Source organism: Prunus dulcis, chromosome 6 (genome assembly GCF_902201215.1).
Source record: "Prunus dulcis chromosome 6, ALMONDv2, whole genome shotgun sequence".
NCBI classification, from domain to species: Eukaryota; Viridiplantae; Streptophyta; class Magnoliopsida; order Rosales; family Rosaceae; genus Prunus; species Prunus dulcis.
The window spans coordinates 6578483-6649303 of NC_047655.1; the positions used below are offsets into that span (position 1 = coordinate 6578483).

Here is a 70821-nt window from a genome sequence, read left to right on the forward strand (position 1 = left end):
GCCGTTCTCTTATCGTATATAAATGGGCCTTGCAAGTAGAGTAAAATTGTGTTTTCTTCTCTTATATACAATTTTTTTTATAGTAAAAGTGCGATCTAAAATGAAGTACCAATGCAAAAAATGAAATTTAAGTATGAACAAATGGTTTTCCTCGAGTGGTTAGACCTCATCAAGTTAGCACAAGCATGAGACTTCCACCACAACTTTTTCTCAATAATTGTGGGGCTTATTCAATATGGGACTATTTATTTTCTTTTGATCGGTGAGGAAGGAACTCGAACTTGAAATCTATTCCAACATTACGAAGAGAGGTAAAACAAATTCTAATTGATTCTACATGAAACTAGTTAGGAGATCTATTAGCGGTGGAGTCTTGTGGACTTCGAAGGAATTTGATGTATAAGGGTTAATAAATGTCAAAGTAGGTTGACTAGCTATGTCATCATTTCTCTTGAAAATTTGGTGGATTAATTTTCTTTCCATGGTTAAATTGGATATGGATCCTCTAATTAAACTAATAAGGATTAACGCACATAATTCAACTAATTAAAATATATTAAATTGTTACAAAGTGTTCTGTCTTATCAGGGTACAAAGATTTTCATTTTTTTTTGCCACGCCATAAAACCCTCACCATATCTCAATATGTGAATCTTGAAGTCTTGTCAGTCTTCAAGGGCTTAAACTTGGCTTTGGCTATGGCTACAAAGGACCCAGATTCTGAATTTGGTGCAGATGGAAGTAGGTGCTTCCTTGGACTTCATTTTTTACCAGCACTGACTTTTACCATTCAAAGATTAAATAATAAGTAGCTCATGCACTGACAATAGCTTAGTTAGTTAAATTTTTTCACCTCCACCTATGTAAGCAGAGATTCGAAACACCTCAAACACCCAATGACTATTTGTGTAAACCTCCTCCCTTAATCGCTTGTATTTAAAATAAAATAATTATTTATAAATAATAAATAAATAAAAGCTCCTACACAGAATCAGAAATAAGTATGAAATTACGTTCTTGTGTCCTTCAAGTGACTTATAGCTGAAGTAGTTAAGTGTAATTACCCCTACATTGTTGCATCCGAGGTACTAGGTTCGATTTATCCCTCCTCCAACATAGCGTGTATAAAAATAAAATAAAAAATAAAAATATTGTGTCCAATTTGAACTCAGCAATTATCTCTTACCCAACGATGTTTTTTACCCCAATTTACCCAATTTAATTACAGCGAGCTTGTAGGATACGCAAACATATTAACCTGGACACAACTCATAATTGGACGGATCAGAATCAGAGATTTGAGCCAACCCCTAGAAGTCAAAAAACTCCAATCAAATCTTAATTAATTACCACTAATTAATTGGGACGATTCTTTGTCACTAAAAAAAATTAAATTAAAAAAACTGAGCAGCACATCAAAGCAAGAACTCCTAGGAAATCAATTAGGGCTTTAACCTTGTTGATAGGGTCTCAATAAAACTGAAAATGTAACTTTCTTTTAGAGTTTGTTATAGATAAACTAACAAGCAGCCTCTCTAGTTAAAACCCTAATCCCAGTACAAAACGATTTCTATAATTCTTCTTCATGAAAAAGCTCCAAGCGAAAAATAAACACCTCCAAGAAGATGATGAAGATCAAGAAGATCAAGAAAGCATGGATCATGATGATGAGGACATACATTCACAAGAGTCAGAACAAGAAGTAGAACTACATGATGATCAGAAAGGTAAACAAGTAGTACAGATTGATGTTCATCATCAAAACGGAGATCGGGTTTGTGAGCAATGTGGTAAGAGATTTCAAAATGGAAAAGCTTTGGGAGGTCACATAAAAGTTCACTTCAATCAATCTCTTCTTCCCAAGAAGAACAAAAACTTGTTTAAGCCCAAGAACAAACATCTTTCTTTGAAGGAAGCACATAGTCCTGTTGGTGACGATCACAGCAACAAAATTTCATGCTATGTTTGCAACAAGAATTTCCCATCAATCAAATCTTTGCACGGTCACATGAGACTCCACCGAGAAAGAGACTGGAAGGGTGTCAGGCCTCCGGGGCCTGCTCTGTCCCCGTGTGACGAAAGCAACTCTTCTTCTTCATATGAAAATGTGTCTGAAGATGAGGATGATGGTGATAGTAGTTTATCTGACCGCACCATAGAGACAGATAATGATGTAGCAAATTTCTTAGTAAACTGGACCAAGATCGAACAGAGACGCAGGAGTCTAATTGCTAACCAAACCGAGCCTAATCATGCAGAGAATAGTGGTCTATCTAACCAAAGACAAAGAATGCCTCATTATGCAGAGGACCAAGTTGGTGAATTTGCAGGGAAGAAGCCAATAGAAAAATCACCAGTTGGATACAAAGGCAGCCCTTCATCTAAAAAAATCAAATGTGATGGTAGAAGTAACAAGAAAAGTACCATGGAGGCAAGTAAAAGTACTGTAGGTACAAAACCCATGAAAGACATTGGCTTGCTTGATCAAACCCACAAGCAGATTCCAACAAAGCGTCAAGAATTTGGATCCAGAAGATCAGATACAATCAGTGATGTGAACATGGATGAAGATTCTGGGTTTAGTAGTAAATATGTGGAAAACCAAGTTGGTGAACTTTCAGTGAAAAAGCCAATACAAAAATCACCTGTTGGATACAAAGGCAAACCTTCATTCAAGATCAAATTGAAACTTGATGGTAAAGGAAAGGCTTCTATGCAAGATGTTGATGAGAATGATGATCAAACTAGTGGGAAGACGAAGCCAAAAAAGATGACGATGAAGTCGACTTCGAAAACAGGTACAAAACCCATAAAAGACACTGCTTTACTTTACCAAACCCGCAAGCAGATGGCAAGAAAAACTCAAGAATTTGGTACTAAAATTGCTGAGAAGGGAAAATACCATGAAGAAGCTGAAGCAGTGGAACATGGCATCAAACAGTTTGAGTGCAATATTTGCCCCTGCAAGTTCTCAACGGGTCAGGCTCTTGGAGGCCACAAGAGAGGTCACAACTATAAAGGAGTACCAGTGAAAGAAGCTCGAGGAACAGCTCAAGTAGCACCCATGGATTTAGAAGATGGTGAGATCAGAACAGATCCTACAAAATTCAACTTGGATCTCAACCAACTTCCTCATCAGACAGACGATGAAGATATTGGTGGGTAGAGCTGCTTACTTGTTTATTAGTAAGATTTTAGGAAGTTCAATTCAGCAGAGGTTTCAATTACAAGTGAATTTGACATTGATAGTTCTTTTTTTTTTTTTTTTTTTCTCTCATAGAAAAGAAAGAATCGAGAAGTTTGTTTGCCATTTTGTACTTGGTTGAAATTTTTGTAGCTGAATTACAATGTGAATCCGAAATGTAACTGTTACAAGTACCAATTTCTTACCAAGGAGCCCATTTTCCTTTTGATTTGGAAGACTGGTGTTGCTTTCGGTTCGAGGGCCTACCAGATTGTCATGGAAGACACTTTTTCCAAAATGAACCTGATGGAAATTGCACAACAAAGTATATTGTAGCATTCTCAGTATATAAAGTTATCATTGTAAATGTGGCATGTATTTTGGGCCGAGACAAAATTATGAATGTGGTGCTTTCCACCAAGCTGATCTACAATTCTTTGTAAATGTAACAGAACAATGCATTATGTAACTGTGGTACAACAACACAAACAGAAAATCTCCTATCTGGGTATTTCCTTCTCTGATAATTTATCTGGCTACGATACATGTTAGCGTGCTATACACTCTTCTGTCAAATTTATGCTGCCAAATGTATCAGCCGGAAAACAATTTCAACTCTTGCATGTCAACTGACATTCCTTCAGTACCTCTGGCGCAGTCGAATAGGAAAATAGGCGAGGGCCTGCTGTTATGCGATGGGCGGATGTGATTGTCATTAGAACCCAACGCAAGAATAAACAATTTGCTCCATGTCAATGAAAGCCCTTGCTGTGTGTATTTAAGTTGAGAGTTGAGCTCTCTGCCCACTATAAATATCTTCACTTTCTGGTAATAATCTCTGGTCGAAATCTTCCACACTTTTTACCAAAGTCGGCCTCCCAAGTTCCTGTGTAGAATATAACAGCAGTCATTAAAAACTGGTTTGGAAGCAAGTTAATAGATAGCAGAAATTGACTTGTAATGTAATGTTCAGTTTTAAAATAGAACTACAGTTTGCAATTGCCAAGCATACTCTGGTATTTGTCATTTACATTTTTCAATGTTAAGACTAGGAATACCTAGAACACGCTGGCATACAAAAACCCACACTCTAAGCAAGTTGATCCAGCTATAGTTCACTCTGAAATGAAGTTGAATGACTGGAAACAATTGAGCCGGAAGAACAAAAATGACAAAATAGATGTAACTATAGGACAAATTGATACAAAAAGAGCTCAGTACACTTTTACCACCCTCTAGTTTGCTGAATCTCAACTTGAACAATGTTAACACTACATTTTTCAATTATGACCGATGGATTCCTCAATCTGTTTCTATTAACCACACTGGAAGGAAAAGAAAACATCCACATAATTCCAATGTGATCTCAAGTCCAAATATAAGTAACTCCCTCCATATGCATGTGAGTTGGAAAGTGATCGCTAACCCATCCTATGATCCATTATGGATATAGCAATTCACAAGAATGTTTAATCTGAAAAAATCTTCAAATGGATCAGTTTTAATTAGGAAAATTATAATCCAGATAACAAAATCCATAAGTCATCAAACTTCTTGTTGGAAACAGAGAAGAGTCTGATAAAGACCGCATGCTTCTCCCGTGGTCAGGTAAATATGGATTGGTTAGGTAATTTGTGGAAAATGCAGTGTCTAGTGAAATTGAGATTGTGTCGTGTAACAAGTGGTCTTTTTTGTCTAATTAGATTAATAGAATTGGATAGAACCCAATTAGACAAGACCAGAGGTGCACGATTGACGTTTATCAGATTGCGATACAGTAGGGAATAAATTGACACTAATTGGAAATTACAAGGTTGACACTATTCAAATTGAACTAGGACCAGATTGAGACTTTTAGTAAATTATCACCACCATATAGATAAAGCATAACTTCAAATATGAATTCTTATAACTACTTTAAAGCTCTATGATTTAAATTTGATCACTATGGAGTTCCTTTTTTCTTTTGCTTTGGATATCTAATGAAATTTCGAAAATATGCAATCTCATGTCTACCAAAGAGTTGTCAAGTATAGAACCTTCATACCTCCTTCAATGAGTCACTTTGTTGTTCAAGTTCACGTATCTGTTCCACTGTCAACCCAAACCATTCATCGATCCAAGCAAAACAATTCCGGTGACTTTCTAGGAAAAGAGCCCGTTCACCCTATAAAAAATATTCCGGTAAAAAACACTATAAAAAGGTATAACCGAAGATAGAGTGGACATTGATTTGATAATATGAATAGATATTTGAAAATAATTACCATGTGCTGCAAGATTAATGGAAACAGATGTAAAATTAAAAAATTCACACATCGCTTAATAACTTTCTAAAAAATAAAAAGCACATTTTTTTATTAATAGAGAAAAGATGAAGTACATAAGAGGACGAGGTAACCTCAAACACTGCTTAACAACTTTTTAGAGGCCATCACTTCGCTGATCATAGCATTGGATTTTTAATGCTTTTCTCATATTTATGATGTTTTCAAGCCAATCAGATAGAGATAAAATATGCCATCAAGAAAGTTGAATTTTTATATATGACGTAGGAGAAAATGGCAACTAACTACAATGCAACACAGATAGAATGATTCAGGAAAAAAAAATATATAGAATGGTTGGGCATATCTGATTTGACATGCCCGATAAGCATGACTAGAGCATTAAAGTCAAAGATGGCATCCCCAAAAGTAAACTCCTATGAAAAAGATTGTCAACAACCCATATATGATAATTGTGACAACACATTTGCAATTACCGTTATCTATATGGTGTACGTTCTAACCTACGATTTTGCAGCTCTTGCACAACAGAAGTTACTGAAAAATAACTTTTGTTCTGTTCTCATTCTCCAACTGATACTTTGAAATTATCGCTTTAAACAATTTAAGATTTTTCTCCCTTAAAAGATTCTAATACTTTTCTATGACGCCAAAAATACTGACTTTTTGAACTTGGCCTCAGTATGTCCGTGACGACATATAGTTAATTGACAAATGGAAGTTCAGAGCTATTACATAAGCATGAGTTACCATCAGCTCAAGGTTAGAGGTGTCTCCAATGTCTAGCTCTATAGTACTTTAATGAGCTGAAAGAGTAGGAACTACTTTTCCTGTCTCTGTATTTCCTCTTCTTATCATTAAGTTTTATTGCTGACAAAAATAAGATGTTGACTCATTCTGCTTGCAAAACAAATCTTAACATATAAAAGACTATTATCGTAAATATAACTCATCAATTGTCTGTGTCATATTATATACAGAAGTGATGGTGGCATTTGCCTAGCTATTGCATGCATCATTGCATTCTGAAAAATAATAAATGTGCACGTTCAAAATCCAAGAGACCCTACCAGTAGCAAAGCGTTTTCAATTCTATAGCCAAAACCCCAATATGGTGCATCAATAGTGACGAGTTTGTAGGCTGTCATAACTGGCTTCGACTTATCCTGAAAATTTTGGACAATAGTTAACAGATTAAAAGCTAGATTTGCACGAGAACTCAAGTGACAAGGCAAATCAGAGTGCAAATGTTTGCAAGACTTTTTATCCATATAAAAAGTAATATCCAAGCACATGCAAGATTAAGGCTTTATCACATGTACAGCGTTTTTTGTTTCCAGCCAGACACTTGTGGGGCATAATTAAACAATGCAATTCTCCACATATTTGTGTTCCCTATCATAAAGTCGGATACCACAGGATCTTTAGAAAAACAATAATGAGAGAGAGAGAGAGAGAGAGAGAGAGAGAAGACACCCTTGTAGGGCCCACCATACATTATATTTCATTCATCCAAACCATCTATTTTGTAGATATTCATTCGAAGATCATCTCTACAAAAAATCACTTGAATCCGATATCATTTGACCGCTCAATTAAATTATTGAAATTTTAGTACTTTCTTGAAGCACCGTGTTCATTGATTTTGTAGGACACCATTAGATGTCTAAATGGTTTCTGATTTGTCTAATTTTTTGCAAGGATCATCTATGAATGAAGACTTAAAAAATAGACAGTTTCAATTGTTGGAAAAAAAATTGTAGGGTACCCTAAAGGGTGTCCCTCAATAGAAGGGGACTGATATATATAAACCAAACTGAGTAACTGACATGTCGTAAATTCATAAATAACATGGTTAAACTACTGGTAGGGAAGATTCCAACCTGCCATCCTTCTAAAAGTGGACCACGGCCAGTTTTCGCTGACGTAAATTTGGATAAGTCTGTGTTGCTACTGCTAACGACGTAACTCCAGTAATCCCTTGCAGATGAAGCAATATCAACAATTTCCACATCCCTGGTTGCTAGTTGTCCTTTACTTAGACCATGCACCTTTAGTTTCAAAGTGGCAAAGAGAAGAACAAGAAAGAAAAGTAGGGTATAAGGACATTAAATTATAAATTTCCCACTATAAATAGAGTTATAAATAAAACTTAACTAAGGACAACAGAAACTTTTCTAGAAACTTACATTATCTGACTGCCCATTGTCAGCCCTGTGAACTGTTTCAATGGTCAGCTGAAACTTGGTAAAGTATGGGCACTGCAAAATGCAACACAACTTCTAAATTCTTTTAATGATAAATTCTAAGAATGTAAATGTAAACGGACAATTAATTGTTTTCAGAGATGGACAAGAATTCTGTTACCTTGATTACTGTGACATAGAGCATCCATTTGCAGACAACCAAAAACCATGTTAAAACAAATTTAAAGTGTGTTTAATAAACAAGATATTCAAAAATTGACATCAAGAACACATGGAAAACCTGTTTTGCATCTTGGGTATGCGTTCCAGGCTTCCTCTTGCATGATGAGAGCATCTGCCGGTGCAAAAGTGGTGAGCCAAGTAGGAGCTTTGCTGGATAATTAAATGTATGAATAAGATAATGTAACCTTGGAATTCATAAATTAAATGTCCGCATGAAACAGTATTAACAATCGTTCTACTTCACAAAAATAAAGAGGAAGGAAATAGTAAGGCCATCCTATACGTAGGAACCTAAGTGGTATCAATGACGTGGTGAAATCAGGATCAAACTAATATATTAAATTATCCTTTCAACTGAAGAAATAAATCTCGACATAAATAAACTATTTAAATGTAGCTGTACAGGAGTTACCAAAAATCATTACAGTCCCGCAAATGCAATGCACCACAAAAAGAACTGAGAAAGCAAAAACAAAAGAAAGGAAACAAGATAATAGTACAGATTTTGATCCGCAGCCCTTTTCGTGAATCAACTGGTGCCAATTTCAATCTCCATATTTCAAGAGAAAGTAATTGATACATAAATGCCTTCATCAAGATATGACCTCTTTTTTTTGGCCTGAAAACCTTCATCAATATATTAATCTGAACTTATCTATCCAAAACCTATAGAAGCCTAAGAAAACAAGACTCATTGTTAACTAGATCACAGAACATAAACCCACGTAGACCAAAAGTCTCTAGGTGATTATGGTTCCTTTCAGGTTTCTCCGTACTCCTATAAAACAACACATCTTCAGTCTAAGATAATCTTTTGTTCACTGTTCACTAAACAATAACGGGTTCTAAAACTAGGGGAACGCCTTTCACTTGCCAATTTCGCAGAAACTTAAACTGACCACATATTATGTGTATTGATTTACCTTTGTAGACGGTAAATTTTGGAAGAGTAGTGACCCTTTCCAAGTACATCATCTTCAAAGGATTTGTTCTCCAATATTTCAACCCCTTCAGTACTGGTCGTGTTCTGTTGCTGCATCTTCCTAACCATGTACATCTGCGCTACTTGATACTGCAGTTCAAACATGTGGTTCAACAAGTACTCCATAGTTCTTTTACAAGTGAAAAGTAATATTCTAACAACTAATGGCTAAGCATTTTAGTAGAATACAAAATTATGAACTTGTTAATTACCTCTTCCAACGACATGGGCATCACAATCCGACTTCACGCAAGTCCCCAATTGAAAGGTCAAGAGTTAAGGAAACCACAAAATAAAGGGAATTGATTTATGGCATTGCAAAAGTAGTAAGAATGAACTGATTTTTGGAACGTATGTATGTATGTATATATATGTATTCTAAATTTCATCTAATGCCATATTTCATATAAGTTTACTTGCAAAAGAGAAAAGTTCGAAAGTGGCATTCAGTTTGGTTAGGCATAAATGTATAAGAAGAACATTAAACTTTAAAATCTGAATCCCTTGATGTTTCATCATAGTAGCACCAAAACAAAAATTATCCTTAGACCCCCCCACAATTAACAGCACAAATTGAAACTTTGTCTTCCTATTCTTTGTTCTTCATTTCCTTGGCAACCAAAGAAAAGGAAATGTTTAATGCTCCAAGCCGACATGAAAAAGGAAACTAAAAACAGAAAAACAAAAAGGCCAGTAACTGTAGACTTGTATGCATTGAACAAACTAGTCCATAAATGTATAACAAAAAAAATTTGCTCAATTGTGTTAATCCAATATCTGCCCACTCAAAGTAAGCCTACAGTAAAACAACACAAATTAAGTTCAAATGGCATTTTCTTAGCAGCCAGAGAAAAGGCCATCAGAGAATTCAAACCCATAATCCAGAATTCACAAATAAAATAAAAACAAAAGCAAAACAGCAAGGATACAATTCCTTCATCAGAACCATTTCTATCGGCTCGAGCTTCAAATTCCACCAAATTGTGATGCTGAGCTTCAAATGTGGAAAGAAACAGACAGAACCCAGAAAGCACAAGGAGAATGAGAACCCAGAAAGCACAAAAGAGACAAAAGACACCGAGGATGTCTGGGCAGAGGCTTAAGAAAGATTGTGAATTTGTTTGCCAAGTGCAGGGAAGGAAGATTTTCTCATTTCTTTATATGCGTTGGACTTGTATTAACAAGGCACGTCACCAACTCAACTCACAGCGCATTTTAGCAAAGAGCCCCAGAGACGAAGTCAATCGAACGCGCGGGTCTTTTTTGAGTGCTTCGTTTCTTGACTTTTAACGTTCTAGACACGCGTTTTAGTCCCGGTGCAACGAAACGATGTCGTGTCTGTGGATTAGGAAAGCAGAAAGGATATTTTTATATTTTTATAATTTGAATTGAATCTTTTTTATTTTATTTTATTTGCTTGACAATGACACCTCATTGCATTGTTCAAGTCGGCTGGATTTTTCATTTTTCATTTTAGATTTTCTTTTCTTGAAGGGAATTAAAATAGAGAGGGACGTGGGATTAGGACGACTAGAAGTACGGCAACCACAACAAGGTTTGCTTAAATTTGTTGTTTCTGTTAGCCCACATAATCCGGCAGCGTTGTCACAATATCACGTGAAGATTATTAAGCCAATTTTCATATGAAGCTCTTGCTTTCCAGCTATATTGATTCTAATTGTGAACATAAAAAATAATTAAAATGAAGGTTTATATTCTTGCCAGAAAAGATTAAAAAAATTGAAAAAAAGTCATTTTTGTTCCCTATAATTTACTGGTCTTATCACTTTGGTGCTCATAGTTTTAATTGTAGTTTTCAATTTTTTTTAGTTTTATCATTGTAGTTTTCAATTTGTAGCGTTTTAAGGACATGTTTCAATTTATGTCAAAATATCTCCCAATTTCATTAAGTTTTGACAAGGTTTCCTTCATGTAGAGGGGTATTTTGGTCCACTCGAGCTAAATTCCTCCCAATTCACCAAATTTTAACCTAGAAATGCAAATATTTTCGAAATTGCTCCTAAAATGAATGGGAAGAGCTTCAACTTGTGTTTCATTGTTAGATGGCTTGAGTAAACTGAAATAACCTTCCAAGTCATGGGCATGTGGTCAAAACTATACAGGAATTGGAGGAATTGATATGAATTAAAATATGTCCTTCAATTGCTCCGAATTGAAATTACAATGATAAAATTGAAACTACGGAAACCAAAGTGGTGAAACCGATAAACTATAGGGACCAAAAATAATAGTATGAATAAAGTTCAACTTAAAAAATGAAGGCTTCTATTTGTTTTCATATTTGAGCTTACTCATTGACCATTAACAAAACAAAATTTAAAACTCATTCACTTAACCCAAAACAAAAATACACCATTTACCATATGCTTATTATTAAGGTTTTTTCATTTATTATTATCACTATATACTAATTTTTCTTAAATTAAAATTGGGCATGAGTACACAATTTGTGCATTTGACAATCTAAATTGTAAGCGTCATAGAGTCAGGCCCACTGTTTTTCCGAGCCCTAATCCCAATTGACGCAATTATCATGCCCAAAAGACTAAAATACCCATATGCCCAACTTTAATTTACAAATCAATATTCACTAGCCAGCCACCAACAGACCCACGAACACGATAGAGGAGTTAATCGGAGAAAGAAATCAACGGTGAGAGTGCGTTTCATTTACATTTTTGCTCACCAATTTACCATTTTTCTAATTTGATATGTAAAGTCTTTTTTAGAAGGAATATATTTTTGAAATATAAAAATAAGAAGTAATGGAAGTTTTATAATAAAAATACCCACACGTTATTTTATCTTTTTTATATTAAAATTTTACTTTTATTATTTTATTTCATGTTAATAAAGGAAATTTTTTAGTATTTTATTTTCAAAGTTCACCTAAATTCTTTGGAAAACAAAAGGTTTCCTAAATTTAAGAACGGGACTGATGTATTAAGGGATTTTTCTTTGGCTAAAAAAAAAAAAAAATCATAAAATCAGCATTTAATAACCCTAAGAGCAGCGTTCTGTTTAGGGAAAGCTTCAATAATAAGCATCTCTGCAGTACATGCCTATATAATCACCTGTATTTTTAATCTCACTACTTACAATCTCATCCCTACGCCAAGCCCTTAACCCTAAAATCCTCCCAGTCTCTGTCCCACCCGTCGACCGTGATACGTCTCTTTTGAAGTCAATCGGTATGTATGTCTTTCCTTTTTTGTTTAAATTAAGGGTTTGTAGTACGCGATACGTCGCTTTTGGTTCATATAGTAGAACTTTGTTTTGTAAAATATCCTAGTTCTATTTTATTTGAAAATATGTTTGAGTTCGTTGCTCCATTTGGTTAATTGGGTGTATTTCTCAACAAAATTTGTGTGTTGTATACTTCATTTATCTTTTATAAATTTCTACTTTTTTTTGTTTGAGCTTTTCGTGTACAACTAGTACTGTTTTTATCATACAATATGGTATGTTATATTGTTAAAAATTTATAAGCATCATAGAGTCAGGCCCACAGTTGTTCGAGCCCTAATCTCAATTGACACACAACTATCATCCCCAAAAAACTAAAATATTTCTGATTCTTCACCATCATCTGATTCTTCATCATCCTCTGATTCTAATTCTTCAGGCTTGCTCCCTGTTTCAATGCAATTACATTGTTTAAAACAAAAGCAAAAAGAAAAAAGAAAAAAAAAAGAAAAAGAGAAACGCATAACACAATTTTGTTTGTTTGTTGAGAAATACACTCGATTACCCAAATGGAGCAACAAACTCATAAATAATTTTACTCTAAAAGTATTCCCAAATCAAGTAGAACAACATGACTGAGTGGAGGCAAGGCTTCTGCCCCTGCTAATTTTTCATACACAAAAGTTGTGGCATAAAATTTAGAATCCAAGTAATTAAATTGCAGATAGTCTTGGTCATCCTTGAATTAAAAAAAAAAGGAAAAGCATACATACCGATTGTTGGCGTATTGAGGGGGGATCATAGCTGTCGAGAAAAAGTCCTTTCTGCCGCCATCCTTATCGATCACCTCCGATTGGGAATCCAGTTTCAGGGCCTCCATACATGAGATGTTGTTCATGGTTGTGTTGTGTAGAGCTTGAGGTTTGGGTTTAGGGTTGTTAGAGAAAAAAACGAAGAGCTTGGCTTTAGGGTGAATTGTGGGAGAATAAAAGAAGGCAATTCTTACTTATTTCTTGTATAGGCGTGGGTTGTATCACGACCCTTTTTCAACCGACCATATAATTTTTGAATAATAAATTATCATTAAAAACTAATGAACCCCAATGCACGGATCTTTAATAAGCAGGGCATTAATTTCTAGTTTTGATTTTCTGATTTGGTTTGGGATTTTTGTTTTCTTAGCTAGAGTAAGAATATTCTTTGGTGATTTTGAGTCCCAAATAAAGGAAGTTAAATAATGTAGTTTTTCCTTTGTTTTACGTTTCCTTTTCCCTTTCTTTAGTTTGCGCTAATACTTCATTGAGTTTGAGCCCCACTTCCAAAATTTGTTACTCTTCTTTTATTTTCTTGTATTCAGTCCATCTAGGGCCACATATTAGATAATGCAAGAGATTTTTTCCTGATTGAATAATAAATTATCATTACAAACTAATAGACCCTAATGCAGGTATCGGTGACGTCTTTAATAAGCAGGGCATTAATTTCTAGTTTTGATTTTCTGATTTCGTTTTTTAGTTTTTTTATAGTGAAATTAATCATACGTACTTACTTACGCGTCCGTATCTCTTGAACCCAAATTCTATGCGCCCTCCTTGTCTCCTACCTATACTTTTGTCATCTATCCATCTAGTTAACCAACTAATAACTATGTTAACTCATATAAGAAAATTAATAAAATATATTATCGCTTTCCCAGCCCATCAATTTAGTCGTCTCGAGCAAATCTTGGACCTCCTCATCAATCGAATTTTGTATGTATATCCATTGAAGCTGAATTTTTCTTTCAAAACTTGGACGTATTGGGATTAAACATTGAACCATGGCTTGTTCGAGTTTGTGGTCTCTTATTAGTGAGTTTTTTTTATATAAATAATAATTTTAAATGAGATTCCTCAATAGTATAAGTTCTGAATCCAAAGCAGGAGAATTCAATCTAAATTTAGCAGATAAACTTTTGAACACAAAAACACCAAATTTGTACTTTCCTTTGGTTTATTCATCTGTTTTATGTTTCTTCGATCCTATCAGTTTATTAATTTGTTTTTTACGTTTCTGTTTCTTCATCTGTACTCTCTTTTGGTTGTTGTTCTAATTGTTGTATATGCTTTCTTATCTTTTTTTACCCAACTCATTTCAAAATTTTACCAGAAAGAGGGATGGGGCACAACAAACAAACAGTTAACTCTGCCCTCTCTATTGGTTTCAAAGGGTGAATCTTGACAGAAAAAGAACCATTATAAGGGTTGTAAGTAAAACCAATTCCTATCACGTTTCAGGCACTCAAAAGGCAAGTGTTCACCTCGCTTCTCACTGATTGAACAATACTTGATACATGCACGTCCTAGGCTTATGCCACAATTAGCACAACGTGAGTCTCTAAAGAGGCAGCCACATACGAGACACGTAACCACACAACTCTCGGGAACAATTGCGTTCTCTGGGACTTCATACACGTAAGAGCATAGTGGCGTATAGTGGTCACCCACCTTTAAACAATACTCATACTCACCTGTGTGTAATTTGTAGATCCATTGTTAAATACATTGAAAGCAATATAAATAATCATTTTTTTAAAGACAATGAATGAATGAAGATGATAAAACCTAAAAATCAGTACTAGGAGTACAGTGCATAGAATAATGACAAATACATAGATATTATGTCATAAGGGAGAAAAAAAAAAAAGAGAGAAAAAAATGTAAATAGAGAAGCTGCAGTCGTATCTTTTTTGTCCCTAAAGTCAAAAGCTTACTAATAAGATTATGAGAGAGGAGGCTATTACTTACCAATTGTAGAGGCCTTTTTCTTCTGGCAACTACAAATGGGTTGGGCTGCCGTAAGGAGCAAACTGAAGAAAATATCCCGTGTCTGAGTTCAAAGATCATACCCCAAAATGTTTCGAAATGATAGTAAAGCCTTAGGAAGCATCTTGGTGATCTTCACCAACAAAAATGAAGGCTGTTTACAGATAGATGCTTAGTGCTTACAGATGAATTCTTAGCTTGGCATGAGGAGATCGTGGCATGGAAGCCAAATTGGCATGAGTTTAGCACTGAAGAGAAAATTATGTGTTCTTGGAAGGAAGAAAGGGTGTCAAGGTAAGAAAGGAAAGGTTTGCAAGAAGATTTGGCTAAGAGAGAAGGGAGAGAAAGGAAAAGGTGGCTTGGGTGTTTCTTCCGGCAGCTTGACAGAGACTCTGTCAAATGTTAGAGCAATCGGCCAGAAGAGGGAAAATGGAGAAGAATGGTGAATAGTGCACGAAATTGCTGGGTTTTGCAAGTAAGAAAGGAAGCTTGCTATCTGGGTGTGGGTTGGTTTCTTTGTGTAGAAGTGACCTCATTTTATAGCTGCTGGAAACCATCTTTTCCCAAGAAACCTTAATGGTTTCTACCTAATTTGGCCAAGCTTTTCCCTTCCTTTCTCCTCTCCTCCCTTGACTATTCCTATCTTTGTGAAATTTCCTCTGTCTATTTGCACAAAATCAGGAATTTTGGGAGCTCAAGGTCCCTTTCCCTCAGCCACCCTAGTGATGAATTTTCATTTTCAGATATCTCATTTTCTCCTTTTCTTTTCCTCTTTCATGGTCATATATGGTGAAGGAAAGAGCTTGGTATACATGCTGGTTCGAAAGGTGGCTCCTTGCGCGCCAAAATCTTTTGGTTCTTTGGATGTTTTGCTTGAAACCTTGTTCCTTCCCTCCCAGCAACTCACGTGGTCTTCCAAGCTCCTTCCATGGCTTTGTCTTTCAGCCAAATGCTAGAGCCTTTGCTGCCCCTTACCTCTAATTTGTATGGGCTTTCTAAGATGGCAAAACAAATGGGCTAATCTCACCAAGTTTTGGGCTATATTGGTTAATTTTAGTGGACCATTTTGGTTGGGTTATTTTCCCTTTTGTGCTCACCCACATGTTTGGGCCTAAGAAATGGGCTTGGGTTCCGAGGCTCCCAAGCGACCCGGAACCTCCATTTCTCGGCCCATCAATGGGCCTCATGACAACCTATTATCATCCATACCACAACCCACTCAAGCAAGCCTCGGGCATTTGAATGGCTTGGGCCCACTTAGACTTGTAGCGTGGTTGGGTGTGACATAGCTTCCTCTTGGCATGACACGTTGTTTAGCATGTTTTTTAATTATGATGCTTGATGGGATAATTAGCATACGTTTAGCATGACTGATTATTTATTTAGCATGGCACGTGGAGTGTGACTCGTGCATGGCGGACTTTTGTGTGCTCCAAGTTGGGTTTTTTCTCAATAAGGTATTGCGTTGGGCCGGGAATTCATTTGGGACAAGCCGTGGATTTTTTGGGCCTCAACACCAATAAGATAGGTAGACTATCGCTTCTATTTAAATAAATCTCATACCAATTTCTTCATCATCTGCATATTCTTCATCATTGCTTGATCCTCTGATTCTTCAAGCTGTGATTCAAATTATGGTTAAAAAAGGGAAAAAAAAAAAAAAGAAGGTAATAATGTTAAAGAAGTTAGAATGACATCTATGATCCCATCAACAAATAACTATATTATTGAATACTAGTTATACATCATGCAAACAGCAAAATAACTTATGTTGGAGAAATTATCTTTTTAACATACGAGTTATTTTCAACACATGACATAGAGCAACAACAAATGCATAGATATTATGTCATAAAATAGAGAGAATCTGCATACATATTTTTTTCTTTCTTGTCTCTAAAATAGAAAGCATGCCAATAGAATTAGGAAGGCCCTTGTATTCACAAAATAAAAAAAATAAAAACAAAAGCATATCAACAGATACAAATAAGTATGAAATATGAAATTCTTCTTTCATTAGTTTTGTAGTCTTTGGTTCTTCAACCTTGCTATATTATTAAATATTAGATATCTATCGTGATCAACAAATAACTATATTATTAGATATCGGATATCCATCATGCGCACACTAAAATAATCTGGTTGGAGATATCATCTTCAAAAACTGATTCAAAATTTTAACATAATATACATCCTCGAATTTCACCAACAAAAATAAAATAACTTCAATTATCTCACAGAAAATAAAAGAGAAAGGCATAACACAATTTCTTTTTTGTTGTTGTTGTTGAGAAATACCCTCGATTAACCAAATGGGGCAACGAAGTCATAAATAATTTTACTCGAAAAGTATTTCCAAATCAAATAGAAGAATATGACTGAGTGGAGGCAAGGGTTCTGCCGCTGCTACTACACAGACAAAAAAGATTAAATATTTCCAATGTAAAAGGATAATTTTTCATACACAAAAGTTGTGGCCTTAAATTTAAAGCTCAAGTAATTAAATTGCAGATAATTTTGGTCATCTTTGAATTACAAGAAAAAGGAAAAACATACATACCAATTGTTGGCGTATTGAGAAGGATCATAGCTGGCGAGAAAAGGTCCTTTCCGCAGTCGTCCTTATTAATCACCTCCAAGTGGGAATCCAGTTTTGGCCCTCCACACGTGAGACGTTGTCCATGGCTGTGTTATGTAGAGCTTGGAGTTTGGGTTTAGGGTTTGTGAGAGAAAAACTGACGTACGGGCTTGGCTTTAGGGTGAATTGTGAGAGAATCTTACTACTTGTATAGGCGTGGGTTGGACCATATAAATTTTTAATAGTAAATTATCATTAAAACTAAGAAATATATATAATTTGACAAATAGAATAAAATTATAATATTTAAAAAATACAACAATTAGCCGAAATCAAAAAGTGAATATATGTGAAGAAATAGATAAAGGGAAATAAGGAGAATAAGACACACAGAATTATAGTGGTTCAGCTACTTGATATAGCCTACGTCCACTTGAAAGAGAGTTGTTTGCTCTTATTCATCATAAGAATTACAAAAGGTTCAGTAGTACATATATATATGTAAAACTCTCTAGTATGCAGTCCCAAGAAGACTGTTCTAATTCCAATATAGTGTTACAGTTGAGAACCTTGGTCCAACGGTAATATAGGTGAGTATTAATCAGAGCAATTATTCCAACAATATGTTTGAAACTCGTTGGAAGCACTTTGAGGTCAGGAGCAAGCCGAACCCCGAGTGAGAATTAATTCTATCCTTTGAGTGTGGGAACATCCCGTAGTGTTTACCCAAAAAAAAAAGAAAAAAAAAAGAAGTGAATGTATACATTGAGACACCAATTTCTTAACATATAAATCAAGTAATTAGAGTAATACAATTTCTTCATCCTCGGGTTCCATGAAGATATATATTATATACACGAACAATTAATATATAATTTAAATTTAATTCAGCAACCCTGTAACCGATTGAAACACAAGAATTCAACAACCCAGATGGTGGTCTCGAAGAGTGGGGTCTCATACTGATACTGGGTTGGGAGGGATACTATGTGTAGATATTGAGGGTTTGGAGGAGCATATGGTGAGAAAAAGAGGCAAAGAGAGAAACGAATAGATAATGGGAAACGGAATAGAGAATGATCATGTCCTTGTCCAAGTTGAAACCTTTTTTTTTTTTTTTTTTTTTGGGTTTGATTGTTCAAGCTGAAACTTTTCCCCGTGTTTTCACTTTCCTCTGAAAACAATGAAAACATGTTAAAGTCATTTTCTCATTCTATGAAGAAAGATGAGATCGTTTTCAATTCTTCGTTTTCCGTGTTTTCAAACTTAACAGCACCGAGCGCATTTTTGGTTGTTTTCATTCTGAAAAACAGGAAACGCGGTAGGAAATCGATAACGAACGTGCTCTAAATTTCTTGGCAGTTTTTAAGCTAATGCTTTGGCACTACGTTTATTAGACTTTTACGTACTTGGTGAATTCGCGGAAAAGTTTAAATGGTAGTCCCAACAACAAAAAGCCCAAACGGCAATTGGGCCATTGGCATAAAAGTTTAAACGACAAGCCCAAAAATATAAAAGCGTAAAAACAAACTGGTTCACATTACATAACTTATGAGGCCATCTCCAACCCATGAAGTCAAATCCAAAATATCCCAAATTTTAGCATGTTTTCCCTTCCAACTCATGAAAATTAAAGGCCAAAATTTGAAAAAATCCAAACTTGAGGCCAAATATCAATCTAGCTATTGCCAAGACTGAAATTTTTTTGTGTGTGGAGCCACGTCGTTGCTAATGTGCTGCTGTACTATAGCTGTTGTCTTACCACATGGCAGCAGTTGGTGATGTTGTTGTTGGAATCCAACAACAATTCAAACATCTTTTTTTTAGTAAATTCAAATAAATGATCCATATTAAATTCAAGCAATTTTAACAACAACAAAAAAAGATCCAATAACTGAAATTTAAATTTTGACAGTCAAAATAATATTTTAAATTAATCTAAATCATATCAAATAATATTTTAAATTAATCTAAATCATATCCAACCCAAAAACTCACTCCAAACTCTATAAATACCCACTCATTTCTCAAATAATCTACTAAAAATATTTTTTCTATTTCTCAATTTATTTTTCCTTAGTCAATTTCATCAATCTCATTTCATTCTTGTTGAAGATATCCACAAAATCTCAAAGATGTGTAAATTGGAAGCTTGAAGAAGATGAAGTATTGTGCAAAGGGTGGGTTTCCTTCAGGGAAGATGAGACTATTGGCACCAATCAAGCAAGCGACACATTTTGACAAGGTGTACATCAAAAGTTTCTAGAAAATGATCCAGGCATTAGTGGACCTAAAAGAAAAACATACCAAGTCATTGCTCCTTAGTTCAAGACAGTTAACTAACATTGTTATCTTTGGAAGGCATGCTTGACTAAGGCCAATACGAACTCACTTAGCATGCAATTCTCTATGACAATAATGTGTGTAGTAACATAATTTAGTATTACTCAAGAGAACGAGGTCGATCAAAGGCAACATTCCCACACACACACACACACAAAAAGAACTCTCTAATTGATTTACTGTGAAAATTTTCTTTCTTCGATATCTGCCTTGGATGTTGAAACTAACAAATTAATAACTATGAATAGTATAGCTAGGCGGCTATACACGGTTTTAGTAATAAAAAATTTTCAAAAAATAATACGCCCAGGCAGCTATACTCGGATTTTTAAATTGTTTTTAAAAATCGTATAACCGATCTGCTATACTCCTTTTTCCTAATTTTTTTTAAAACTGTATAGCCGCACGGCTGTATCCGGATTAATTAATGTTTCTTAAAAAATAGTACAACCGTTTGGCTTTACTTGTTTTGAAACATGGTCCTGTTTTGTTTTTTTAATTAATAGTATCGCCGCCCAGCTATACTCGTTTTACCTAATTTTTTTTAAAATTAGCATCGCCGCGCGGCCATACTATTATAAATTTTTTGAAACCAGGCAAATTAGACCGGCAACGAGTGTAGTCGCACGGCTGTACTATTTTTAAAATATTTTAAAATTTTTAAAAACCGATTCTAGCTCCACTAGTCCCTAAAGAAAGCCCTAAAGCACGCACAACAAAAACTCGTTCGTTTCAATTTGCACTCTTGAGGCAGCCGCCACAACCACCTCCCTTGCGCCCTCAATCTCATCCACTCAACTCTACCGGTTGCGGAAGGTAAAATTCTCTCTCTTCTGTACATTCTGTTCCCATTATGGCTTTGAAATCCCTTTATGTATATCAGAACAACTTATGCTCTGAACTTCACAACATATTTTTGCATTTTTTTGAACGATACTTCCATTCCATCTGTCTGTGCTCTTTGCTTAAAAAAATGTTGCTTTCATGATGGGTTGTCTTGTATCTCTAGAGTAGGAAGGAAGTAGTAAACTCGTTGTTGGGCAGGGTTGAGTAGTATGGGTGGGCTTTAAGCCTTCAATCTCTGTTTACCTATAACAGCAGTTTCTTATTGAAAAGAGAGACATTGATTGCCTCCACAACTTCTAGCCATTATTTGTATTGTATAGCCAATTGGGTATCGAGAATTGTTTACAAATTTGAGTTTGCGATGTTCAAAACATAAATTTAGAGAGATTTGATTGCAGTGAAAACATCTATGCTTGAACCATTGAACGTTAATCTAATATCTATGTTTGGATTTTATTGTGTATTAGGAGATGATTTTGCTATTTATTTTATTTTATTTTATAAATACGTTGGAGCTTTTGAGACTATTTTGATTTGAACAGATTTGTTTCTGTTGTAGTCGATTCATTGACCAAGATGCAGAACGAAGAGGGAGTTATCACTGAGCTTTACATTCCCAGGAAATGGTATCAATCTAATCTAATCAAAATTTTGTCTCATCGATTGTTTGTGTGGTTTTGATGTGAGGGTATTCTGTTAAACTTGTGTGATCTGTGGACACAGCTCGGCCACCAACAGGTTGATAACTTCAAAAGACCACGCTTCCGTTCAGATCAACGTTGGGCATCTGGATGAGAATGGCATCTACACAGGCCAGTTCTCCACTTTTGCTCTCTGTGGTTACGTCCGTGCTCAGGTCCTCCTTCTTACCCTCATTTCAGTACTAGTTAATGATATGCCAGTTTTATGCAGTTGTCTAATTGTACTATACATGTAATGCCAGCTTATTCAGGCACTTGCAATTTGTCAGTTCACTAATTCTACTTCTGATCTATTGCTCTCTTTCTTCAGGGAGATGCCGACGGTGGTCTGGACCGACTCTGGCAGAAGAAGAAAGCTGAAGTTAAACAACACTAGAAAGAGAAAACTGTTTTTCTAGTGTTTCTTCTTTGGACATGTGTTCTTGAGTATGGAAGTGTTTAACTAGTGAACTGATACATTATGTTGAGCAATTTTCTCTCCATTCGTATTGTACGTTGCAACTAGTTAGCAACTTTTTGGTGTTACGTCTTGCATTGGGTTTTCTTTTACTGTTATTAAGTAGTTAAACTTTAACTTATTGGAGTATCGTGAAACTATTTCCACCGGCAATGCGCATAATGATCTGAAAATCCATGTTTTAGTTTATCATGGATGTGAGAACCCAAAAGAGAAAAAAAAAACATGGATGACCAGGGCACTATATAGAACTCTTTTGGTGTAGTTAATTCAAGACATGTCTACCATATGTTATAGTTGACATATTCCCAGCAGAAATGCTTTTGCTGTTTCAGATTTGTCACTTGCTGCATGTATTACAAGGGCCCAGATTGATTTTGTTCTCTGTTTCTCTTGCGGCATGCAATGCAACATGAAAGATGGACTTCCCTTTTCCCATTTTATCCCAATATTTTGTTTGGAGTCGAATCTAGGACTGATTTTCGGACAGATAGGATCGGAATAAGGGGATTCCAATTCCAATCCAAAAAATTTCGGAATGAAAATTCTATTCCAATAAATTTCGGAACTTATATATCCAAATATAACCATTCGAATGGATAAAATTGGCTCACCATTTAAAAAACATATCAAACGCTTGAAAAACCCAATATATTTCTAATATTTAGAAATCATATTCTAGTACTTGCATGTTGTTATCCTTGATGGAATAACTTGTCTAATTTGGTCATTAAATTATATTTTTTCAACATGAAATTAGTAATCGTATGTCTTCTAAACTTGAAATATATATTTTGGAATTCGGAATTTTTCAAAATCTCAAGATGCAATTCAATTTCAATCCAACATTTTTTGGAATTTTCAGATTTTGAAATTTATTTAGACTTGCCAAAATTGGAAATTCTCAGATGGGAATCAGCCATAACTGGACACCTAGTCAAATCTCTCTCTCTCTCTCTCTCTCTCTCTCTAGTTAAGGAAAAAACTTAAACTTTTTGTTTAGAGTCGACTACTTTTTTATTTTTATGGTAAGAAGAATTTGAGGAGTTGGGTGTCCATAAACAATTGTTGGGTGTTTTGTGTTTGATTATGGACAGTCCGGACTTAAGAACCACCAAGACAGAGCCAATCAAAAGCAGGCCCATAAAAAGCCGAAATCCAAAAAAGAAATTTGAATCATTTGAGTTGACTGCACAAAAAACCCTAATTTCAGATGCCCAGTACGGCGTCGCCCTCTGTCTCACTGTTTTGTTGGCTTCCTCACCAAAAGACAAACAAATACTCCACTCAGGAACACTGCTTCTTCAGCAAAACGAAAACTGGCCTACATTCAAAATCCACCTCCATTTCCTCACCCTCCCTCCTAAAACCCTAATTTCCCAAACCACAAACTCTCTTTCTCTCTCTGAGCTCTGAGGTCTGAGTCTCTCTTGTGTTAGTTTATATTACAGGGAGAAAATGGACCATTGCCTCAGTCACAGTGAATCAGCTCTCTCTCCCAAGCTCTCAATTTTCGCCAACTCCAAGCCGTATTTGTCGAAACCAAACCACTTTAGCTTCTTCCTCTACTCTAAGAAGCTCGGAGCCAGAACCGCCGCGCCCTCTCTCCACCTCCGATCATGGCCCTCAAAGCTCGCCACTTTCACCAAGAACCCGAGCCGCCGAGTCAACTCCGTCCGGAGCGAGTCCTCCCACGCCGGAGCTGCGGCGAACGGAGAGCCGCCGAAACTGGGGAAGAGAACGGACATAAAGAAGATCCTGATACTCGGAGCTGGGCCGATTGTGATAGGGCAAGCCTGCGAGTTCGATTACTCGGGCACTCAGGCCTGCAAGGCTCTCAAGGAGGACGGATACGAGGTCGTTTTGATCAACTCGAACCCGGCCACCATCATGACCGACCCGGACTTGGCTGACAGGACTTACATTACGCCGATGACGCCCGAGCTGGTCGAGCAAATCCTCGAGAAGGAGCGGCCCGACGCTCTGTTGCCCACCATGGGTGGCCAGACAGCGTTGAACCTTGCCGTGGCATTGGCCGAGAGCGGCGCTCTAGCCAAATACGGCGTCGAATTGATTGGAGCGAAGCTGGATGCAATAAAAAAAGCAGAGGACAGAGACTTGTTCAAGCAGGCCATGAAGAACATCGGAGTCAAGACACCGCCGTCTGGGATTGCGACGACGCTTGATGAATGTATCAAAATTGCTCATGAAATCGGAGAGTTTCCGTTGATTATTCGGCCTGCTTTTACTTTGGGCGGGACTGGAGGGGGCATTGCTTATAACAAAGATGAGTTTGAGGACATTTGCAAGGCCGGGATAGCGGCAAGTGTGACGTCTCAAGTTTTGGTGGAGAAATCGTTGTTGGGTTGGAAGGAGTATGAGCTTGAGGTGATGAGAGACTTGGCTGACAATGTGGTGATTATATGTTCCATTGAGAATATTGACCCAATGGGGGTTCATACTGGGGACTCAATCACTGTGGCTCCTGCTCAGACTTTGACTGATAAGGAGTATCAGCGGCTGAGGGATTATTCCATTGCTATCATAAGGGAGATTGGAGTGGAATGTGGTGGTTCTAATGTGCAGTTTGCGGTTAATCCTGTAGATGGTGAGGTTATGGTGATTGAGATGAACCCAAGGGTGTCACGGTCCTCGGCTCTTGCTTCCAAAGCTACTGGTTTTCCAATTGCGAAAATGGCTGCCAAGTTGTCAGTTGGGTATTCCTTGGATCAGATACCTAATGACATTACAAAGAAGACACCAGCTAGTTTTGAGCCTTCCATAGATTATGTGGTAACCAAGGTAAGTGCTTATTCATTACCTTCTTCATTACCCTTTTGTAGCGCACTATGATTAAACACATCGAGCTTTGTATTCCTGGATTAATTAGTTTTTGATTGCTTCATTTATGGATATTTAAATTTTCTTTTTCGTATGTCTGTCTTTGGTATTGCTAGATTTTATTGTACATTTTTAGTCCTAGCTTGGGTGTAATGGTTAGACCTTACACAGGAGTTGAGTTTTTTTTTGTCAAATTTTAGATGGCATTGTCCATTAGCTTCCTGGATAATATGCTAATCAGTATTACTTATGCCAGTAGGAATGTCATCAATCATTGTCGTCATTTATGTTATTTATAGCAACACATTTCTGTTAATACATGCATTTTTAGATCCGTTTTGTATGTCATCTCAATTTTCTTGTTTTTGTTTTATTGAATTGTGCAGATTCCCCGGTTTGCATTTGAAAAATTTCCTGGTTCACAGCCCATATTGACTACCCAAATGAAATCTGTTGGTGAGTCAATGGCACTGGGTCGCACATTTCAAGAGTCCTTTCAGAAAGCAGTTCGATCTTTGGAATGTGGGTTCTCTGGATGGGGCTGTGCGAAAATTAAGGAACTTGACTGGGATTGGGAACAGTTGAAGTATAGCCTCCGAGTTCCTAACCCAGACCGCATCCATGCCATATATGCTGCAATGAAGAAGGGGATGAAGGTAGATGATATTCATGAGTTGAGTTACATTGACAAATGGTTCCTGACACAGCTTAAGGAGCTTGTAGATGTGGAGCAATTTCTCCTGGCTAGAAACTTGTCTGATCTAACAAAGGATGAGTTATACGAAGTGAAAAAAAGAGGTTTCAGTGACAAACAGATAGCTTTTGCCACTAAAGCCACTGAAAAGGACGTCCGGTTGAAGAGGCTATCTTTAGGTGTTGCTCCGGCATATAAGCGGGTGGATACATGTGCTGCGGAGTTTGAGGCCAATACTCCTTATATGTACTCTTCCTATGACTTTGAGTGTGAAGCAGCTCCCACCCAGAGGAAGAAGGTTTTGATTTTAGGTGGAGGACCAAATCGAATCGGTCAGGGGATAGAGTTTGACTACTGTTGTTGCCATACGTCCTTTGCCCTTCAGGTTTGTCTCTGATATGTTTACTGCCCACTTGCCTGCCCTTCCTTTTTCAACTCCCTCTCTTACCACACCTTTTTCATTCATGAACGCAAGTTCCTAGGTACGTAGATATCTTATATTAACTTAAAATAACTAGGGTGCATTAGCTGAATGGAATTGGTTTTAGATTTCTTTATTTCTGAATCATGACATATCCTAATCATCAATCATGCATTATTTTTCACATGTGGCAGTGGGATCACAGAACTTAGGCAGTTACAAATTGGGTGATCGTTGCACCTTTTTCTCCTGATTAGAACTAAAATTAGATAACTTTAGTCGAGATGCCTCTAGGATTTACACTTGGAGGAGGCGAGTGTCATAAACTACAATTTGGGTACAATTGATAAGAGATCTGGATGCATTCATAATAGCTTGTAGTATAAAAGGAGAAATTTTAGTTACTTGCATATCTAAAATTGTTCTACGGGATATACTGAATTTGGCGCTTATGTTATAACAATGAACTTCTGGATTACAGGATCCCTCCTGTGTGATTAATTCACTTTCATGCAAACGTATTTATATATTTCCTGTCATTATTTATATTTTTTCTGTGCCATCGTAGGTACCAATCTAAAAGTTTGCCTACTATTTATATAATTTGATGAATTGGTGGAGTCTATGGATTGATATTTGAAATTGTTCAAATCCTTCATTGAGATGCCTGCTTCTCTCCTTCTCTTTTACAGAAAGCAGGATATGAGACCATTATGATGAATTCAAATCCTGAAACAGTATCCACAGATTATGACACGAGTGACCGTCTATATTTTGAGCCACTGACTGTTGAAGATGTGCTGAACATAATTGATTTGGAAAAACCTGATGGCATCATTGTGCAGTTTGGAGGTCAAACACCATTGAAGTTGTCTCTTCCTATCCAGCAGTATCTAGATGAGAACAAGCCTAAATGTGCAAGTGGGTCTGGATATGTACGCATTTGGGGTACTTCACCTGCTAACATAGATGCTGCTGAGGACAGGGAGAAGTTCAATACAATCCTTAACGAGTTAAAGATTGAACAACCAAAAGGAGGAATTGCCAAGAGCGAAGCTGATGCTATTGCCATTGCAAAGGACATTGGGTACCCAGTTGTTGTCCGGCCTTCCTACGTATTGGGTGGCCGAGCCATGGAAATTGTATATAGTGATGACAAACTTGCGACCTACCTCGAAAATGCTGTTGAGGTGGACCCGGAACGCCCTGTATTGATTGACAAGTATCTATCCGATGCAATTGAGATTGATGTTGATGCACTTGCCGACTCTCAGGGTAACGTTGTCATTGGTGGAATAATGGAGCACATTGAGCAGGCTGGGGTCCATTCTGGTGACTCTGCTTGCTCAATTCCAACAAAAACCATCCCTGCTTCTTGCTTGGAGACAATTAGGTCATGGACTATAAAATTGGCTAGGAGGCTGAATGTGTGTGGGCTGATGAACTGTCAGTATGCAATTACATTGTCTGGAGATGTTTTCTTACTTGAAGCAAACCCTCGTGCTTCCCGTACCGTCCCATTTGTGTCCAAGGCGATTGGACATCCATTGGCTAAATATGCTTCCCTTGTCATGTCTGGGAAGTCTCTTCATGATATAAGTTTCACAAAAGAGGTAATTCCTGCACATGTGTCAGTAAAAGAAGCTGTTCTCCCATTTGAGAAATTCCAAGGCTGTGATGTGTTGCTGGGGCCTGAGATGCGTAGCACTGGTGAGGTGATGGGTATTGATTATGAGTTTCCCATTGCATTTGCCAAGGCTCAGATTGCTGCGGGGCAGAAGCTACCACTTTCTGGCACTGTCTTCCTCAGCTTAAATGATTTGACCAAACCTCATCTTGAAAAGATTGCGACAGCCTTTTTAGGGCTTGGATTTAAGATTGTTTCAACTTCTGGGACAGCTCATATTCTTGAGTTAGCAAAAATTCCAGTGGAACGAGTGCTGAAGCTGCATGAAGGGCGGCCTCATGCTGCTGATATGGTTGCTAATGGGCAAATCCAGTTAATGGTGATCACAAGTTCAGGTGATGCACTTGATCAGATTGATGGACGGCAACTAAGGAGGTTGGGCCTTGCTTACAAAATTCCAGTAATAACAACAATTGCCGGAGCTTTAGCAACTGCCGAAGCAATAAGGAGTCTAAAGTCCAGCACTGTTAAGATGATTGCACTTCAGGACTTCTTTGATGATGAGAGCAAAGCTGGGAGTGATAAAAAGTTGCAGTCAGTCTCCTCCTCTCTGTGAGCTGACCTGGACTTTCTGGTAAGCCGTTGGGGTTCCTCTGCGTTATTTGTTTTGTTTCTAATATATGTATCATCTAATGTTTTTGGGACAGGTTTCTGTTAAGTTACTAGCTTTTACCAAAATTTTGCCAATCCAATTTCTCTCCTCTCCTTTTTGTTGAAGCTATAATTTCAAATTTTGGATAGCTATATGTAGAAAAATTTAGGCATTGGTGTGTGTAACATAGGTTAGTTCGATGGTGATACAATTATGGCGATCTGTGCTGTATGTTCTCTTGCATAGACATGTACTTTTCCAAAGTTCTTTATAGCACAGTTTAATCATCAGAAAACTTCTACATTAATGAGGAACTGAATCTTCTTATGTGCCAAATCTAGGTCCTGCTTAGCATATAATATGGCAACCATTGGAACTTTACTTGTTTGTATAGCTTGTATTATTTCTAGAAATGGTTGTTAACAATTTTTGGTATAGCTACGAGATCAATCTCTCCCCCTTCAGGAATTCAATTTTTGAACATATCATGCTGATGGTTTCGACTCGGCTCAACCCTAGAAGAAGATATATTTTCCATTACCCTGGCCCCATAGCAACTATGAAATCACTTTTGTTCTACATATTACTTTGCATGGCGTTAACATTTCTTTGGATCACATGTGTGCAACGTGTGACCTGATCTTGGTCATTTCAGAGTTTTTTTGAGCTAGTAAAATTTGATTTAGGTGTAGCAAATGAATTTCCTTTTCGCTTTCTATCCACCCAAATGCTACTTGAGCCAGGGTCATGACTCATGAGTGTAGTTGATGAATTAGACAGAGGAAATATTTGTTTAAACTGTGGAGTAAAAGGACATCTAAACAGATAAGCTTTAACTGAAATTGGTCCAGATGGAATGATTGTGGTTGATCAAGTGATTTCGTTTTCGGTCTAGATACTTCGAGCATGACATTTGCTTTTTCCCCAAGTGACCTCAACTACATGGCCTGCTTGACCATTCTCTCTGCATTGTCAATTTAGATTGAATTTAGCTGGTCTAGGAATGGTGTGATTCATGAATTTAGCTGGTCTAGGAATGGTGTGATTCATGAATTTAGCTGGTCCAGCTAGTCTACTTGCATAGAATGTTCGTTATGTTTGCACTTAGAGATACATTGAATTCTCCACTCGTTTTCCCTTTATGTGTGATTCGTGACCCTCCTTTTCTTGGGGGTTATGATTGCTGAATTGATTGGTATAATTAACGGTTTACACTTAATATATTTTCATTCTCTAATTATTAGTTAGTTTTAAATGCTTTGTATTTGTATCCATTTGTAGATAGCGGTCAAGCCAAGCCTACCTCAACTTTGATATTGTTTGTTAGGACTTTCTTCAAAGACTTTCTACGATGACATTTAGTAATTCCCGGTGCACTGAGTATTGCTAACTTAAGTTGTCTATGGGCGTGCAAGAATTTTGACTGTTGATGGATGCGGGTCTCACAATAGAGCCTGCATGCATTTACGGTCAAAAATCAATCGCCACTTATTGTAGCATAGTTATTCCCCCAAATCGTTATCTTTCATTTTCTTTTGGCAAAGAGCCCTCTTGTTCTCAAAATTACTACCTACTTGATTTCACCTTTCTTGATACGCACCATAATTTTTCGTTTTTAACCTTTTTGTTTTCGATGGAATAATTCTTTAAATTTAATCTACTAATGACGTTACGCAACCCTTGTTTGTTGGGCCTCCACTTTTGTTTTCCGCTTTAGCCTCTTGGCTCTTATTGCATGTTTCTGTTCCAACAAAATGTAAAAGGAAGCTGTGGATGGTGGGGAAACCCAAAAGAAAAAAGAGAGTTTAACTATTATCTCTAATATAGGGGCAAATTATAAAAAATGAGATTCACTATTATATTCAATATATGAATTTAAATTATAAAAAAATTATATATGAAATGGACTTTAGCAACACAACTAAAGTCCATTTATAACATAACAAAAAGGTTTTTAACTTCTTTTAAATTAAAAAACTACATTTGATTTCTTAAAACAAACTCAACTTCAAAACATCATAAAAAAATAGGGGTTGGCACTCAAACCGGCGAATCGGAAATCTGAGTCGAACCTCATCGAATCAAACCGGAAAAATCCAAGTTGACTAAAAAGTCAACAATCGGTCAAAAATTGAACCGAACCGGTTTGGACAGATTTTGAATTCAGTTCCATGTTTTTAAAAACTGAACCGGTCAAATTTAAAAAATATATAATTTTAATATATATTTATATTTAATACACCTAAAAAAATACACTAATGAAGTTAATGAAGTTACGCAACCCTTGTTTGTTGGGCCTCCACTTTTGTTTTCCGCTTTAGCCTCTTGGCTTCTTGTTGCATGTTTCTGTTCCAACAAAAAGTAAAAGGAAGCTGTAGATGGTGGGGAAACCCAAAAGAAAAAAGATAGTTTCACTATTATCTCTCATATAGGGATAAATTATAACAATGGAGATTTACTATTATATCCAATATAAGAACTCAAATTATAAAAAAAACTATATATGAAATGGACTTTAGCAACACCACCAAAGTTCATTTACAATATAACAAAAAGGTTTTTAACTTCTTTTAAATTACAAAACTACCATTAATTTCTTAAAACAAACCCAACCCCAAAACTTCATAAAAAATCTCAAAACACTCAATAGGGCATTAAAGTAATTTAATAATCAAATTAAATTCAATAGGGCAAATTTTCATTTTTTGGGTTTTTGTTGTTGTTTGTTTATAGAAATTAAATGGTGTAGAGCTTATTTATAGTTTTAGTGCTAAGAATGGGTATATGACTAAATATCTCTTATAAAAAAATCATATATAAAATAAACTTTAGAAATATACCCAAAGTCCATTTACAACATAACAAAGAGGCTTTGAACTTTCTATAAATTACAAAATTGCCATCAATTTCTTAAAACAAACTTAACCCCAAAATCTCATTAAAAAAACTAAGGATGGCAATGGGTCGGGTAGGGGCTAGGTATGGCAATACCATCCCCGTCCTCGCTCTCCATCCCTGCCTCCATCCACGTTAGGGAATGGTATCCCAACAAGACCCGAATCCCTGAATTTTTTTAAATAAATAAAAATATATCCATATTATAACACGCAAGTTAATTTAACAAAATTAATAAAATCATATAATAATAAAATAAAAAAAAATCCACAGTTTAGGGTAACTTTTTTAATTGTTATATTATATTATATTATATATTTAGTATTTAAAAACCTAATCAAAAGCACCTCTGGCATGCTGGAAGTGTTTCTTCAGTAAATCTTCTAAGTACTTTCTATATAAGTACTTTCTGGACAAGCTTTAAATTTAGTTCAAGTCTTGTGCTGGCTTAAATCTTCCTCGGAAATGGATAAACCAATATATGCCTAAACTAGCTTAACTAGATTCGACGAAAAAAAAGAAACTAGCTTAACATGTCAAGGAAAGTGTGGGTATAGTACAACATAGACAAATGGAAGTTTATGTCAATTTCAACAAGTAATTGTTTTGGACAACTTTTTATTAGTTATATTATATTATATGTTTAGTAACTAAAAATAAATACATCACTTATCAGGTCGGGTTCGGAGATGGAGATAATAATACCATCCTCGCCCCGTTTCTGATCAAGTATTTTGAAAAATCGGGGATCTTGATACCTGTTCCATTTTCCCTCGAAATCTCCCACCGTTAGGGGCAGGGACCCGACATGACGGGGATTTTTGCCATCCCTATGTAAAAAGCCCAAAATACTCAACATGGCATCAAAGTAATTTAATAATCAAAATTAAATTCAAAAGGGCCATCTGTCCTTTTTTTGGGTTTGTTTATATAAATTAAATAATGTAGTTTTTAGCTATATCACTAGTGCTAAGAATGAGAACTAAATACCTCAAGAAGAAAACGGGAATTAATTTTTTCTTTCAATAATGGAAGGAAAAATACAACTAGATTAAGAGCTAATTAGTATAAACATAAATTAATTTTTTTTTTTTTAAAGGAAAAAACAAAATTACTTGTATTGATTTGAAGTTTGTGAAAGCTTTTTAACGTGGAGTGTTTAAACTAACAATTGATCTTGTGATATTTATCTCTATTTTATTAAAAGATGTTCAAAGTTCGAATTATCTTTCTACAGTGACATGATATGATAAGTATAGGGCCATTAATTTATGTTTTGTGTTGTGATATGATCTACTAGCGTCATGTTGTGATAAGGTTAGGTCCAAATGTTATTGTCTTTTTATGTAAATTTCGTGTGTTAATTGATCGCTTGGAATTTGGCCAAGAAAGCCTTGATCTCTCCACATTTTCAATTTAGGATGAACAGTCGTATTCAAGGCCTCCTTTAGTCCTGCATGTGATAAGAAATACCATCATCATCGACTTTGTGAGTGCCTTCCATTTTACTTGCAGGACTATGGTGCTCGTCCGGTTATCAAATCTTTGCTTCCCATAATCTACCAGGAAAACTTCCACGTGCCGATCTCTCTCGTCATTGACTAGTAATGTAATGTCATAGATAGATATATGGTTGTTCTTTATCACCGGTTGTAAATAGTCAGGATCTATCTCTCTTATTACTTGACTATTCCCTTTGACAACATAGATAAACACATAGTTGCACACAACTAGTTTTACTTAAGATTTTCTCGTGGCTTACAGATAGATAACACGTAGTCTAGCATTTCCGCAATAAAATGATTGTTTTTGGGTTTTGGTTTGAATGTTTGGGCTTAATATTCTAGTCGTGCACTCAAATTACCGTGTGATGTCCGCTAATTTGGCTGCTTGAAGTCATTGAAAGAGAGAGAGAAAGAAATTAAGGAGCTGCAGGAGGTCAATTGCTCTTAGCGGTCGGAGTGGGAACTGGTTGTAACAAAAGACCTTATGCTAAAACCGTGTGGACCTTAATCTCTGTAAACAGCCAAATTCTTCCATGGAAAATGGAATTAGAAGCCTAAGATCTGGAAAGCTCTAGAATACCAACCAAGCGGGACCCTATGAATAACATTTTTTTTTCTTATTAAAAGCGTAACGTTTTCTTCCATGTCATGTTATATCACATTGAAGAACATGTTAGGTTGTTTGATCAAGAACATCTCCTTAACGATAATGCTACACTAACCGAATCATGAGGAAAGAAGGGAACCACCCTCATGTGGATTTGGATCTGGATCCTCTGCTGGTGGTTTCACCGATTAATTTTGATATTTCTAGCAGTGGATTGAAGTATATAATGTGTAAAGATTAATGATGGGGTTTTTGGTTAACAATGTAATAAGTAATACAAATACATTATTTTTTCAATTTTTAGAACTGTATGACTGATTTTTGTTCAGCATTCAAAATAAATCGGTCTTCCAGTAGTTCACATTTATGTGGTTTACAACTATGGTTTGTGTCTCGACTGAAAAATTGGAAAATTTTGGTCAAGTCTCGAGAATGTTTTGGTTTTGGTCTTGGTCTTTGATATTCATGGCATAAATGCAAAGAGCATATAATGAGTGCCCTATCTTCAAGTGCACGGCAAACATAACCATGCAACCCTACACGATCGAATGTCGATCGATCATGAAATAAATTTTTGGTCTTCGGGCGATGTGAAGACACCCAAAACCAACTATCCATCATGTTGAAAGTTGAATTTATTAATGAAGTCTGCAACGAAATTAAAGTAAATTATTAAACGTGTATAAAGAGAGCATGGAAAAGGAGGGCGATTGGATGCTCAAACTCAAAAAGTACCAATGCCGTATAGCACATGTGAGCTTCTTCTTGCGACCATGACTATTCAACTCGAAGAGGACACTCCATTTTCTTGGAAATAATAATACATCGGGTGTCTAACCCTAAGTAGGACAATTCAGAAAAATAATCCGATGAGACGGGCACTCGATTTTTGACTAGTTTTCTTGAAAATCGGCTTTGATGGTTTATGAAACTAATAATTCAATGAGTGACGTATGTATGTGAGACGTCCGTTTCATGAAATGATGGATGCAAGCAAGTTTTTCTTCACACAAGAGGGTAACATACCCATTGGCACAATTGCCTATTTAATCGCCAACCCATGCAACTGCATATAAGAATTGACTCGTTTTCGTATGAACCGATTACATATATAATTTTCCTCTCACAAAGTGTACTTAGAATCCGTACACTTTAGCTGAATTTGAGGCTATTTTCTCATATACTCTTCATCATACTTTTGTTTTGGGATTGCTCATGGAAGCTGAAAGAGGAAGTCATCGAATTCAGCATTGCAAACTCTCTAGAAACCAGCTAATTAATAGTACGGAAAGTGAAAACATTAAAAAAGGTACCGACTGTTTGTTGGTGAGGTGCGTATTTTGTTACCACGTCACCAAAATGAAGTCAAAATCAGTCTTTATGATGAAGATTGAGAGAGTTAATGGATGGCGGGGGGAATTAAATACTGTTCACTCTATGATTGAGCCACCCCAAAACAAGAACATTGAGTTTTCATATTGCTTCTTACATGCACATGACATCATATTAAATGAGTTATTTTGCTTTTGTTCTAGCCAGGATATTCACAAAGCAACCTTCGTTGTTTAGATAATCACTAACTTCAAAAGTTTAAGTAATATTCTGCAAAAATGGGATAATCAAACTTAGGATCTCGCGTAAAGTGAGCTCTAAGACCAATTAGATCTCACCCACTACAAAATTTTAACGCTTTAAGTTGTCAAAGAATTAGACCAACAATGTATATCAAACTTACGTTATAAAGGCATTTATTTCGCGCATAAAAAGCTCCTTTTGCATTTTGTTTTGGTGCTTTTGTTTTATTTTATGTGTGGGGTGAAATCGAAACTACTTCCGTTTACATGGCTAACTTGCTATCAATATGAACTGATTGTTTTCAGTTGGACTTTGTGAGTTTTGAAGGTGCATGAGCAAACTACAAAAGTAGAATTTGGCATATGCTTTCTTTTATTAAGGTCCACGCGCATAAGACTCTTTAAGAGCAAAAAAAAAAGGAAATTTTGTTTTGAAAGGTTAGTGGGGTGGAGGTGGAGATGGGTGAAGAAACACAAGTCCAACTGCTTCCACTGCAAAGTAGAACAAGTTTAATTAACAGGCAAAACTCAGTTTAGTATAACAAGTGGCAAACTTAATCACTTAAATATTAAATAATAATCGAGAATATAATTTTTCTTTTTCTGGGTTAAGAACAGAAATATATTAATTTACGATATATTTTTTCTCTTGGATATGGAGAAGTCGCAATCGTCAATGGCAGCTTAAGACTTTAGATTACCAGAGTTTTCTCACCTCATGCGCGCAACGAGCTGACCGGCTCCCTACCAACCATACCCCACCTTTATCTTAACTTTATACAAAAAAACACGCTTATATTTCCTTTTGTATCACATATACAGTGAGGAAGTCAGAAATTTATCATTATGTGAAGATGACAGAATAATGAAATGGAATATGTGCATCTCAAAAAATGCATATATATATATATTCATTAGAGAGTAATTGAAGGGAAAAAAAAAAGTGAGTTATTGTGATGAACTGGCCATATTGTGACTTATACAGATCATATTGTTGATCACATATCTTAAGACTTTACTGATTACTTACGTGAATGAATCTGATTCGTATATAAGATGTGTTTAAGTTTAAAGAGTGGCAGTTATAGCATTACCCGAAAGAACACTTAACAATGCTTTTTCAGATTTATAGGTTTTAAGAGCACTTAAATGAGCTAGTTAACTACATCGGGATACTTGGGTCGTTCTCAATGAAAATAAGTAGGTCATTAGGCGGTGGTTAGAGGAGGTGGATTCAGCAGGCCCAATCACTCACCAAATAAACCCTACTTTTTAACTCATTCACCACAAATCTCTGCCACGTCACCCCGGCAAAAGCCTACACAATAATTAGTTTCAAGTGTGGACCAAATCTGGATTTAGGTTTTGGTTAACCACATTTTGTAATTCCATTTTGAGTGATGACATGAGGGAAAAACAAAAACAAAAAAAGAAGCCAAAAAGGAAAAGGTGTGTGTAGGGTTTTGTAATGTAGCTTTGGGGCCCTTCAGAAGAGGAGGAATACATTTTGGTTTAAAAGTTAATGTCAGTGACGGATGGTACGTCAAATCGAAAACTATATATCATTACCGTTCTCATCCAAACCTTTGACTCTTAAAATAAATATGACTTTGTTGTGTATTTTTTTTTTTTGTTTGAAATAACAGCTCTATGTATGGCTCAAGTCCGAGAAAATGGGAAGGAGGAGGGAGAGAGAGGGTGAGGCGCCAAATTTCCCCAGTTGAAAGTTAGGCAATGTTATAGCTTATAATTTACAGAGATAAAACAAAATTTCAAAAATATCTTTGAGACTATTTTGGCTGATGAGAAAATTCTTCATCATATCTTAAAGCAGACTTTGATATGTACAATCATTCACAAACTACGCATTTCAAATTACTTTGAATGTTACTGTGTTCATAAGGATTTGAGTTTACGATGTCTGAATTCAAAGCTCATATCTTACTTGTTGCGGATAGAAAGAGAGAAATTAAAAATTTAAGAAATAAAAATGTCTAGAAACGCTACTTGTTGGGAAGGAAAGTCGCATGTGAAAACAACCGCCGTCAGTAGGGCACCCCTTGTCCTGGACAAGGGTTAGAAATAGAAATTGTCCTGCATTTTTCCTATCTTTGTTGACAAGGTTTTTCATCATGAGTTAATTCTTAATTTATACTATAACCATTTGACTAAACCCAACCACCCAATTTGATATATGATTAAAGAGCAAGTGAATTTGATTCTCTTTACTTTTAACAATTCCAGCAATAAAGATTGCTTCTGGGGCTTGCTTGCTACCACCAAATGAAATTACTGAGTAAATGAAAAAAAGTAGAGATTTATTTGAAGTGCTTTGGTGGTTAAAAAGATGAATTGAGAAGGACTTTTGGAGACTACCGAATTGTTTGTATACGGCTATTTTGATTTTAGACTTTAAAACTTGTGACTGCAAACTGGGTTTTTTCAGAGGGGATGATGAATTTTCAAACTTGAAGATAATTTTTTCCTGCAAAAAAATCAAAGGTGAAATTATATATAATTCTGTCATTAAACCTAACGGCTTAAGAGAAATTAAATATAAATCTGTCTCTATGTGACAGAATCAGCAGCCTAATTAAAATATTCAACAGATGACGTCACAATGACACTTCCTCCGAAGGCTTCCTTCCCCTATTTATACTCTAACTTTGTGCTGCAAACAAACCCCACCCCACCTCTCTCTCTCTCTCTCTCTCTCTCTCTCTCTTCTCCTTCTTCTTCTCAGTTTTCTCTCTCTACACAAAAGCATAGCTTAAAGCTCAAATCTTAAAGATTTAGCTGCAATGGAGTGCAGTAATGAGACAATGAACACAAACTACACAACCACCTCCTCAACCCCTCTGTCTCAGTCTCCTTCTTCTTCACCATCCTCTCCTCCTCCTCCTCTGCCTCCTACTCCAACTCCAAACCCACCTGTGGTTATAAGTCCTTGTGCTGCATGCAAGATCTTGAGGAGAAGATGTGCAGACAAATGTGTCTTGGCACCTTACTTTCCTCCCACTGAGCCAGCCAAGTTCACTATTGCTCATCGTGTCTTTGGGGCTAGTAATATCATAAAGTTCTTGCAGGTACTTTTCTTCATGTAGCACTACTTGTCAAAGTAGGTCTATGACTCTGTGTTCTGGAATATTAGATACACAGTAATGTTCTTCTGTCACACTGTAAATTTTGGTAATTTTACTAAATATGTAGTTTAAATTCACAGTCTAATAAAAATTATCGTTCTCTTGTTTGACAAAGACAAGTCTGACCAGAAGACACGAAAAGGCTTACATAGCTAGAACTTAAGGTCTTTCTCCCATGTGAAATACTAAGTGTCAGATTTTCCATGGAATATTGTGTTAAGTTGCATTCATATTTGAAAATTCTAGGAAGTATTCACTAGACACAAATGGAGACGTACCAAAGTGGTAGGAAATTCCCTTTCAGCCCTTAGCCCTGATATTATTTTTCATCAAGGAAATCAACTACTCTGACTAAATTATGCTGATAACAACAGAACAAGGGAGAAAAACTCTCAAAAGTACCTCTTTTTTTCCTTTTCTTTTTTCTTTTTCTTTTTTCTTTTTCTGACTATTTTCTCAGTTTGCAATCAATTAAATATTGAAAGTTTATTTTGTAACTAAATGAAAGAAACATTTCAAATTTTCAGGAACTTCCAGAATCTCAAAGAGCTGATGCAGTGAGCAGCATGGTTTATGAGGCCAGTGCAAGAATTAGAGACCCAGTTTATGGGTGTGCAGGGGCAATCTGCCACCTCCAGAAACAAGTGAATGAGCTGCAAGCACAATTAGCCAAGGCACAAGCTGAGCTTGTCAACATGCAATGCCAGCAAGCCAACCTTGTGGCACTAATTTGCATGGAGATGACACAATCTAATGATCAGGGCTCTCCTCAGCAATCACTTGATCACAACTTCATCACCAGTTCTCATGGCAGCAACCAGAGCAACGTAAGCTTCCTTGATGACACCACCACTCTAGGCTCATTGTGGGAACCACTTTGGACATGAAGAGAAACAAATAATTAAGAGGAGGAATGCTAGCGTCAGTCGAGCATGAGTACGTGACATATCTTGATCAGTGTGGGCTCAACAGTAGGTCTCACACTCATGCATAACTCAGAATGCATCACGCATGTACAACTGACACTAGCATCAACTATTAATTAATTATTGTAACACAATGGATTGAAAAAAAAAAAAAAAAACTTGTTCCAGGAATCCAATCAAATTCTCCTAAGGAGAAGTTGAAGGACACCATATTAATTAATAAATTTTAGGTAGCTCTCTAGTAGGAATGAAGTAGCACTAGATCTTCAGTGTTTGAACAAAAGGGAGGGAAGATGAAAGTTGAGATTGATGTAGTGACTTTGTTTAAGCCTCCTGCAGGGCAAAAGTAGCTAGCTTGGTGGGTCTTTTTCTTTTAGTTTCATGTAATATTTTCCATGTTGAAGAGGAAAACAGATATATGTCTGTTCTCAGTCCATTTGTGTCCTGATCTTACTGAATCTAGCTTTAACCAACTTTTGGTCACCTACTTTAATTACTTAATAAATTGATGTTTGATGCATGAATTAATTCCTTGTCCAACTAGCTTTTGACCATCTTTCTCTGTAACGACCTTTAAGCCCACCAAAAGAAAACCCTCTCTCTTTTGCAACTTGGGATAAGCACCATGTTTATCAACTAATACAATCAGATTTTATTAATTAAATTGAACTTTAATTTTTATATGGTAACAATTAATTATATTTATCTGCGATTATGAGTTGTGTTGTAATTATGCATGGAGATGAGAAATTGGAAATTAAATTGCATAGGGTGTGTGCGTTAAAGAATCTAAAGTCCTATATCGGAAACTATGGTACACTACTAATAATACTGAAGCCTTTTGTTTCACTTGCTGAACTTTGAAGGTGGTTAATTTAGAGACAATATAACTATTAGTAATAGAAACCCGATGATCCGTGGTTGTAAAATCTAACAAACCTATTATCGTTTAGAATAAAGACACCATTTCAGCATCAGGGTCTGTTTTTATCTGCCTTCATTGGGCAATGTGGACCTATTATGGATTTGCACCACTGGCTCTCAATTGAAAATGAAACTGATGTATTTAAAACTGACAATACATTTTTTAGATTTATCTAACCATATATGCTTGGCTCTTGAAAGTGCATAAATCTTGATCACCATGTCAAAGATGTATGCATACCTTTTGGCTTTGGGCTGGCTACAGATGTTTTGACTGATTCCGCAATCTTTTAGTGCATGCTTTCAAGGAAGTAAACAAAATACAATTCCATGGTGACATGACCTTTTTTTTTTCTTTACCGTGTTTCTTTTCTGATTGATACTGCAGCAGCAGCCCCTCCTAAACTTATTTCACACTGATCGAGTTTTTTTGCTAATAAAGGAAATCTTTCGAGTGAATATGCAACTTGAACCCCAATATTCTTGATTTTCTCTTTCATGGAAAGGTGGGATGGTGTTCGATGAAATGTTTCAAAGAGGTATTCACTACTTTATAAAATAAAAAAAAATACTAATAATAATAAAAGGATGAGGGCAGACTTGCCCATGTTCAATTTCATAAGGTTCGTTGACTCTTGAGCTTTCTTTTATGAAAAAGGGCATTACTGTATAATAAAATGTCTCAAAGAGGCATATTGATAACCTAAGGCACACCTACTTATGTTTAATTTGATGAACTCTATTCATCACACCCCGTAGTATTCTTGTATTTTTCTTTATGATATTGTGTTTGATAAAATGTCTTCAAGAGGCATTTATAAGCTCAAGAAGGTTGAAACGCATCACGTTTATTACACTATAACAGTGACATACAAATTTTTGATGTGATGTTACGTTGACTATAATATAAATCACATATTTACACGTCAATTATCTATCTTTTTTATTGCAAGCGACTGGGACAAAGGAGTTTCGAACTTCTACCCACATAAGTAAAAATGAAAAAACTTATCCAACTGAACTATACTTCACGGATATTTGCACATGAATTCAACTACATCATAAAATAACATGTCATAGAAATCCTTCCAACTATAACCAATGATTAATCGTGGTGGATCAATTAGATATTACTTTTACTGTCCCAAACTGTGACACTTAGCCAATAAGTCACTTGATGTTGTTAATATTAGTTATTACTGTCCCCCGTCTCCGTTAAAAGTCACAATCTTTTTCCTCTTGACAATGATGCAGAAGAATTTTCTCAACAGAACATTGGGCCCCTCTTGATGTGGGTCATTGCCACGTGTCCATTTGTTACTCCCCCATTGATAGTAATTAGTAAACTGGTAATCATAGCTTTGATCCCCCCCCGCCCTAATTAAACGCGTTTTTGACGCACAATTCAAATCATGTGCACCCCACGTGCGTGAGTTGATGATGATCTCAGATTCTCAACTAAGCAAAGAAGCAAAGCCAACAAAAGATTGTCACCTGTCGGCAACCGATTGATTCTCTCTTTCTGTCCCTTTTTCTTCTCCCTCTTCTTCTTTTTTCCTCAAGAGACAAAATATCTATGTCTCACCCAACATGCCATAATTTTCTATGCTTGAACGGGAACAAAGTCTGTTTTTTTGACCCAATTGTACCTCTACAGAGGCTATAAAATTAAGCAAACCTATTGCTATATATTATAAAAATACTTTATAAATAAAGAAAAAAAATGAGTTCCACAAGTCAATGATATGATCCTTTAAATTATATTTTTCACTCTCATGACAAGAATTCTTGTGTACTGGTTTGTATTCATTTTTGTACGTGGTGAACTTTATCCAACCTAACATGCTGTAGTGTCTAGGAAAGATGATGTCTTTAGAGAGAGGTTGATCATAAGTTGACTGGTTAAAATGTATTCCTTGTTGGCGATTCATAATTATACAATATATTTGTCATTAGGTTTTTAATTACTTTGTATGATATTTGATTAAATCGGTGTTATTGTGCGTGATTCTATCCATATCAATTCAATTTGTTGTGTTTAATCACTATATAATATTTACCTATATTCGACACCATAATTTACTTTGTACTTTTGCTTTTCATTAATAATTACTATCGATTATTCTATATAAAAAAGAAGGTTTGATCCACCAGAAAAGGTCTTGAATTAATTACACATGCACATGTCACTATATGGTGAATATATGATGAAGGAAATGATTATATGGAACTTAAAAATGTTCACCAATATTTTAAAGTTAATGTTATCATTTGATTATGGGAATTCAATTGGTGAGATGAGAACATGGTCAATTAAAACAGTTGTACCTCCAAAAAAAATCAATCACTGATTAACTTTCTAGGTGAATGTGACACTATATCTGAAGGATTGTCTCATACCAGATAGTTTTTAATTTATTTTTTTTAGAGAATTTTTTTTTTTATAAAAAAAAGGGGTCTTATTTTTATAGAACACAATTATCCATTCTATTTTTAAATTCTAAAATAAAATTTAAAAAACCAATTGATACACGCGTGATCAAATGCCAAGGGACTAGTATAGATAATNAGGTATGTGGTATGCTGAGTAATGTGGGGAGTGGGAATGGATCTCCCCTACCAACATTATACTGTTTGAGTGCAAGCTAAGAGATCTATAAATAGGTGTGAGCTATAGTTCTTGTTATATAGCTCATCATTAATATTTTATTGGTCAAGAAATGATTAAATTTTATATTTGTATGGCACCATCTTATAATCATAGAAAGAATCTTTATCGCTGTACATTTACAGTGGGTTTAGATCAATCTACATCATTTCCCATTGCCCATATAGTGGTATTAGGTGTACGAAAACCTATTTTAAAAGGTCGCATTGCACCAACTTTTGTCACAAAAAAAATGTCAAATATAAGATGGGACAGAGTAGGAGACTGCAAGAAAAGAATGATCCAATACATCGATAAACTGAAGCCAAATTTATTGCATTAAATTAACGAAAGGCAAAGATCGACAAACCCACAACTAAAAGGGAGACTTAAAGAGTCAAAAATTTGAAACAAGTCTTATCCATATTGTTTGAATTTGCATTACCTAAACAACTGCTACTGAGGAGAATGTTGCAATGGGAACTATGACATTAACATTTGCTTTGTTGAATCCGCATTATATATGTATATAGAAATCAATGGGAAAAAGACCAGAAGAGTCGCTCCTTTTGATTCTCGTTCTCTCTTGCTTTTTGAGTTTTGATCTCATTCTATTCCTTTTTCTGCTGCTTTGATGTGTATGTATGCATGTTGCTAAGCCCACTAGCTGAGTTTTGCAGTCATTTGAGGCTTTTGAGCTTCTTTTCTCACTTCAGAAGTTATGGTGGTGATCATAGAGCGTTCATACCAAACATAAATGTTTTGTTCTCATGTGGCATGTGGATGGTTGGTAGTCGCTAATTAATGAATTATGAGACTCACTTGCATTATGGACCGAAAATTCCACGGGAAACCATAGTGAGGAGACTGCCCTTTTAGCATCGCTTACAAAAAGTACTATGTGATAAAAGTGGAGATAGGCCCGACATTATTGCACATCATGTTAATTGGCAACACCGTACATCTCGTGTGCCTTTGGCCGTCATTCCACGAGACATTCCCAAAAGTTGCATGGTACAAAGTCTTATAGCCTTTAGATTACATACACCTACTTCTATTTATTTTTAGAAAAACTAACTATCATATATATAGTTAATGGTGTGTTACACTACTTTCATTTGATATGTTTTTGCCACTTTTTATGAGCAAAAGTCTTCAAGATTAGTCCCTAATTGAGGAGTGATACTTCGATAATTTTATATACCAACTCACTCTTGGCTTAGTGATATTTCTTTTTTCAATGTTAAAATATGTTTAAGTTCAACAAAACAACCCCCACCCCCCAATTTAAGGAAAAGAAAATAATTTCATTTGCAATATTGTTTTCCTCGTCACAACCCGTTTTCGCATTTTCTATCGCATATGCTTTTTTTTTCAAAAGTTTTGGTTAAGCTTTAAGAAAATTGAACTCAAAGATTTGCTTGGTCTTGTAGGGCATGTCACATATACTTAATCAAGGGAACATCACATACGTATTATAATATTTAGGAGAGGTAAGATGAGCCAAAAGATGCAAATAGAATTTTCCGTTTGCTTGTTCAATCAAAGAAAATTTTGTGATTTGATTTCCGAGGTATTTAAATCATCGATCATGTGATTAAATCTTATCCAGTGAGCACATAAGCTTTCTTTTTCATGAGATGGTGAAATTAGGATAACTAAGCTATGGCAATGGTGCTTTCAACTCAACTGTTTTGAAACACATCGCCATTTTCAAGAGTCGTTTAGCATTTGAAAGGAAAACTTCAAAGTTTGCAGGGAATCTTGAATTGAAATAATTGATTTTTCAAACCACGATTTTCACTCATGCTTTTGAAATTATATTATAAATTAAATATTCAACATACTACACATTTTGCTAAGGGATAAGCTTCACAGAATAGGACCCAAAAAAAATTGTAACACTTTGCTAGAGATCAACTTCCCCACGTAATAAACTTTGTGATTTGATTTCCAACCATGTAATTCAGGAATAATTATAAATATTTGTAGACGACGACAAATATAAAACCCTAGTCAAAGTATTTTTCAGTGTGTTTTTTTTTTCGGGGTTTAATTTCCCTATGAAAAATATTATTATTTTTCTTTCTTTTCTTCTAGAGAGATGAGGAAAACCAATTTAATTAGCAAATGTTTAGACAAATCGCAATTGATTTCTACCATAATACCTAATGGTATGAGAAAGTTCAAAGCAGTCAACCAGTCCAAGCAAAACTGCCATGTGTATAACACATTGTCATTTGTTAGGTAATTTAAGGGAGAAAACTAACACATTTGGACATGAAAATTGAACTTGACCCTTTGGACTCTTCCATGACTTATTTTCCCTCGTTGAATGATGTGTTGTCCCTTACATCTAGGGTTAGGGGCGGACAAATTAAATTTCCGTTAAACCCAACTAACTTGACCTGAATAGTACTATCGATTCAATTTTACACGCAAAAAAAAAAAAAATAATAATAATAAAATCAAGTTATTTTTATGAAATGAAAGACCTAAACTTTCCACGATCAAACACATCAAATGGGAAACGTTTTAAAGAGAGAAAAAGCCAGCTAAGTACATTCAAAACAAAATTGAAAATTTCTTGAATGCTTATATTATAGCACCTATCAAATTGTTGTCTGCATTCAGAGGCGAAGTTCAACACGTGTCATTAGCATGTGAGAACACCAGCTAAGCCCATTTTTATTTAAACTCAGGAAAGAGTTTATTTTTCCTAAGATGACCCAAAAGAAGAAAAATTGGTAATAAAATTGAAGGCCCAAAAGAAAATAACAAAAATACACAAAAGCGGACCAAGTGTTACACCCAGTGGGCTTTCCTATTGGTATTACAATAGTGTAACTAAGAAAAATAAATAAAAGTGACCTAAGTTAGTGTTGTGCCCATTGTAACTTTCCTAGCTGTACACTTATGTTAAGCCTTATAGTAACTACAGTGTTTATTTTTCTAATGTACAAGATTGGTAACTTATTTTATATGTACCTCTTTCGGTTGTGAACTCTTTTTACTTGAACTTCTTTGGGCCTGCGTGCTCTTGTGGCTCTAAGTTCTATTAGTTATCTTTTTCTTTTTCTTTTTCCTCATAAAAACAAAAAAACAAAAAAAAGGTCAATTTCAATTTTAATTCCATTCCCAAACATGAACCATCCCCCAATGCCAATGCCAATGCCAATGCCTAGGACATCATATAGGACTATTTATTCCTATATTTCTATGTCCATTCGTCGGAGCACAAGAGTATAATGACCCTAGTGGTGAAGTTAAAACTTCCATGTCATTGTCATTGGATTTATCTCCACTCTCTGTCTCACTTTTTTTATGTAATTCGAGTGGTGGAGTAAAGCTTCAATGTTATGGGAATATATATGTCTACCTTCTCAATTTCAATCTCACTCATTACATAAGTCACGATAAGTGAGATATATAGTGTCGATATATCAATGGTTCGATTCTCACTCTCCTATACACAAAAAACTAATTTATGAGAGTGCCTAACCCAATCCTGTATCTCATGTCATGAGCTGTTATATCCAAAGATTCAATTATCATGTATCATAAATGCCCGCCAAAGTTGTCTATTTTGGCCAGACACACAGAACATAAACAAGAACAATTCCAAGGTTATACTTGTCAAAGCCTAACAACAAACGTTTGCTATGTATACATTTTTATGTGCAGCCGGATATGAAGAGACATGAAAAACACTGCGAAAATACTACACCGACCTGATATCTGTTAATATCAAGAAAGCATGAGCATGTGTTGGAGAATGGCCTCATGTTTCATAAGGACCAAGGGTTGGCCAACTATACGAGAAAACCAAACGTGCGGTGCAGCTAAACTCAAGTGTAGCATTTAGAAAGTACCGGACTTTCATGTGCTGAGAGGGACTAAAGGTCTTTCGTATTGGAGATGAGCATATTCAGTCACTTCAGTAGTCCATTGTCACGAATGAGAAAGGAAATGATGACTTCCAATCCCAAGCAAAATTGCCATCTGCATTGCAAACAACTCAAGCACTTAACACCCTGTCAACATACGTTTAATAATTCGTAATTGGAATCAAGTACTAAGACAATGACATGTTTACATAATCAGACGCATCTACAACAATGGCACGTTCACTAATCCATTATCGGAATCAAGCACACTAAAGTGGTCTTCAACACATACAAATATACGTGTTCACAAACACACATGAGTTTTACTTACTGTATTGGTGGAAATATGAACAGAAAGCATAAACTAGCTGCAAATTAAAGCATTTCTTTTTCTTTTTGATAGGAAATATAGTAAACTATCTTCAAAAATCACTTTGTAAAAACTCTCCCTTCCCTTCCAATCCCAATCCCGGCATTGGGGCAAGAATTTTCCATCATGGCTAACTAGTTCCAACTTCTAACCAAGCAAAACATCTAAAGAGTTTGACTGGTATATATATAAACCAGACAAGAAACAAAAGAGTTTTAACTTGGAAAATTAGTTTAGTTAACATAAAGATTGGTACGCAACATAAGTTCAATCAAGGAACAACAGTATATATACCATTATCAGCTGCTATCCCAATATAACACACTCCTCTCCAGAACATCAATGAATTGCCAAAGTTTAGGCTCATTATTTCATCCTCAAACTAGAAGCCATTAGTATATATATTATACATTATGTGGGAAGAGAGACAAACCAACCTTTGATTTTAAAAAACCTCCGTAGATAACTAGACGCATTTGAATTTTGAAGTCAATGTCAATTGATTTAACATATAATGGTCTATGTTTTGTCAAAGTTTCTGATACCCGAATAAGTAGACACATTATCTGTAGAAGCATTTTCAAGCTAGGACAGTCATGAGAAGGCACACCTAAATTTATATATTTGGCCTTCTATATACAGCAAGATGCCAAGTGATAGGAATACAAAGTAAATAAATCATCATAGATAAATGGAAAAGTCCAAAAGAGTGCTAGATATTCCATTAAACAGAATTAATACCAGAATTAAGGATGCAAGTGAGAAGGCATTTTCACCTCCTGCCATATGCACAACCACTGTAATACCTTTATGGCCGTTGAAGGTGCAGCAGTTCCAAATTTCATTGTCCACAAATGCATATTAATTTCACAGTGATTTTTTTATCAACGGCAACAAAGCAGGATCTACTTCATCTTTCGACAGTAAATTAACTATCAACTCCGTTGTTGATGCATCTGCAGAAAAACCCTTCTCTACCATTGTTTGAATAAGTACCATCGCCCTTGATGTCTGTTTATTATGGATGAACCCTCGGATAATTGTGTTATAGGTGCAACCATCAGGAGAACAGCCTTTCTCTTCCATTTGGATAAGAAACTTTTCTGCTTCACTTGTTAGGCCCGCGATACAGAGTCCATTAATCATTATAGTGTATGTCCTCACATCAGGTCGAAGTCCTTTTGATGATAAACCACAAAAGAGATCCCTTGCAGATTCAATTTTTCCAGCTATGCACAAACCTTCAATAAGAATATTGTAAATCACAATATCAATATCCAACTTCTTCGCTTCCATCTCTCCAAACAATTGCATTGCCCTAGAAAGTTGTCGGTTTTTACACAGGCCATCCAGTAAAATAGAATAAGTTTGAACATTTGGAAGCTTGGCCACAAGCTTGCATCTCAGAGAACAACTTTTGTGCATCATCTATTCTACCCACTTTGCAAAAACCATCCAGAAGAGTGTTATAGGTAACGGTATTTGCAACTAGTCCCTTATGAGACATATCCAGAAAAAGCATCATGGCCTCATCTATTTTTTAAGCTTACAATATCCATTTATCAATGTGTTGTAACAAACAACATTAACCATCAAGCCCTTGCTAAGCATTAGTTCAAAAACATTTTGTGCCTTGCCTATTTCTCCTCGCAAACAGTAACCATCCATGAGTGAATTGTACGTAACTGTATCAGGATCAATATCTCTTTGAATCATCATCTCAACCACGCCTTCTGCTTCCACGACCATTCCCTCCTTACAAAGTGTGTCTACCAAGACGCTGAACGTGAACACATCTGGAAAGATATTTTTACTCACCATTTCATTCAACAACCTTGTAGCTTCTTTCCACTCGCCTAATTTGCAAACTCCATTAATCAAGGATGTATAGGTAATGACATTTGGGGAAATACCCTTGCACATCATTTCTGAGAAGAGGTTTAATGCATCATCAACTAGTGTATCCTTACAAAGACTGTCGATGATTGTGTTATAGACAACTAGGCCAGGCTTGCAAGCTCCTTCCTCCATCTTCCTAAGCAACTGAATAGCGGCACTATTGTTACCTTTCATGCAAAAGCCCTTTACTAGTGTGCCATAAGTAACCACATTAGGCTGACAATTACCTCCCCTCATCATCTTGTGGAGAAGGGTTGCCGCCTCCGCCACTCTATTCTCAAGAAGAAAGCCGTTGATTAGAGTGGTGAAGGTAAAGACATCTGGTTCAAGACCAAGTTTGAAGAAATTTCCCAATACAGATAAACTAAACCCCATTTGGTTTAGATGACAATAACAATTTATGAGAATGTTTAGAGTATAAACATTAGGTCCAATTCCCGACACACCCATTTGGTTATACAAGGTGATGACGGCCGAATAATGTTTCAATTTCGCAAGTTGACCCAATATTTGAGTGAAACGAACAACTGAAGGCCGAGGACGCATTTGAAGCACTCTATCAAACACATTGAAAGCATCCTCAACAGTTGTGATTTTGGGTGAGTTTCTCACTGGCTGCTCTAGTTGGGTTCTTGTAGATTTGATTGGTTTAAAAGGTTGAGAGTGAAGGAAAGCAAAGTAATCGTTGGCGAAAACAACAAGAGTGGAGTTAGAGTGAAGACAAGGCATACCTTTACATCTCCTGATGGTGCAATAAGAAGAAGAAGAAGCAGCTATATTCCGCATCATCATCTTCAGCATCTCAGTGAGTCAGTGAGTCTCAGCCAACCTTCAACATTTGGGAAGCGAGACCAAATCTCGAAAGGGAGCGGCTGAGCTCTCAAGTACGTGGATGATGATCCAGTCGACAAAAACTTTGTTTCGATGAGTTTCGAATTAGTTTTCCTTTCTAATTGCATTTAACAATGCTATGCTATGTCGGGAAAGGGTTGTGGTTTTCTTTTTTCTTCATTTTTACAAAGAATTTATTTCAGTGGGTTAATTGTTACCAGTGAATTAAATATTTCGGAATTATCTCGAGTACTCGTTGTATAAAGGAAAGGATGTCTTTTGATTAGGGATGGCAACGGGTCGAGTAGGGAGTCAGGTATGATAATATCATTCTCGTCTTCGAACTCCATCCCCGCTCCTATCCACGAATTCATCCCCCTTTAATAGGTTTCAAGGAATCCCCGTCCCCGTTCCCGTCGGAGAACTATCTCCCATACCCACCCAAATTCCCGAATTTTTTTTACATAAAAAATATTTATCATATATTTTAACATTAAGTTTCATATTAAATTATCTTTCAACACATCCAAATTAACTATAAAGTTCAACTCAACTATTCAAAATCACATTAATATGAAATTCCAAAGAAGATTAGGAAGAATTAGGAGAGGGAGGTTAACTTAGGGTTAAACATAAATATTATAATTATATATATATTTATTTAAATATAAACATATATATTTTCGGTTCGGGGATGGGAATGCAAATACCATCCCTTCCCCATACCCATTGGGGATTTTTCAAGTTCGGGGGTCTCTGTCCGAGAAATCTCCCATCATTAGGGTCGGAGACTCGACGGGGACCTGCCCCTGCAGGGATTTTTGCCATCCCTACTTTTGACGAAAAAATAAAAAACAAATATATATATATATAATCTCCCCAAAATCCAGAAGTACCCGAGACTACGCACACTTCATTTATTTCTCGCTTTCTCAGTCCTACGTGGCCAGCATCGTGTCACCCAATGACGACAGCGACGATGTTTTATTCGCCATCTCCGAGCAACATCGCAAGCTCATGGAAGCTGAATCCCTAGAGTTCGACATGGATCTTGATAGGACCCGCCTCGAATTCCTCTAAATCCGGGACGATTCCTTTGATAGTTCAGACATCGAACCGATGTCGGGCCTACTTATTAAAGACACGAGCCTTTCTATCGAAATTTCGGCAGTGTCTCACCTAAAAATTGGACATTTTCCCAAACGTCTCTTTTGTAGATACTTATTCAAAGATCATCTCTACAAAAAATCACTTGAATTCGATATCATTTGACTACTCAATTGAATTATTGAAATTTTAGTACTTTCTTGAAGCATCGTGTTCATTGATTTTGTATGACACAATTGGATATCGAAACAGTTTCTGATTTGTCTAATTTTTTGCAAGGATGATCTATAAATATAGACTTAAAAAATAGATGGTTTTGATCGTTGAAAAAAAATTCGTAGGAGACCCTAAAGGGTGTCCCTCAATAGAAAGGAATTATATATATATATATATAATAATGTCTGTATTGTTTTGTTTGATGTAATATGGATATGGTGCTGACAGTTTGAAGTTGAACAGATCTACTATTATATTTGAAACTCCTAAAAAAGCATCACCAGCAACTCCTCGAGTCAGTAAACTGAGCAGGTGAGTCGTTAATTCAGATTCCGATTCACCCTCTCCTGGTGGTGCTGTGAGGAAGATGATGGCTGTGATTGAGAGGGGGGTGGGGCAGAGACGGAGAGGGGCTGGGAAGGGGTGGGCAAGGCAAGGTCGTGGTGAGGTTGGCTGGGTTAGAGATAGAGAGAGAGTTTTTAAAATAATTTAAACAGTAAAATAATTTTTTTAATTAATTTTTGGTCCACGTGGAAGTCCACGTCATCAAAAAATATGTCTCACTTTTGATACGTTAGCATTTAACAGATTCATTAGGCCAAAATATAAAGTTCCGTTGAGTATGTATTGATAAATATCTCTAGTATGAACTCATAAATGAACTTATAAATTGAGGAGTTTACTGTAGTTTGTCAAATATATATATATATAATCTCCCCAAAATCCAGAAGACCCGCGATACAACGCACACTTCATTTATTTCTCGCCCTCTCAGTCCTACATGGCCAGCAGCGTGTCACCCGATGACGACGGCGACGACGTTTTATTCGCCGTCTCCGAGCAACGTCGCGAGCTCATGGAAGCCGAATCCCTAGAGTCCGACATGGATCTCGCCTTTAATATGCAACTTCAAGAAGCCCTCGCCGCTTCTCTCGCTCTCCAACCCTCTTCCTCCTCCACCCAACCCCCCCGAAACGACGCCGTTCGGACCATCCCCAACACCCCAACCCACGTCTCCCTCAAGTCCGAAGAACTCATAAGAATGGAGCAGGAATTGAAAGACCGAGAAATCGAAATGCGGAAAGCCAGAGAGGATCTCAACCGTCGGATTCACGATGATCAGGTCGGGAGGGAGATCAAGGAGTGGCAAGAGTCCGGCGAAGTCCTCGGCAAACCCTTCGGCGAAGTCCTCGGCAAACCCTTCGGCGAAGGCTCCTCCTCGTTGTCGTCGACGAAGAGGGTCGAGAGTGAGAGCGTGTTCAGGCTCTACTTCAAGGGTTTGGTGAGCGAGGAAATGGTTGGAAATGAGAGAGTGGTGCTGGCTGGGGTTGGGGTTGCGCTATGCGACTCCAGGGATAATTTGGTGTTCGAGGTTTGGAAACCCCTGATTGGGAATGGGATGAGCAAGAATGGAGCCCAGTTGAAAGCCTTGATTGAAGGACTTAATGCTGCTCTTGCTTTGGACTTGAAGCGCATCACCTTTTTCTGTGAGAATTTTCCTATTTTTCAGTTTGTGAGTTGCTATCTCTTCTCTTCTCTGCCTCGTTTCGGTCTGTTGATGAAAAATAGTTAGGCTAATTGTGGATTTTTCATTTTAATATAAAAATTCAATTTTTTAAAAGATATACTGATGAAATTAGATAGAGCAGATTGTATATTATCTAATCTGTTGTAGACAGAGATGACCCATTTTCTCTGAGAAATTTTAGTTGGGCTTTATCAGCATTTGTTTAATTTAGTTGCTAGTATTACACCACACCAGCGTTATATTGATTCTGATGTGGACTAATTAGTTAGGACAGGTGTCAAGATTAGTTAAATTAATTTTTCTTTGTTGTCATATGGCAGTGTATGTAAAGGCATTCTAGCTTCTGTTGGAAGAGATGATATCATTATCATATTGAATGAAATTACAGAGTTCTTCATTTCTCTATTTCTCTCTTGCTCTCTAACCCTATATTCTTCAAGATTTTAGCCTTCATTCTACTGTAGTTCTGTGATATTTGAATAAATCCATGACATCTATCATAATTAGCCTTCTATCTTATATATATGGTTATGGACGCTATGGTTTACACTGACCATGAAAGAGACTCTTGTGAAAGAGGTCTAAAGGAATGGAACTTACTATTATATTAGAGTATACGATTGTAGGTTTTGCGAATTAATATTGTTTTTCTTGGAACAATAGTGAACTTTCAATTTTCAGATATATTTGATGAAATTTGATAGGGCAAATTGTATATCATCCATTGTGGACAAAGAGACGCATTCACTTTGAGAAATTTTACTTATGTCTTCTCAGCATTTACCAAATTAGTCTGCTATCTTGTACTTAAATTGACCATTAGAGAAAGTCTTGTGAACAAGGTCTAAAATAATGGAGTTTATTATGACATTTATGTGTGCAATGTTGTAGTATTTGTGTTGAAACCAAGAATATTGGATGAACTAGTCACTGTGCTACAGTCTATTTACACCCATGAATAGAGCTTGTTGAATTTCTGACGTTATATTTTATGTATGAAGGTTACTGGTAAATGGCAAGCAAAGCAGCACAAGATAGCAGCGCTTGTCAATCAGGTTAAGAGCCTTCAAGGAAAGTTTACACGTTGCAACCCAAGGCTTGTGCCCCGAAATCATATTAAATTTGCATTTAAACTTGCAAGAGATGCAATAGTGTCTCAATCTCAGACCAACCAACCTGCACAATCTACCACTTGTAAGAATGTGAATGAGACTTGTGTGATATGTTTGGAAGATACTGATGTTAGTCAAATGTTTTCGGTTGGGGGCTGCCTGCATCGGTATTGCTTTTCTTGTATGAAACAACATGTGGAGGTGAAGTTGCTTCACGGGATGATTCCTAGATGCCCTCATGAAGGTTGTAAGTCTGACCTTAGTGTTGACAGTTGTGCAAAATTCTTGACACCTAAAGTTGTGGAAACAATGCGCCAACGCTTAAAGGAAGCTTCAATTCCTGCTGCGGAAAAAGTTTATTGCCCGTATCCAAGGTGCTCCGCTTTAATATCAAAACGTGAGCTTTTAGAACACTCCAAAAAAACCTTGAGTGATGTGGAACTATCAGGAATTAGGATATGCATGAAATGCAACTGCCTTTTCTGCATCAATTGTAAAGTCCCTTGGCACAAAAACAGAACATGCTCTGACTACAAAAAGCTGAATCCTTATGCCCCAGAAGAAGATACAAAGCTAAAGTCTCTTGCCTCAAGGAATCTGTGGCGTCAGTGTGTGAAATGCAACCATATGATTGAACTTTCTGAAGGTTGCTACCACATGACTTGCAGGTATTTAGCCCCCATTTTTTGGAGTTTACCCCTCATAACAACTTTCGAAATTATTTTCAGTAAAAAAAATATGTGAGGGAACGAGATTTGTTTTAGACATTTCAATCTACCTCAGTCATTGAGGGTGTTGTATACACTATTGATGTCCTAACTAGAAAACAAAAAGGCCATACTTTTGGCTCTAGAAAATAATCTGCTTGCTCCAGTTTCCTAAGGAATGGATTTAAAAAATAAAAGAATAGCTTAAATTCCGTAATGGGAGTTTTGAGATTACTTGCTAGTAAAAGTAGAGGGCATGTGGAAAACAGATTCGAAATTCGAATCTCGTGCATTGAGTGATCATCATACTATTGTTTTCAGCAGTAATTTAAATGAGGAAAGAGTTAAGACAATCTATGTGTTTTGGGAGTTGAGAAAATTCATATTTGTTGACAGAGAAAACATGTGTGGAAAGAGTGCTTGAGGAAAATGGTAAAAATCAAATGTAGATCAAGTTGAAGACAGAGAATGGGAAAGGGTTGATAACCTTTGATTTGGTAAATGTCATGATAATATAAACCCAACTAAGAGGATCGTTGACTGGTGTTTTGTTGCCCAAAGTTGTTGGGAATCTGGATTTTATCAGTATTATTATATTGTAATTGAAATTTTGAAAGCTGTTGTACGTCAAGTTTGTGAGTTACTGTATTTATGTCATCTTAGTATTCATCCTAATGGGTTTATTTCTTTTGCAGATGTGGGTATGAGTTTTGTTATAATTGTGGAGCTGAGTGGAAAGATAAGAAGGCAACATGTTCTTGCCCACTATGGGATGAGGGTAATATTTTGTACGATGAAGATGAAGATGAAGATTCAGAGGACATGACAGAGTCAGATTCAGAGGAGTATTCTGACTACGAATATCTTTTACCGTAACATCCCCTCTCTAAAGTCATTCCCTCAAATTTTCTCCGAATGGAAAATATTCAGTAGTACTTATATTAATATGTTGTGTAAAGTATCAAATGGTTTGTGGCAAAAAAAAGAGAGTATCAAATGGTTACTGCTTGTTCAAAAGGTTTTCCCATCTCTTGATTACTGTAAAGAAAGGAAGGAGAACATGACAGTTTGAAAAAAGAACCCACATTATAGTTGACAAAGAGAATGTGCACATGATGACTATGATGAAGACACAAAGGATGAACAAATGTGTTTTATAATTTTATATGTTTGTATCAGTGTGTGTGTGTGTGTTTCAGATTGTGTACCATCCTTGGGAATCTGCATTATTTTTTTTATATTGTTCTAATTGTGATTGAAAGCTGTTGAAGGTCATTCCATCCGAAAGAAAAAGATGCAGATCAAGTTTGCAAACAACTGTTTATGTGATCTCGGTACGGTACCCATTATCATGCTTTTATTGCTTTTGCAGAAATGAGGCGCCTGAGTTTTTCCATGTCAGTGGAGCTGAGTGGAATGTCGAAAAGGCAACATGTTCATACCCAACATCAGATGAAGATGATATCTTGTCTAACGAAGATGGAGACTTTGAGGAGGAGGAAGAGAAGGGTGAAGATGAGGAAGAAGACGAAGATGAAGATGAAGATGAAGATGAAGATGAGGATGAGTTTGAGGAAGAGAAGCAAATATTGTCTGCTGAAGATGATGCAGATTTTGATGAAGAATATGAGGAAATTCAAGAGAAAGAGGTTGGGGAGGACATTCAGGACGAAGAGGAGGAGGCGGTGGTTGAAGAAGGTGAGCATAACTTGTCTGCTGAAGACGATAGATATTTGGATGATGAATATGAATATGGGGAATATGTGGAGGAGTATTGTGACTCTGACAGCGAGTGCTATGACTCTTACTCAGATTATTAATTGTAACACTATAATACCCACTCGAAAGAATTTTGTGTTCACTGACTTCTTGTCCATGAGGTTTTCTGTTTGATGATCCATCTGTTCTGGTCTAATTTGTTTTGATACCATTAAAGGAGAGGAGAAAAAGGAAGATGAGAAAGACGAGAGTTGAGAGGTAAAAAGAAGGGGAGGAGAATTCAAAACAGAAAAAAGTGTTTTTTGTGTGTGTTGTGTTTAAAATCTAATTAACAATTATTGAATATTAATTAATTAATTAACAAAATCTGATTATAAATAAAAATATGATTACAAATAGGTCATCCGTCATCTAGTGATACTTTCGTGTTCAAATTAGAAGATACTGAATTTTGAGTTTAGCAAAGCCATATTCCAATCCAAGTCATTTGCAGAAGTGCTGCTTAATGGTCAAAATTAGTCAAAGTAATTTCACGAGACATTATAGAATAGTAGTATTATGACCACGTGGTATAATTTGTCACCTTAAATCTGAAGACTCGATTTCCAAGACGCTCTTGGTCTCTTCCTTATCCAGCAAGTTTCCACTCCTTTTTGCCTTCCCTTGCACGCTTTTCCAATATGTGAGTTTTATCACTAAAGGATCCATTTTTATGGGTCTTTTGTGTTCTTGGTTTGGAGTTATTGGGTGGTGTTTTGGTAATTGCCATGTTGATTTTGTTATGTTTAGATAAAATAAGCAATTTTATTTAGAGAGGAATGAAACAAGTAGATTCAGTTCCTTTTAGACTTCTTATATGTGAGAAAACTACATTGCCAATGGGCCATCAACCCACCAAAAGAGCCATTTTCTGCATGCTTTTGTTAGCAAGCATTGTGTATGAGATCCTAATCATCTAAACAATTGTATGCTATTTTCATTTGTATACCAATCCTTGTGGTTTGTCCGTGCTTGCATTGTCTTGTAGATGTGGTTACGAGTTTTGTTATACTTGTGGAGCTGAGTGGAAGAACAAGAGAGCAGCATGGTTCTGCCAAATCTGGGATGTGAGTAACATTATACGCAAACGGCCACGACATGCACCGCCCATTGTACCTGAGCAGCCACGACAAGTACGGCCACAACGATGATTGCGATTACGAGGACTCTTGTAGGTTACAAGTATAAATAGATTTAGGCTAATATAGTTAACTCTTTATTTTTTTATTTATTTGATGACATTATTATGAAAGAGAAACAATGCTTAACTAAGATTTTTCATGATTTACAGTAACTAAGTACACCCTAATATTTTAATCAAAATATAAAATTAACTAAATACACCTTATTTAACTACCAAAAATACCCTTATACATCTTAATACACTATCACACAACACCCTAAACATCAACATGCAAACTAAGCTCCAGCAAGAATGAAATCAAATATGTAATCTACCGCCGCTCATGCACCAAAAATAAAAAGTAAATAAAAATAATAATAAAGAGAGACCAAATATAAGATGAAACTTAGGAACATTAGCTATTGTGAAGAAAATACTTAAGTTGGACTTTCTAATTAGTTTCATCTCAATACACAAGTGAATCAGACAACTCTCAACATCACAAACAACGTAGTTATTATGTACTTCTCAACTTCTAATTTGAATGCACTATATAAATGATTAAGCTCGAAAGAAAAAAAAAACCATGAAAAAACCTTCAAAAACTAGAAGGAAAAAGAGAAAAGAGAGCAGAGGAGTGGCGTGAGTGAGTTCTTCACCTTGTGGTCTGCCACAAGAATATAGAGATAGCCTCTTCCAGTTTGAAGGCAAGACAATAATTCAACACAAGAATGAATTCAAGTTCAACGCATGATCTTCGTATTATTAGATGATTAGATCTTTTCTGTCGCTAACTTTTGCTTTGCTTCACCAAGTGAGTGAATGTTGAATGAACATTCAACGACACCTTCTTGCACCTCTGCTAGTGCCCGTTGCGTTGTTTGTTGTGGGCACCAAGTAATACAAAAACTTTTCTACGTTTGATTAGGGTTGAATATGGTGAGTAGGGTATATTTATTAAAATTATATTTGTTTCATTCAATATATCTTTTTTTTAAAATTTTTTATATATAAAAGTTTAGGGGAGGGAAAGGCTACTCCAACACCCAGTGACAGGACCCGATCCTAATTCCACTTTGGAATTCGAACCAAGCCCTGTACGTGTCCGACATCTGGCAACTGTCGGGCACAAATGACCTTTTTACCCTTCTCGTTTCAAATTCTTTTTATACTTTCCCTTAGACTTTTGCCGAAAATTCGGCAGAGTCTCCCCTGTATTTTGACCAAACCCAAAATTTTCCACATGTTAAACAATTAAATAAATCCACACCAACTGCCAGAATATCTCAAATAACAGATCTCAACTCCAGTTTTTCAGTTTCAACTAGATATCAGAGCATTTTCTAAAGTTTTCAGGGTTTCAAGGATTTTCCACAAAACTCTACCTTACTTGGTGGCGCGAAAACTATGAATGACCCGGTGGTGGATCCTGCGCACTTCTACAGCCTGGGGGTGAAAAACAGGTTGAAAATGTGAGTGGACCAAACATAAGATTCTTGAAAACGATTTAAAATCATAATAACCCCCATAGTAAAAATAACTTGATAAGTAAGGCTAAAGTTCACCTGTGTTTAGTATAAGGTATTCATCTGAATATATATATATAATCGTATGTATATAGATTCGTAAAACTGAACAATTATATAAAAATATAAAATGCGCGAATATCAAAGAAACTGGTTTGAAATAGCTGAAAATCATAACTGAATAAAAGAGCTTAAAATCCTTTGAAATTACCACCTAATTGTACCCCTGTCATATCCGTCAATTCCCCTGGCAGGTCTCGGGCGTCACGCAGTCTACCCGAGCCGCAAACTGGCGAAATCAGGGGACTATGGTCAGCCTGATCCGCCGGCAGGTCCTCGATGACACCAAGTCGACTCGAGCCGCTCTGGCAGGATACAGGGGACCGTAGTCAGCCTGATCCGCAATCCTGGCAGGTCTCGGGGACACAGAGTCAGCCGAGCCGCAATCCTGGCAGGTCTCGGGACACCAAGTCTGCCGAGCCGCAAATCCTGGCACTCACGGTCCGAGCGTCCCCGTAACTCGTGAGGCAAAGTCAAGTGCACTGACGTAAACTGAAATCGGACTGGATGTCCGTAGACATCGGTCCAACTCTGGGCAATCACCAAGTAAAGGGTGGGTACATGGTGGTCCTAAATAAACTATTTTTAGAAAAATCTAATAACTCACAGCCTTTTTGTGAAACTGAAATTTAACTGCTGTCTCCTCTGATAGAGTTCTCAAACTCTGCTTTTTATATTACTGGAGCTTCAGTAACTAAACAACACGTAAATCAAAGCATTGTACCGCTCAAATCACGTTCGAAATAAATAGTTCATAAAACTTCTTCAAGATCAAATAATGAAATTAACCCATATAAACTGACTTATAAAAGCTTATTTGTAGAAAATCATTATAAAATCATTTAAGTAATCTCATTTATATAAATCATTTATATAACTCATGCATATAAAATCGTTTATGAAAGAAAGTCCACTCACTGATGGTCCGAGCTAATTGGACCCTTCGAAGGTCCCTCCTGCGGGTCGACTGGACCTCTGGTGCCTGATTATCCATGAATAATAAATCAATAAACTGCTGAACAAAAAGAATTTAAATTAAACACCCTGCCCCCGGCTCCTAGAAATACGTGCGCTCAGTTTTTAAGTTACTCCTATGCCCACATTAGCCTTTTTGACTCTTAGATCAGTTTTGGAAGACTTGACGCTTGACTAAGCGATAAACCACCAGACCGGCCAATCAGGGACCCCGTGGGTCCACGGTCTCCGATGGCCAATCTGGGTTTCTCTGAAGGTTCCTAACAGAGGAGGAACCATGTCCCGCGAATTTGGTCCGAAACGGACTGTCGGATTGGCCAAAATCGCGTTATCGCTTAAAATCCAAACCCTAGCCCCAGGGTTCGCGATTTCGGAGTATCCGGGACTCCGATTCGCAATCCGTCGAATCCTACACGATCCTGGAATCATGTAGTACGACATATCCAAAATTCAGTGCGATCCGACGATCTGACGACACTGCACCCAAGGATCGCGCAATATGGAAAATCCGTTCGGGGCTCAAACGGACTCCGAATCGAGATCCGCGAAATCCTACGCGCTCGTGACGACACGAGGATTTCAAAACTGCCCAGAATTACTTCACCACCCTTGCCCACGCGCCCCAGCACGCGCGGGCAGATTTGGGTGTCCTAAGCGATTTCGGGTGGCCGAAAAATCTCGGAACCAAGACTCCAAACTCCTATCCTAGGTAAAACACCCCATTTGGAGTCACTTTTGTTCTTGGACATACCCCAAAAAGTGTCCAGAAACAGTAGATCACGGCGGCCGAAGTTTCGGCCAAACTTCAAGTCGAAAATCGAACTCTTTAGAGCTAGAATCGATCGAAACCCATACATCCATCAGCTAAAACACGAAAAATAGCTGAGAAACCATACCTTACTCGATCGATTTGGTGGAGAATTGAAGGAGAAAATCAAGCTGGAAGTTTGAACATGAAATCCGGCAAAAATGGAGTTTTCCGGCGAGCTCCGGTCACGGTAACTCCGGCGAAGGGTCAGGAAATGACGGCGGTCGAGTGGTGGTTCGTTTGGTATCAACGGCGGAGATCGGCTACAAGTGTGGCGGCCGTGGCGACGATGAGAAGGAGGAAAGGTCGGGGCGGCTGGAGCAAATCGGGAGGAGAGAGAGAGAGAGAGGAGAGAGAAATAAGGAGAGAGAAGGGAGGAGGGGATAAAAATCTGACTTTTTGACTAAATTACCATGTTGCCCTTCGTGGTATTTTGATCATATCTTCTTCGTTACAACTCCGATTCGGGTCTACTCCGTGTCTACGAACTCGTTTCGCCGTGCTCTACGCAACGACGTAAGCGGAATTTTCAAATTCTTTCTCGATCAAAAAGTCAACTTTTTCTCTATTAAAATATGCGAGGGCAAAATCGTCTTTTTGCTAGAAGATATTAATCCTTACTTTTTAGATATTTTGTTATTTTCTTGATATTTTGTTTTGGGTTATTACACCCAGGGTCAGGGCAAACCCCAGACTTTTCGAATTTACCAAGGAATTTACAGATTACCTACCAAACACAAAATTGCTGGCAGTATGGTGTACTTAGTTAATTTTAGGCTTCATTTAGCAGCACTCATATTTAATAATCAAATCTCAACTTGTTGAAATGTGCGTATTATTATTCACGATATATGTTAGTTGCTTAAGGACTTTAATAAATTTTTTGAATTCAATAAATCTTTTTTGATTATTTTATATTAGGGTAAATTTGTAATTCAATTAATAAATTGGTAGTATGGTGTACTCAGTTAATTTTAGAATTCGTTTAGTATCACTCAGGGCATGTTTACGTATCAGTAATGGGTATGGGAGGAAAGGAAATGATTTCCATTCCTGACTTCCTCTGCGTTTACTTGCAATCAAGAATGAAAAAATAAGTGGACCCCACCTCAAAATCCGTAATCACATCCCCTCAAAACTAGGTATCAGATCAACTAGAAGGGAGTAGTCGATACGATTCCCATTCCTGTTTTCTCTTATTAACTTCCAAAAATACCCTTACCACTTTACCATAATTTCAAAACACCCAAACCCTAAAAAAAACAAAACCTCACGCCAAGAAGTTCCAAGACGCTCCAACCCTAAAAAAAATAAAAACTCAGTTCCAAGAAGTTCCATGTATGTAATCGTATGAAGATTATGCATGTTATTATTATTTGATTGTTTACTAGTTACGTAGGTGAAAGATATATATTTATTGAAGTTTATCTTTTCGTTTGAAATTGGCTCTGGACAAAGATGTTATTAACATTATCATTGAACTGGGCTCCTATTGTTCATCTTGTTCAGCATATTGATTCCTCATGTTTACACCACCTTACTGGTTTGCTGCATGATTAGTTTAGTCTCCTTCGCCAATTTGAGAATTATATATGTGTTGTGGTGAAAATGTGGAGGGCATTTTAGTAATCAAATTAATTTGGATTCTAATTCATGAAAGTTAGTAAACAATAACAATGGGAATCAACCCCATTCCTTTGCTAATTCCATATGTTTAGTAAACAGCTTAATGAGAATGATTCTTCCCATTTTGATTCAGTAGTTCCCCGATTCCTAAATTCTCTGATTTCTTGCTTTCTCTATTACTGATACATAAACATGCCTTCATACTCGTTAATAATCAAATCTCAACTCATTGAAATGTGCGTATTATTCACGATGTATGTTAGTTGCTTAATAACTTTGATAAAATTTTGATCCAACATGTCTATCGTGAATCAAATCAAGTAGCAGATATGATTAAAAGCAAGCATACTTCTTCACATGTGTGTTTGGTTTGGAAATTTTCCAAGAGATTTTTTTTTTTTTTTTTTTTTTGGTCAATGATATTTGACGTAAGTTACATTGTGATTTATATGGTGTTGAGATCCCTCCTTTATAATGTTTTGTTTCTTTTGACTAAAAAATAAATAAAATTCCCTCTGTTTGAAAAGTGCTGCTTTATGGGCAAAATTCGTCAAGGTAAATTCAGAAGACACGTGGCTGAAATCTGCAGACTCTCATCAATTTCCAAAACCTTCTGTTTCCTTGGTCTCTTCCTTCTCTGACAAGTCTCCACTCCTTTTGGTAGGCTTTCGCGAAGCATTTTTATTCACCACTTTATCTCATGGATGATCGTACTGACCCAGACGACCTCGACACCATTCTCTCCGAGCAACGCAGAGACCTTATGGCCGCCAAAACCCTAGACTCCGACCTGGACATGGCCTTTAAGCTCCAAATGCAGGAGGCCATGGCCGCCTCTCTCGCTCTCAATCCCTCGTTGGCCTCGGGTTCGAGTTCGCGCAACTCTCCCCCTCCTTCGCCGCCTCACGACGCCTTGAACGACGCCATTTTAGACCTCGCCGCCGCGCTCATGCTCGAGGACGTCGAGCGATTCGCGCAGGAGTGGGAGGACCACGAGCGCACCGTTTCGGAGATGATGAAGACGAAGGAAGATCTCAACCGTCGAATTCACGATCAGAAGTTCGCCGCCGACCTCCGCGACGTGCCTGAGGACTACTGGGACAAGCACGGCGACTATTACGAGCGTCCGTACTGTGCGGACGAATCGTCTTCGTCATCGTCGACTAAAGCTGCAGCGGTGGAGACTGAGAATTTGAGGTTGTATTGCAAAGGTTTGGTGAGCGAGGAGAGGGTTAGGGATATGAAGGTGGTGGTGGCTGGGGCTGGTATCGCGATTTGTGACCCGAGAGACAATCTGATATTCGAGGCGAGGAAGAATCTGGAGGCGGTGGTTGATGGTGTGGTGCTGAGCAATGAGGCTTCGGAGCTTGAGGCCATCATTGAGGGGCTTAACAAAGCTCTCACCATGGACTTGAAATCTGTGACCTTTTACTGTGATGACTACATGCTTTACCAATATGTGAGTTTTAGCATTAAACACTCGCTTTTATCGGTCTTCTTTTATTCTCAAATTCACTTCTTAATTGGGTGGGAGTTTGTGTTTATGTTAATGGTAGTAGAGTTGACGGTGTTGTTTGTTGCATTGCAAATTTGAAATCTTTGGCTGTATGAACTATTGGATATCTTCTGAAACAGAGGAAAAGAAAAAGATTGTGCGTTTGACAATTTTGGAAGTGGGATAGAAATTTTGGGGCTTGCTATATGTGGGTTTGTTTGGGAGAACATTATCGGAGATTGAGCAGGAAGATTGTGGGCAACTATGAGAAGTGTGAAAGCCAATTACTAAACATCAATATGAGTGAGTTGCTGTATTGGTTTTTGGTTCAGTGTTTGTGTTGGGTTAATTGGTTGAAGTGCAATCTAACAAGTGTATGTCATGTCATTTGTGACAGTGTTTTGGAGTGTGTTAATTTAGCTTTGTGCAGAAGCTGCAAGGAATAATCCCAAACAACTTGGTATTTGGGAGAATTAATAGTTATCTTATTAGACCTCTCCTTCTTTCAGTCTGTCATGTTAAACATTTGCTGAGCTTGCTGCATTTTTGTGACAAAGCCAATTACTGGTATTAATGTGTTAAGAGTTTCAAATTTCGGGTTCAGCAATGATTCGGTCATGCAGTTATACTATTTTGTTGCTGTTAGAAATTTGTTAATTATTTTTTGGTGATGTGTTCTGTCAAACTTTGTTGGTTGTATTACAGGATAAATATGTTTTTTTTTTTTTTTTTTCCCCTATTCCGAAGAATTCAAACTGTATCCAGAAAACCCAAATTCTGTTATTTTCCATTTATTTTTCTCCTTATTGATAGTATAATTCATGTCTTTACAAGTTTGCTGCTCTCATCACTATTCATGTTTATAAAATATAATATGGGCATAACAGAAAATTCCATTTGGTGCCACTCATGTAGATGATTGACATCTTATAAATACAGGTCACAAACAGAGTGCGTCCTGGAAACAGCAAGGTTGCAACATTAGTCAATCAAGTGGCTCTTCTACAAAGAAAATTTGAATATTGCAGCCCTTCTCTTGTAACACGTACTGACATTAAGTTTGCACTTAAAGTTGCTAGAGAGGCTATAGTTTCTCAGATCACCTGGCGTGCAGACTCTAGCAATGGAAAGAGTTTGAAGGAGACTTGTGTAATTTGCTTTGAAGAAACTGATGTTGCAGAAATGTTTTCAATCGATGGCTGTCTACACAGGTATTGCTGTTCCTGTATGAAACAGCATGTGGAAGTAAAGTTTCTTAATGGGATGGGGGCAGAGTGCCCTCATGAAGGCTGTAAAAATGAGGTGAATATTGATAGCTGTGCAGAATTCTTGGCACCTAAACTAGTTGAGGCCATAAGCCAAAGAATCAAAGAATCTTCTATTCCGGTTACAGACAAAGTTTATTGCCCAAATCCCAGGTGTTCTGCATTAATGTCTAAAAAGGAGGTCTTAGAATATACCAAAACTACTTTTGTCCATGCTGAGCAAACTGGAGCCAGGAGATGCATGAAATGTCATTACTATTTTTGTATCAATTGCAAGGTCCCTTGGCACTTCAATATGACCTGCTATGATTATAAAAGATCACATCCCTATCCCCACCCAGAAGACCAATTGCTCAACTCGCTGGCTACAACGAAACTCTGGCGTCAGTGCGTAAAGTGCAACCATATGGTTGAACTTGCCGAAGGTTGTTATCACATAACTTGCAGGTATTACTCCCCACTCCTCCATCCTATTTGACTTGTCTTTTGGTCATTGTTCTGTTGACTTTGTCATCTTTAGATCAAATTAGCAATTTTTTGAGAGGGATGAAACTAGCAAAAGATAAAACAAAATATACAGCTAGTGAACTCAAATATGATCTAATTGGTAGCAAGTTGAGTACAAGAGTGGATATGGCTAAGTATAGTGTTGGGTCTCAAGTTCCTCTGAGTTCTTATGATTGAAAACCACATTGCCAATGGGCCATCAAACCACCAAAAGAGTCAATCTTTGCATGCTGATCTATTTGGCGTTCTCTTTTATGCTTTTGTTAGCAAACATTGGATGAGATCCTAGTAATCTATAAATAGATATCATGGTAGGGCCTTACACTGTCCCCTCAGATAGTTATGGTATTGGTGTATCGCCTTTACTAGTTGCAGACCACCTTTTCTATTCTTTTACCCACAAAAAGAACTAGTTTTGATTGTTCTTTTCTGGGTGCTGCTGTTTTTTTTCTGTATGCCTATCCTTGTGGTTTGTCTATATGCTTGCATTGTCTTTGTAGATGTGGTTATGAGTTTTGTTATACTTGTGGAGCTGAGTGGAAGAACAAGAAAGCAACATGTTCCTGCCGAATCTGGGATGAGCGTAACATTATACTTGAACAGCCATAACAAGCACAGCTCATTATATGCGAACAGCCACAACAAGCACAGCCCATTATACGCGAACAGCCACGACAGGCACAGCCCATTATACGCGAACAGTCACCACAAGTACGACGATGACAATGATCGGGATTACCAAGACTCTTGTTAGACTACAACTAAAGATTTAGGCTATTAGAGTGATCTTTTGCGTTTTGCTTTCCTTTGTTTTCTTTGTTATGAAAAAAAAGGTGAAGGGTGTTTAAGGACCACAATGTCAGATGCTAAGCTAAAATATTGCCCAGCTTTTAACTTTTGGCACATTAGTTTTGCATTCCTGTTATATTTTTTAAGGGTATCCCCCTTGACACCATGTGGTACGCTTAGGGGTGGGCACATATTGAGTTGGGTCGGTTTTGATCCTAATTTGTAACTCAATTCATACTTAGCGGTTTATAATTTTAGGTTTAAGACCCGTTTATTATTAGGTCAACCTAACCCCACCAACCCTACCCAACTCAATCATATTTGGATTCAAGACCCGCTCCTTAAAAAAGAGAGGATACATGTTACTTTGTGGTTGAACCAGAATAAAAGGTATGGAGGAGTTCTTCCTTACAGGCAAGGAGGGAAACATTGTCCATGTTTTATTATCATTCTTAGAAGACTAATATACCTGAAACAAAAGCGCGTCAAACGAGGGGGGGAAAAAAGATATTTTGATTTTTAGTTAGGAAGCAGAATGAAAAGCCATCAGATTTCATCGTGGCCATGGTTCCATAGAAATAAAATGGGATCTTTGAGGGGGTTTTGATTTCGGAGTTAGTACTTTTTCTTTTTCTTTTTCTTTTTCCAGTTAGTTGATGAAGTGTTAGTTCTCTAACCCTTGTATTGTATTTTATTGATGTGGCAATCTTATATTAAATGTGAAGGGGATTCTAGCAGAGAAAATATAGCAAATGATCCAGATCCTCGAGTCACCCTAAGTTTTAAATTGATGGAATTTTTAGCTGAAACCTATTTTTTAAATATTCTTTCTTCTCAATGAAATATATGTAGCTCAACCACAGACAAGCTAAATTTTGTCACTAACACAACAATCAAAATTGCAAAAGGATCCCAAACTACATTCCAGTATCTCGGCCAAAGGATTAATAAATACGAAGAATATTCAAAGTTCAGGGAAACATTTCTTTCAATAAGAAAGCCATATGTACCAATATGCAGCATTTCAGAAAATAACCAGTTACTTGGCAGTCATATTTCACTCCACCAATCTCGAAAACTCCATCAACAAAGCCCACTTTTACTCCACCGTTTGTATCAGTGGTTAGGTACGTGAAATTTGCATAGGCATAAAAAAGAAAAATATAACAACAATGTCCAGGGTCTCACCTGAATAGCAAGTTCCAGTGTTGGGCAGATGACAACAACGCCCGTTCCCTCACGAGGAGTAAACTGTGTCCTATATAGCAACTCCAGCTGGTATTAGAAAAACAAGAGTTTTCCTGCATCCTGTCCTTGCAGCTCCGATGACATCATTTCCGTTCAATAGTGGTGGGATTGCTTTGTCTTCTTTCGTGTATTTAGCGGTAAACCAGGCGTTGCTACTTAATGTTAATGAATCTTCATTGGGAGTACAAAGAAAAAAGAAATCATATGCCCTTCTTTCTGCACTCTTGTTCTAAGATGCATTCCGTCAAGCATGATGGGATGAAGTGTTAAGATATTTAGTCGTTTGTTTTTCAATAAATTCCTATTTGTTAGGAAGTCTGTTACTTTTACCTATTCCTTAGGAGAATCCCAGAATATTAGGAGTTATTAGTCGTGGGATTAGAGGCTCCTTTATTTTCTAGCTTTCTGTTATTTGCCTTTGTATTTAATTAGACTTCAAGTCAATGAATTGAAATCGCATTCCTTTTACTCATTCTGCAGCAAACTCAGCTTTTAGTTTTACAACATTTGGTATCAGAGCCCCCCACTGGGGTCTGATTTGGAAAAGCAGCAGCTTTCAGTCTTGCCGCAGGAAGATATTCAATGGCTTCTGAAAGCAGCTTTGTGCAACCTACGATTCCACGCTTCGATGGTCACTATGATCATTGGAGTATGTTGATGGAAAATGTTCTGCGATTCATGGAGTACTGGACTCTCGTGGAAACCGGCATCGATGTGCACACTATTGAGACTGTTTTGACAGAAGCGCAGAGAAAGACATTGGAGGATCAGAGATTGAAGGATTTGAAGACAAAGAATTATTTGTTTCAAGCAATAGATCGTGCCATTCTCGAAACCATCATGAAGAAGGACACTGCTAAAGACATCTGGGATTCAATGAAGACGAAGTACCAAGGCACTGCACGGGTGAAACGTGCACAACTCCAAGCTTTTCGCAAAGAGTCTGAAATTCTTCACATGAAGGAAGGAGAGTCAGTGAATGACTACTTTGCAAGAACACTGTCAATTGCAAACAAGATGCGCATCCATGGAGAAAATTTGAAAGATATTGTTGTCATTGAGAAAATCCTTCGCTCAATGACACGCAAATTTGACTATGTGGTGTGTTCCATTGAAGAATCGAATGACATTGATAGTATTTCGATTGATGTGCTGCAAAGCTCACTGTTAGTTCATGAGCAGAGGATGACCAGCTATGTTGTGGAGGAGCAAGCCTTGAAGGTCAGTACTTATGAAGGAATTACTTCTTCAGGAAGAGGTAGAGGACGGGGAGGATTTCGCGGAAGTGGCAGAGGTAGAGGACGCCAACTTTCTTACAATCAAGGAGCACAATTTGACAAGGCGAGTGTGGAATGTTATTACTGTCACAAGCTTGGCCACTATCAGTATGAATGCCCTGACAAAGAGAAGGAAACCAAGGTAAATTTCGCTGAGACTGAAGGAGAAATACTCTTCATGGCTCACATCGGCAAGAAGGAGTTTTCATCAGGTGATACTTGGTATTTAGATTTGGGTTGCAGCAATCACATGCGTGGAAACAAGTCCTTATTTTATGATTTGGATGAAACATTCAGAGAAACTGTAAAGCTTGGGAACAACTCTTGCATTTCTGTCATAGGAAAAAGGGATATCAAATTCCATATGAAAAACAACACTGTGCAGACAATTTCACATTCAGTATGATTCATCATCCAGAGAAGGGCCTCATAGCAGAAGCAAAAATGACAACAAATCGAATGTTCCCTTTGCACATTTAGTATGATGCCCAGAAGTGTCTCTCAACAAGAATGCAAGATCCAACATGGTTGTGGCATCTTCGTTATGGTCATTTGAGCTTCAAAGGCCTGAAAACTCTACATGAGAAGAACATGATGGAAGGACTGCCTAAGATTAACTGTCCCACAGAAATGTGTGAAGATTGCATTGTTGGTAAACAACATCGAGATTCTTTCCCACAAGGAAAAGCATGGAGAGCTGAGCAAATCCTACAGTTGGTTCATTCAGACATCTGTGGTCCAATCAATCCAACATCGAATGGAAACAAAAGGTATTTCATCACCTTCATTGATGATTATAGTCGAAAAACATGGATTTATTTCTTGCAAGAGAAATTTGAAGCTTTTGTTGTTTTTAAAAGCTTTAAGGCTCGAGTTGAAAAAGAATATGGCAAGTACATTCAGATCCTTCGCACAGATCGTGGTGGTGAATTTAACTCACATAACTTTGCAAGTTTTTGTGAATTGCATGGAATACGGTGGCAACTTATTGCTGCATACACACCACAGCAAAACGGCGTGGCAGAAAGAAAGAATCAGACGATTATGAACATGGTATGAAGCATGTTGGTAAAAAAAGGCATTCCAAAGACTTTCTGGCCAGAAGCAGTCAATTGGAGTATTCATGTGCTCAACCGAAGCCCTACCCTTGCTGTAAAAAAACATAACACCACAAGAAGCTTGGAGTGAAGTCAGGCCATCAGTTGATCACTTCAGAATTTTCTGGTGTATAGCGTATGCGCATGTTCCAGATGAAAAGAGAACAAAGCTTGATAAAAGTGTGAAGTGTGTCTTTATTGGGGTTAGTGAAGAATCCAAAGCGTACAGGTGATATAATCCCATTACCAAGAAAATAATAACCAGTCGAGATGTTCTGTTTGATGAAGAAAACACATGGGATTGGAGCAGCACCGAACAACGGTAAATTTTAATTGATCTTGAGGAAGCTGGCGGGGAAATTACACAGCCACTGCAACCTCCTCTTGAAAGTCAGGGGTCTGAATCACAATTGCAACTTCCTTGTCAGTCCCTTGCAGAAGCTTTACCAAGTTCTTCAGCAAGAGTTTCAATTCCAAATGAAGTTCAGGCACCTAGCTCAGAACCACAGCGACAAAGAAAAAGACCATCTTGGATGATAGATTATGTTAGTGGAGATGAATTATCTAATGAGGATACAACTGCTTATTTCGCTCTATTTGCAGGCTCCGATCCTATATTGTTTGCAGAAGCAGTGGAAAAAAGCCATGGATGCAGAGATTCAAGCTATAGAGAAAAATGAGACTTGGGAGCGAACCAATCTTCCTGAAGGGCAAAAAACCATTGGTGTAAAGTGGGTTTATAAGACGAAGCTGAATGAAAAGGGAGAAATTGACAAGTTCAAAGCAAGGCTGGTTGTGAAAGGCTACAATCAAGAACATGGAGTTGATTATCAAGAGATTTTTGATCCTATCGCAAGACAGTATACAATTCGGTTGGTAGTCTCATTCGCGGCACAAAACTCACGGCCCATCTTCCAGCTTGATGTGAAATCGGCCTTCCTTAATGGTAAACTACTTGAGCAAGTCTACATTGAGCAGCCACCTGGTTACATGATAAAAGGTAATAAACATGAGGTTTACAGATTAAAGAATGCTTTATATGGCCTGAAACAGGCACCTCGAGCCTGGTACAGTTGTATAGAAGCATACTTTGAAAAGGCAGGTTTTAACAAATGTCCATATGAGCACACCCTATTCATCAAGTCTGGAGCAGAAGGTAAAATCCTGATAGTTTGCTTATATGTTGATGATCTTATTTTTACGGGCAATGATGAGGCTATGTTTGTTGATTTTAAGAATTCTATGATGGCTGATTTTGACATGACTGATTTGGGAAAGATGAAATATTATCTTGGTATAGAAGTAGTACAAACAGCTACTGGATACTTTATTGGG

General features: G+C 36.9%; 7 protein-coding genes and 1 pseudogene across 9 annotated transcripts; 6 read left to right on the plus strand and 2 right to left on the minus strand.

Annotated features, from left to right (window-relative positions):
- Nucleotides 1-1522: 1522 nt before the first annotated feature.
- Nucleotides 1523-3235, plus strand: LOC117630734. The gene has a single exon (XM_034363474.1). It carries the CDS (start codon nucleotides 1586-1588, stop codon nucleotides 3164-3166), a length of 1581 nt encoding a protein of 526 aa, XP_034219365.1. The 5' UTR covers nucleotides 1523-1585; the 3' UTR covers nucleotides 3167-3235.
- Nucleotides 3236-3577: 342 nt separating this feature from the next.
- Nucleotides 3578-10065, minus strand: LOC117630735 (phosphatidylinositol transfer protein 1-like). Its single transcript, XM_034363475.1, has 10 exons — nucleotides 9813-10065; nucleotides 9096-9126; nucleotides 8825-8973; nucleotides 7960-8051; nucleotides 7840-7847; nucleotides 7662-7733; nucleotides 7356-7523; nucleotides 6543-6638; nucleotides 5232-5351; nucleotides 3578-4070 (listed from the first exon to the last, which is right to left on the minus strand). The coding sequence occupies exons 1-10, from the start codon at nucleotides 9830-9832 to the stop codon at nucleotides 3963-3965; spliced, it is 864 nt and encodes a 287-aa protein (XP_034219366.1). The 5' UTR covers nucleotides 9833-10065; the 3' UTR covers nucleotides 3578-3962.
- Nucleotides 10066-20499: 10434 nt separating this feature from the next.
- On the plus strand, nucleotides 20500-21936 carry LOC117630737 (40S ribosomal protein S21-2-like). The gene is made up of 4 exons (XM_034363477.1): nucleotides 20500-20631; nucleotides 21221-21287; nucleotides 21385-21517; nucleotides 21673-21936. Exons 2-4 carry the CDS (start codon nucleotides 21238-21240, stop codon nucleotides 21736-21738), a joined length of 249 nt encoding a protein of 82 aa, XP_034219368.1. The 5' UTR covers nucleotides 20500-20631; nucleotides 21221-21237; the 3' UTR covers nucleotides 21739-21936.
- Nucleotides 21937-23046: 1110 nt separating this feature from the next.
- Nucleotides 23047-28301, plus strand: LOC117630732 (carbamoyl-phosphate synthase large chain, chloroplastic). Its single transcript, XM_034363472.1, has 3 exons — nucleotides 23047-24621; nucleotides 25047-25739; nucleotides 26468-28301. Exons 1-3 carry the CDS (start codon nucleotides 23278-23280, stop codon nucleotides 28016-28018), a joined length of 3588 nt encoding a protein of 1195 aa, XP_034219363.1. The 5' UTR covers nucleotides 23047-23277; the 3' UTR covers nucleotides 28019-28301.
- A 9045-nt stretch (nucleotides 28302-37346) lies between these two features.
- LOC117630736 (LOB domain-containing protein 1) lies at nucleotides 37347-39135 on the plus strand. The gene is made up of 2 exons (XM_034363476.1): nucleotides 37347-37721; nucleotides 38306-39135. The coding sequence occupies exons 1-2, from the start codon at nucleotides 37437-37439 to the stop codon at nucleotides 38663-38665; spliced, it is 645 nt and encodes a 214-aa protein (XP_034219367.1). The 5' UTR covers nucleotides 37347-37436; the 3' UTR covers nucleotides 38666-39135.
- A 6673-nt stretch (nucleotides 39136-45808) lies between these two features.
- On the minus strand, nucleotides 45809-49501 carry LOC117630733 (annotated as a pseudogene). Its single transcript, XR_004586247.1, has 2 exons — nucleotides 47274-49501; nucleotides 45809-46277 (listed from the first exon to the last, which is right to left on the minus strand). The product of XR_004586247.1 is annotated as a putative pentatricopeptide repeat-containing protein At1g12700, mitochondrial (transcript).
- Nucleotides 49502-51302: 1801 nt separating this feature from the next.
- Nucleotides 51303-55847, plus strand: LOC117631625 (probable E3 ubiquitin-protein ligase ARI3). 2 transcript variants are annotated; one of them, XM_034364884.1, is made up of 4 exons: nucleotides 51303-52098; nucleotides 53115-53893; nucleotides 54628-54804; nucleotides 55305-55847. In XM_034364884.1, exons 1-4 carry the CDS (start codon nucleotides 51367-51369, stop codon nucleotides 55750-55752), a joined length of 2136 nt encoding a protein of 711 aa, XP_034220775.1. In that variant the 5' UTR covers nucleotides 51303-51366; the 3' UTR covers nucleotides 55753-55847. The 2 variants fall into 2 exon arrangements, with proteins under 2 accessions (XP_034220775.1, XP_034220776.1); XM_034364885.1 differs by having other exon boundaries at nucleotides 54628-54823; nucleotides 55305-55417.
- A 6529-nt stretch (nucleotides 55848-62376) lies between these two features.
- Nucleotides 62377-65966, plus strand: LOC117630840. Its single transcript, XM_034363647.1, has 3 exons — nucleotides 62377-63267; nucleotides 64243-65015; nucleotides 65576-65966. Exons 1-3 carry the CDS (start codon nucleotides 62509-62511, stop codon nucleotides 65682-65684), a joined length of 1641 nt encoding a protein of 546 aa, XP_034219538.1. The 5' UTR covers nucleotides 62377-62508; the 3' UTR covers nucleotides 65685-65966.
- The last annotated feature ends 4855 nt before the right edge of the window (nucleotides 65967-70821 follow it).

Bases quoted from the DNA above. Each gene is read 5' to 3' on its own strand.
- LOC117630737 (XM_034363477.1), top strand. From the start codon at position 21,238: ATGCAGAACGAAGAGGGAGTTATCACTGAGCTTTACATTCCCAGGAAA. The intron at 21,288-21,384 runs GTATCAATCTAA...CTGTGGACACAG, and splicing joins CTTTACATTCCCAGGAAATG to CTCGGCCACCAACAGGTTGA. The intron at 21,518-21,672 runs GTCCTCCTTCTT...CTCTTTCTTCAG, and splicing joins GTGGTTACGTCCGTGCTCAG to GGAGATGCCGACGGTGGTCT.
- LOC117630840 (XM_034363647.1), top strand. From the start codon at position 62,509: ATGGATGATCGTACTGACCCAGACGACCTCGACACCATTCTCTCCGAG. The intron at 63,268-64,242 runs GTGAGTTTTAGC...TTATAAATACAG, and splicing joins ACTACATGCTTTACCAATAT to GTCACAAACAGAGTGCGTCC. The intron at 65,016-65,575 runs GTATTACTCCCC...TTGTCTTTGTAG, and splicing joins TGTTATCACATAACTTGCAG to ATGTGGTTATGAGTTTTGTT.
- LOC117630735 (XM_034363475.1), bottom strand. From the start codon at position 9,832: ATGGTTCTGATGAAGGAATT. The intron at 9,127-9,812 runs GTATCCTTGCTG...ACTTGCGTGAAG, and splicing joins ATGGTTCTGATGAAGGAATT to TCGGATTGTGATGCCCATGT. The intron at 8,974-9,095 runs GTAATTAACAAG...TTTGAACTGCAG, and splicing joins TGCCCATGTCGTTGGAAGAG to TATCAAGTAGCGCAGATGTA.
- LOC117630732 (XM_034363472.1), top strand. From the start codon at position 23,278: ATGGACCATTGCCTCAGTCACAGTGAATCAGCTCTCTCTCCCAAGCTC. The intron at 24,622-25,046 runs GTAAGTGCTTAT...TGAATTGTGCAG, and splicing joins TAGATTATGTGGTAACCAAG to ATTCCCCGGTTTGCATTTGA. The intron at 25,740-26,467 runs GTTTGTCTCTGA...TCTCTTTTACAG, and splicing joins ATACGTCCTTTGCCCTTCAG to AAAGCAGGATATGAGACCAT.
- LOC117630736 (XM_034363476.1), top strand. From the start codon at position 37,437: ATGGAGTGCAGTAATGAGACAATGAACACAAACTACACAACCACCTCC. The intron at 37,722-38,305 runs GTACTTTTCTTC...TCAAATTTTCAG, and splicing joins ATATCATAAAGTTCTTGCAG to GAACTTCCAGAATCTCAAAG.
- LOC117630734 (XM_034363474.1), top strand. From the start codon at position 1,586: ATGAAAAAGCTCCAAGCGAAAAATAAACACCTCCAAGAAGATGATGAA.
- LOC117631625 (XM_034364884.1), top strand. From the start codon at position 51,367: ATGGCCAGCAGCGTGTCACCCGATGACGACGGCGACGACGTTTTATTC. The intron at 52,099-53,114 runs GTGAGTTGCTAT...TTATGTATGAAG, and splicing joins ATTTTCCTATTTTTCAGTTT to GTTACTGGTAAATGGCAAGC. The intron at 54,805-55,304 runs GTAACATCCCCT...TTGCTTTTGCAG, and splicing joins GACTACGAATATCTTTTACC to AAATGAGGCGCCTGAGTTTT.